Here is a 72,089-nt window from a genome sequence, read left to right as displayed (position 1 = left end):
AAGTCTCTTGCCTTTACCAATATCTTTTTCTATGGTGTGATCATGGTGGAGATGATCCGCCAGTGTATTAACCCTTGCTTGACAAACCCTTGAAACAAGTATAACTCTCCCCCTTCTAAAAATTTCAAGGTCTAGTATAGAAAAAAGGCAAATAGCATATCTTTAACTAAGAAAAACAATATTTTTCCATAATAAGTATAACATCTCTTCAAGACAAAATTAATTTTAAAAATTTTCTCTAAGTATCCCATAAGGGACAATAAATTTGTCAGCATAATCCCCCAAAGAGTGCAACTACTTAATCATGCACAATCACTTCCTTATGGCATCACAAGGCATATATCTTTGAATCTAATTTGGCTTAGGGATTAATAGGTCCCCTGTAAACTCATCTTATATTTTAGGACATGATCTTAACAGCTTTAGAGTCTAAGTTTTTATCTTCTAGTCCATTTTATGCATTTCTAATAGCAATTTTGGACACAATTTAATAACCATTTTTCCAAACAATCCAACATGCTTTCACAAGAGGTACTCTTTTCTCAAGAGTGTAGCACTTTCGTGAGACTTAATACTTAGAGCCTTTAGTGTCTTGCCCTTGAGGGAACACTTACAAGTGATGGTTCTAGAACTATCAATGTGTGCTTTATGCAAGTTAATCTAACAATGATACAAAAGTAAACCCTTTTTTTTATAAGGTTTCATCCTTTTGGTAAGCCTAGACATGGAATTATTAGGTTTAATATTTCTATCTTTCTTTTTTTTAAACCCTAAAATTTTCAAGTTTCCCTCTTCAAGATGGAAAATGATTTATTTGAGCATGCCATTGCAAGTCAACACACACACACACACACACACACACACACACACACACACACACACACACACACACACACACACAATCATCGCTCTCGCGAGCAAACCACCAAGACCCACGGACCTCTTATTGCTTCTAGCATCTCAAGTCGAGAGCTATGGCTGCCTCTCATATAGCCATGCACACTCTTCTATACATGAATGTAGTGAGCTTCTCCATCGTCCCTCACTCTCTCACACTCCCTCTATCCCTCTCTCATGCACAAGAAAGAAGCAAGAGTAAGAAGCAAGAAGAGAGCAAGTTTGGCCACACACAAGAATGAGCTTCTTTATTCATTTCTTAACTTTTATACATGCCCTTATCCCCTCCTTGGGTGGCCATTCCCATTTTGGTCCGGCTTTTGTTCATTCCTCTACTCTCTTTTTTCTCCTTCCTATTAGTGTAGTCTTGATCCATGTCTCTCATTCTTTACAATTTGCATGTGAGAGAGCCTAACACTCTTTTACAAAATGAATTGCAATGCGCCTAGTGCTTCTCTTGCTAGCATATCATGGTGCGCTTATTATTGTGTGCTTCCTTTTATGTTTGAGACTTTTTTCTACACTTCATGTCTTTACATTTTTTTCTAAGTGCGCCTTTCTCCTCCATTTTCCTCTCGGATTAGGAATGCCTTCCATTTTTTTTTTCTGTCTTTTCTGTCTTGATCTTCTGAGGGTGTAACATTTGTTGAGATTTAGGAAATCCCATTTAGTATAGCCTCTTTGAGGAGCGGTCTAGATAAAGGATATGCAGGCTATCTAGAATCCCATATGTACAAAGTAGGGAAATACCACCTATCCTCAAGCTATAAAGCATTGCACTTGCCTCTCATTTTCAATGCAATATGATGGTACTTTTGTCCTTTCAATTAAGTGCTTGAGTCATTGTCCAACCACACAAGACTGTGTTTATGAGTCCAAGTCTCAATCTTGGAACCTACTTCACTTATGTGACATTCTACCTTCAACTCTATGTCTTCATGAGTTTACTCTATACCTTCAAGCCACCATAGCCATACTCTAGATCCATGCATTTCAACAACATTACCCCCCTCCTAGTTGGGTGCTAGTCCCATGGAACCTAATGGTATGGACTGAGTTTGTATAAGGGTTTATGAGGCATGGTTCTTGGGATTGTTGGGGACGTGGGTCACATTGGGTATCCTCCGTGAAGTGAGTTTGGGAGGTTGCCGAGGCGAAGATAGATGATTGCTTGAAGAAGGCCTCCGTAGGTGTTGGTTTGCCGCACCATCGTACAATGTTCTTGAAAAGAAAAAGAGAGCAATTCCTAGGGGGTCATGTCTACCTTACCATATAGTGCGTTATGCAAGTGATAATGGAACTAGGAGATGTGTCGTAAGCCTAAGGTGTTGTTCCACACTTGAGGACCCAGTTCGTGTAAATGGAGGTGTTGTGAGTGACTTAGGGAGATAGGTCTATCAATCATGTCCTGCCTTTGATGTGCTCTAAGTTTTGATGTGGGCAAGGGGCTAGGGTGGTCCCTAGATGCAGTGCTTGTAACACTCATAAAGTACAAAATGGGCTGATTTTGTTGCTGTGTTCCTTTTCTTTCCACTTCTTTTTCTTCTTGTCCTTGTCCTTCTTTTTTTCTTTTCTTTTTCCTTCTTTTGCATTTCCTTTTTCTTCTCTTTTTTTCTTTTTCTCTTTTCTTTTCTTTTTTGATTTTCTCTATTTTTTTAAAATTATAAAGGAAGCACACTAAGAGGCATCCCATTCATGAGCAGGGGCCATGTTGTGTAGCAGCTTAAGGGCTTTGCTTAGGAAGGCCCTGCTCTACACATACCCCTTCAAATTAGCTCTTACATTGAGTGATGTAGATGATAAAAATGGGTGGTTACAGCCAGTGAATCTACTCTCACTCATGTATTCTAATATGTTCATACAAAATGCTAGCAAGAGGGCGACTCTCATCATGAGGCGCACCATTGCACAACTATCTATTTTAGCATTTATATCAAAAAAGAGACGCGACAACCACTCTTCCTTTGCAGTAGTTTTTTTAATTAATAATATTCGCAACAAATAGAGATAGTTATAGCTGGTGATGAATGCAGGATCGGGGCATGAGGAGAAGTCTTTGAGGAGACTTGCTATGGATGGGTGAAGGTCCCTTTCGATGAAGATCAAGCTTTCTTTAGGGATTGAGGCATTTACATTGTAGATCAGATGGAAGTCATACCTACCACGCATCTCTTGGTTGAAGTCAACTCCAACCCTCCTCGGGTAGGGCATGTAAATAGGATCATCCCATTCATGTGGTAGGGTGCTACAGAAAGCCATACATGCCTATAAGTCCTAGATGATTTTGTGCCTCCTAGGCTGAGCCTCATATCCCTCCACTCTTCAAGATACCTCCACCTCCTTGTCTTCCCAGGTAATCTCTAGGTTCCAGTTGCCACCTTGTGGGGTGTCTCATTCATTCCTCTAGCTATCTCCTTCCTTGCCTTGCTGAGAGGTTTATGACATCCTCCACCACCCTTGGAGATAGTACCCTATTCAATGTATGAGCAAAGGTGAAGGAGAACTCGAAAGGGCGGCTGCGGTTCTCCCATTGCTACCACACTACAAGTTCATGGACCCAGTTCATAGGGTCGCACTCCTCGCTTTGAGGGATGGCTACCTATGGAACTTGGAGTATCCTATCTTGGAGCTTCTTGCAGGTGAGTTCCACGTGTTCTCTATGTTTGTGCCTCCTCTCCACCATCAGTTCAAGTGGCATAGATTCCTCCCCTTGCTATTTTGGTTATGCTTGTGGCTGCAAAGGGGGGCTCAGCTCATGCACTTGCGCTTCCTCTTGTTGGTCTTGTTCAAAATCAGGCCCTTCTTTCTTGGATCGGCTCCATTGGCTCTTGTGGAGGTAGTTGCACTTGTTGCTCTAGCTCCCAAAACCCTAGCAAGGCGAGTTCATGTGAGGTTAAGCTAGCTAAGATTAGATGGACTCGTTGCTTCTCTACTCCGAAGCTAGTGCTAGGCTTGGGTGCCTTGGCATGAAGTCCATGTTGCAACGCCCTCCTTGCCAATTCTAGTTTTCTTTTTACTTCCTCCAGTGTTTCTTCTCCTCTTGACTGTGTGACATGTCAAGAATCGCATGGTGGGGGGACTTGCTCAAGATGCTGCGCTGAACACACACAGAATGCACAAGGAGAAGCTCACTCAAGAGCAAGAAGAGAGATGGAGGCCAAAACGTTTTCTTGCTAGTTTTTTCTTCTTCTTCCACACACTATACAATGTACACAAAGTATAGATAAGATACAACATAAAGGAAAGTGGTCTACTAAGTCAAAAAATGCATAACCGACTACACTAGTCGACTGACGCTATAACTATGCCTGCTGTAAATAGGTGTAACAACCTAAATATAATAAGTAATGAGTCAATAGCCATGTGAGAGTCATAATAACCACCGACGTGCTAAGTGTAGATGTGTGGACCCATCTAACCAGGCGGTCCATCATTAATGTCCGCATATGTTAAGCTTGTCATCTCAACACTCCCCCTGAAGCTCAACTGCATCTCTGTAACTCCAAAAAAGCTTCGAAACTTTTGAAGCTTCTTTGTACCCAATGCCTTCATGAAGATGTCAGCTATCTGATCCTGTGTGCTGACATACACCAAAATTAATCTCACATGCTAGTACCTTCTCTCTCACAAAGTGGTAGTGTACCTCAATATGTTTTGTCCTGCCATGGAACACAGGGCTCCTAGTCAACTGTATACTGCTCATGTTGTCATAATAAATGACCACTGGGCCTTCCACCTACACATCTAAATCATCCAATAACTTTTGCAGCCATACTATCTCACATGTTGCAACAGCAGCACCTCTATACTCAGCCTCTGTACTTGATAAAACAATTGTAGATTACTTTTTGCTGCTCCAAGTAACTACTGCACTACCAAGAGAGAACATGTATCCGCTCGTAGATCTTCTATCAGACATACTACCAGCCCAATCTGCATCTGTGTATCCAAACACCTGTACATCTGTACCTGCCTCATAGAAAAGTCCATAATGTAATGTGGACTTCACATATCTCAATATATGTCTGATTGCATCCAAATGTGGCTTTCTAGGTACTTGCATAAACTGACTCACAAGACCAACATCGTAGCTCAAGTCTGGCCTTGTAATGGTCATGTAGATCAAACTCCCCACTATCCTCTTGAACATAGTAGGGTCTTCTATCTCATCCCCAACATCAGCACTCAACTTTACATTTTGCTCCAACGGGACTGAAAGTGGTTTGCATGCTGTCATACCATACTTGGACAACATATCCAAGCCATACTGTCTTTGCGACAGCCATATACCATCATCACATCTGATCATCTTAATGCCAGGAAGTACCTTAGCTCACCTAAATCCTTCATCTCAAACTTCTTCTTCAAAAAGTCCTTGACTTCAGCAATCCCACTATCACTATCACCTGTAATAATCAAGTCATCCACATATATGACTATGATGACCAAACCTACATCTCCCTTTCTCACATAAAGCGAGTGATTAGCATCAGAAACATAAAAGCTAATATTTACAAGATACTCTCTGATCTTGTTAGACCATGCTCTAGGTGCTTGCTTGAGCCCATAGAGCGCCTTCTTCAACATGCACACATACGTGGGATGCTCTAAATCTTCATAACCTGCTGGCTGATCCATATACACTTCTTCTTGCAAATCACCATGCAAGAAAGCATTCTTCACATCCATTTGTTGCAACATCCAACCTTTGGCTGGTGCCAAAGCAATCACACATCTAACAGTTGCCATCCTAGCAACTGGACTGAAGTTTTCTTCATAATCTATGCCATATGTCTGGGCATAGCCTTTTGCAACCAGCCTAGCTTTATACCTATTAATAGAGCCATCTGCATTGTGCTTAATCTTATAAACCCACTTACATCCAATAACTTTATTACCCTTCGGTAATGATACTAGATCCCAAGTCTTATTGGCCTCTAATGCAGCCATCTCCTTATCCATTGTTGCATCCCAATGCGCATGACCAATAGCCTCCTCAAAACATGTGGGCTCAACATCCTCAATCACTTTCACCATATAAGCATAATGGTGAGTTGCATAACCTTCAAAACCAAATCCGTTAATAGGGTATCTCACCCTGCTAGACCTACGTACCACTGGATCACTCAATGGAGTCTTTGCATTGATGCGTGCTCTCTGCACACTTGGAGTCCTCACTAAAGGAATGCCAAGCTCATCATCCAAGCTTTTTAATTCTGAAGAGGTAGACAGTCATTGACAAGTCATGTATGCTCAGTACCTTTTGGTAAGATTTTGTACGTATGACTGAGCCACTGGAGTCTCCATCAAGAACTGCATCAATACCATCTGACACTTTATTCTTTCCTTTGTCTTTACCTGTAGTGCTACTAGATGCACCTGAAAATGTAGAGCTACTCCTTAGTCTCCCAGACCAAGGACTACCAAACGATGTCTCTAGTCCACAGAGTCCGTGATTCTTGCTTTTCAGCCTACACATGAGTGTCATGATCATCATCATCATCCAATGCATCACCACTAGATGCATATCAATTGCTCATTTCATCAAAGATGACATCCCTGCTCACTTTGAACTTACATGTGACAGGGTTATAACAACGATACCCTTTTTGCTCTAAAGAGTATCCAACAAAGACACACTTTTCAGCCTTTGGATCTAGTTTCTTCCGCAACTCATCTGGCACATGAACATATGCAATACAGCCAAACACTTTCAAGTGTGAGACATCAGGCTTCTTATCTGTAAAACATTCTTCGAGGGTCATACCATGAACTACAACTGTGGGAGTTCTGTTCATAATATAAATAACAGTATGAACAACCTCAGACAAAAAATGCTTAGGCATATTCTTTTCAACCATCAAGGCGCGTGCAACTTCTGCAATATGTCTGTTTTTTCTTTCTGCAATCCCATTTTGCTGTGGGGTATACCTGCATACGCATTGTCTCTTTATTCCATGAGACCTCAAAAAATCACTGAACTCATTCAAGAGGTACTCTCCCCCTCCATCTAACCTCAAGCACTTTACTTTCAAGCCTGTTTCTCTTTCAACTGCAGCCTTGAAAGTTCTAAAGTGCTCAAACGCTTCACTCTTTTTCTTCATAAAATATACCCACAGCTTTCTAGAACAATCATCAATGAATGTGACAAAGTATGAACAAACCTGTAACCACCAACCCTTTGGACTACATTAATTTCAACCTTTGTACATTTGCATGTCCAATGCGTTTGTGCCAAATTTCAATATCTACAACAAAACCTTTTCCTTTAGCATACATAGCAGCATTTATAGTAGGAATTCCAGCATCCAGAGTAAACATACGTCTAACTCTACTTTTCTTTGCAACCAACCTGCACTTGTCATTGAAGTCTTCTACAAAGCAACCCTTTGCATTAAATCGGACTTGCAGCCCTTGCTCCACCATCTGACTGATTGACACCAAGTTCTTTGTAATAGATGGCACATGTAATACATCTGAAAGACTCTTTGTCTTACCATCATGCAAGAACAAGGAAACTTTTCCAATGTGTGAAATTGGGTGGCATGAATCATCACCTGTCTGCACATAACCTGTATTTTGCAAATCCTGCATCTCTCCAAACCATTCTGCATGGCTGGTCATATGATTGGATGCACCTGAATCAACATACCAAACATCATCATGTGTTCCCTTTCTTGTAATAGCATTCAACATATGTTGCATAACAAACAGACGTTCATTTTTGTCTTCATTCTGTCGTGAAGACAATGCATAGTTTCCTTGCTGCAACTTACCACTGCGAATATAATCTTTCTTAGCATAACATTGGGCTGCAATATGACCTGTTTTGCCACAGTAGTGACACACAATACCAGAGTTGTTAGTACCGCTATTCTGCCATCCACCTCTTCCTCTAGAGCTCCCCCTGCCTCTAAAGTTTCCTCTGCCTCCAGAAATCTGCATTTCACCAAACTATTGATTGAACCTGTTTTGCTGGTTATCACCAACACGTCCCATACCACGGCCTCTTGAAGAGGATCTTCCACGTCCCCTTCCTGAACTCGAGTAAAATGCTTGGACCTGTTTACCATTTCTTTCATATGAATCACCCTGCATATTGATCTCTTCAGTAATCATGAGAGAGATCAGCTCATCAAAAACTGGAAATGGCTTCCATACATATACTGAAGTAACAAATGATTTCCATGCCTTCTCATTGTTAAGGCCACTCAGAGTGGATGAAACCAAATCATCATCATCTGGCATTGCATCAATCGCTGGTAAAGCATCTGCAATGCTCCTCACCTTCAGTACATACTCATTGACAAACATTTTTCCTTTCTTCAAGGCATTCAACTCTTGCTTAAGTTGAATCTTTCGTGCCTTTGTATTTACTGAAAACATGCTCTCAAAAATTGTCCAAGCTGCATGTGAAGTTTCTACATTCTTGATATGTTCCAGCATAGTATTATCAATTACTGCAGATAGCTAGTACATCACCTTTTTGTCTTTCGCATTCCACTCTTTCCATGCTTTTAACTCATCTGCAGAGTCCAAGGGATACCTAGCTCTGGCTCCTTTTCCTCACCTGAGATAAACTCATAAAGGCCCTTCCCAATGAGGAAGTTCGTCACACGGAACTTCCATGAAGGGTAGTTGTTTTTGTCGAGCTTCTCAATAATGGGATTTCCACTGTTCTCTGCCATTATCACAAACAAGGATATAACACAGCAAGCTAGTCTTCTGCAATCTTCCACAACACGTGCACAGTAATACACCAAGCAACCTTTTTCACTGATTGCTCAACAATACATGTAATCTGCAGCCTGTTTGCAGATAAACCTTATGTTTGCTTCCTGCAAACCCCTAAAAAATTAAAGATTTGCAATCTATAACCTGCGTATCCACTTTCGGTCAATACAGCCGAAATCACAGTGTACCCTGAAACTGTTGTCCGCAACCTTGCAGCTCCAAAATGGGGCCTGAAACGGCCTCTAATGCCCAAAATAATACTGCGAAAAAGCCCTAACGGGCTAATTTGCAGAATATACAGTGATCTACTCGCACACCAAATCTCACAGTAATATGAGATTTTTTCTCGACCTTGCTTCTGGTGCCTCCACAGGCACTATCCAAGAGAGAGAGTGGAAGAATGGGAGAGCTTCTTACTCGTGGCTTGCTTACTCGAACCTTGCTTCTTCTCCTTCACTTTAGCATTTGAAATCAGCCTTTCTCAGTGGCGTGGCTTTGATACCATGTCAAGAATCGCGTGGTGGGGGGACTTGCTGAAGATGCTGCGCCGAACACACACAGAATGCACAAGGAGAAGCTCACTCAAGAGACAAGAAGAGAGATGGAGGCCAAAACGTTTTCTTGCTGGTTTCTTCTTCTTCTTTCACATACTATACAATGTACACAAAGTATAGATAAGATACAGCATAAAGGAAAGTGATCTACTAAGTCAAACAATGCATAACCGACTACATTAGTCGACTGGCGCTATAACTATGCCAGCTGTAAATATGTGTAACAACCTGAATATAATAAGTAATGAGTCAGTGGCCATGTGAGAGTCATAATGACCACCAACGTACTAAGTGTAGATGTGTGGACCCATCTAAACAGGCAGTTCATCATTAATGTCCGCATGTGTTGAGCTTGTCATCTCAACATGACATTCAACACTATGCTAAAAAAGGCTCGCTATTGCTCCATCATTCTTGTCTCAAAAGGCCGCGGCTTTGCTCTGCGCTAGGAGGAGGCATTCACTCTCGGAATTGGCCAACCCTGTAAGCTAAGTCTTTGACTCTATCTTCATTCTTGGCTACCCATTCCTCTACTTTCTCTTTCATCTACTCTAGCCCTTGATTTTGGTACTGGGTTAGGGTGGCGATCACCTGCTCTTGTTCCTATCGCAATGTGTGCATTTGTTGTTGCTCTTGGTTTTTACATTCTACTTGATCCTTTAGTATAGCTTGCTCATAAAGAGCTGCTTGAAGTTGGTTGTGCAACTTGCTAGCTTCTTCGTGGCCTCCTAATCTCTTTTAGTCGTTGTCGCATGCAACTCTTTCCTTGCCTCCTCTCTTTGCCTCTTCAATTTCTCAATTTCTAGCTCTAGGTGCCTATTTTTCCTAGAGTTGGAGGTGCAAATGTTTTCTAGGGCTGAGAGCTGGATTTTAGGACTTGATTTGGACTCATTGTTGAAGCGATGTAGCTCATTTTTGGAGCCGAAAAGTGCCAAATAGGCATTAAAGAGTCAATTTTCATGAAAAATCAAACGGTGGCAATGGCCAAGCTGGAGTTTTCCTAGATGCATTTCAATGTTAGGAATCCAATGCAAGTCTCGGTTTGTCAATCGAAGGTCGTTTGACCCTATTTAATCCCCGCAAGGTTCGGTGTTATAAAGCAGCTACCAGATCGGGAAGCCGTAAAGTGCGTCGGAGATGCCAAGTTAATGGAGTTTGACGCCATGAAGCCGCCTGTCCAGTTGGATTGCAAATCGGTATTCGTTTGGGCCTTCAAAATCGAAAAATCCATTTGGCGGGTAGTATGAACAGGAAAGGTTGAACCGGTTATTTTAATCTTTAAACCTTAATGAAGGATTAACAAGGGAAAAAACACACATTTTTTCATGACGCTCTGATAATTGGTACCTCTCCGTTGCTGGCCAGGTGAGAGAGATGAAGATGGATTACTGATCCACACAGAGTGCTCTCCATTTTGGCTGTAAGCACGTATCATATGATTGAGAAATGAAAAATCTAATTTTTAGTCATTCTCTCTCCTCCCTCTCTCTCCTACAAGGGGTAGTTCCTACGTGTGAAGGGAGATGAAGCCTGGGTGGTGAATGCTTGAATGCTTGTCTGACGTGGTACCGGATCACTTCCAAGTCAACTTGGGGCTAGAGCTGGATGATTGGAGATGGGCTAAGCATTAATGGTAAACTATTTTTCTATCCCCAATCCGGTTTTAGAAACCCGCAACCATAAAAAAACTAGTAACTCTATTTTTATAAAGAAAAACTGCTTCTTTTTTAGGTTTGGTTGGCCAAATGATGTTCATATTGGATGGAAATTGGTAGGAATGTTGTTTGATGTATGTTTGGTGATTCTATATTAGAAAAATCAAAATACATAATGCTATAATGCTAAAAATAATTTTCTTAAAAGTTGAAAACCGCATTTTACAAAGGAAAAATGGGGTTTTACATATTTCGGGTGGAAAAAAATGTGCACATGGGTTGGAAATTTGTTTGAGCCTTGCTTGCATCATGTTTAAGGGTTGCACATGGAGAAATGCAGAACCCGTAATAATTTATGGCAATAACTAATTTTCTAAAATCTGACAAATACGCATTTTACAATTTTTGGTCATTTTGGATTAGATAAAAATGATGCATGAGGGATGAAATGTGGAAAATGAGTGATTCTCAGTTGTCATAATCAAAAACACCAGAAAAACCAGTAAATGCTCTATTTTCTTGATAAATAAATAGGAAAAATAGTAAAAAATAGGAACAATAGGTTTTTGTGCTTTGAAAAATAACAAAAAATATGATTAATGTCAGTGCATGTTTGGCAAAGTTGAGGCATGAGGTATAGCCTCAGCTAACCTTTGTTTTGTATGTTTTAGTGTGCTTTTGTTGCTTTATACATGAAAAATGACCAAAAAAAAAAACCCTGCACCTATGTAACGATGCAATACCTAAGCGGAAGGGAAAAAGAAGGGTCGTGGAAGCATTTAAGTGCTGAAAATGAAGTAAAGTCTAATCTTTTGGTTGTGCATGTCATATAGGGCGATGATCATTTTAGTTTTAAGAGGCTAGTAGCACGAGGTAACTCAATGCTAGTCTCTAGTAACGCAACAACAATGAATAGATTGAAAATCATTGAAAGGCTAAGCATTAATGGTGGATTGTTTTGATGTCCCCAATCCAGTTTTAGAAACCCACAACCTTTAAAAAATCGGTAACTCTATTTTATAAAGGAAAAATGCTTCTTTTTTAGGTTTGGTTGATTGAATGATATTTATATTGGATGAAAATTGGTAGGAATGTTGTTTGCTGTATGTTTGGTGGTTCTATGTCAGAAAAATTAGAATACATAATGCTATAATATTGAAAACAATTTTCTTAAAAGTCGAAAACCACATTTTACAAAGGAAAAATGAGATTTTGTGTGTTTCAGGTGGGAAAAAATGTGCACATGGGTTGGAGATTTGTTTGAGCCTTGCTTGCATCATGTTTGAGGGCTCCACATGGGGAAATGTAAAACTCGTAATAATTTATGGTACTAACTAATTTTTTAAAATATGAAAAAAATACATTTTACAAATAAAATGGAATTTTTATCATTTTGGATTAGATAAAAATGATGCATGAGGGATGAAATGTGGAAAATGAGTGATTCTTAGTTTTCATAATCAAAAACACAAAAAAAAACCAGTAAATGCTCTATTTTCTTGATAAATAAATTGAAAAAAATAATAAAAAATATGAGCAAATAGATTTTTGTGCTTTGAAAAATAACAAAAAATATGATTAATATCCGTGCATGTTTAGCAAAGTTGAGGCATGAGGTATAGCCTTAGCTAATCTTTATTTTGTATGTTTTAGTGCGCTTTTGTTGCTTTATACATGAAAAATGACAAAAAAATAGAACCCTACACCTATGTAATGATGCAATACCTAAGCGGTAAGGAAAAAAAGGGTCGTGAAAGCGTTTAAGTGCTAAAAATGAAGTAAAGTATAATCTTTTGGTTGTGCACGTCATATAAGGCAATAACAATTTTAGTTTTAAGAGGCTAGTAGCACGAGGTAACTCGATGCTAGTCTCTAGCAACGCAGCAACAACGAATATATTGAAAATCATTGAAAGGCTAAGCATTGATGGTGGACTGTATTGATGTTCCCAATCCGGTTTTAGAAACCTGCAACCTTTAAAAAATCGGTAACTCTATTTTATAAAGGAAAAATGCTTCTTTTTTAGGTTTGGTTGGCCAAATGATATTCATATTGAATGAAAATTGGTAGGAATGTTGTTTGTTGTATGTTTGGTGATTCTATGTCAGAAAAATGAGAATACATAATGCTATAATGTTAAAACTACTTTTCTTAAAAGTGGAAAACCGCATTTTACAAAGGAAAAATGGGGTTTTGCGTGTTTCAGGTGAGAAAAAATATGCACGTGGATTGGAGATTTGTTTGAGCCTTGCTTGCATCATGTTTAAGGGCTGCACATGGGGAAATACAGAACCCGTAATAATTTATGGCAATAAATAGTTTTTTAAAATTTGAAAAACATGCATTTTACATTTTTTAGTCATTTTGGGTTAGATAAAAATGATGCATGAGGGATGAAATGTGGAAAATGAGTGATTCTTAGTTGTCATAGTCAAAAACACCAGAAAAACCAGTAAATGCTCTATTTTCTTGATAAATAAATAGGAAAAAATAGTAAAAAATAGAAACAATAAGTTTTTGTGCTTTGAAAAATAATAAAAAATATGATTAATGTCAGTGCATGTTTGACAAAGTTTAGGCATGAGGTATAGCCTCAGCTAACCTTTGTTTTGTATGTTTTAGTGCGCTTTTGTTGCTTTATACATGAAAAATGACAAAAAAAATAAAACCCTATACCTATGTAATGATGCAATATCTAAGCGGTACAGAAAAAGAAGGGTTGTGGAGGCGTTTAAGTGTAGAAAATGAAGTAAAGTCTAATCTTTTGGTTGTGAACGTCATATAGGGCAATAATAATTTTAGGTTTAAGAGGCTAGTAGCATGAGGTAACTCGATGCTAGTCTCTAGCAACGCAACAACAATGAATATATTGAAAATCATTGAAGGGCTAAGCATTTATGGTGGACTGTTTTGATGGCTTCAATCCGGTTTTAGAAACCAACAACCCTTAAAAACCCGGTAACTCTATTTTATAAAGGAAAAGTGCTTCTTTTTTAGGTCTGGTTGGCCAAATGATGTTCATATTGGATAAAAATTTGTAGGAATGTTGTTTGCTATATGTTTGGTGATTCTATATCAAAAAAATCAGGATACATATGCTATAATGCTGAAAATATATTTTGTAAATGTCGAAAATTACATTTTGCAAAGGAAAAATGAGATTTTGCGTGTTTCAAGTGAAAAAAAATATGCACATGGGCTAGAAATTTGTTTGAGCCTTGCTTGAATCATGTTTGAGGGCTGCACATGGGAAAATGTAGAACATGTGATAATTTATTATTATAACTAATTTTCTAAAACCCCAAAAATACACATTTTACAAAGAAAATGGGGGGTTTTTTTGTCATTTTGGGTTAGATAAAAATGATGCATGAGAGATAAAATGTGGAAAATGAGTGATTCTCACTTGTCATAATCAGAAAAACTAAAAAAACCAATAAATACTCTATTCTTTTGATAAATCAATAGGAACAAATATTTTTTTTGCTTCAAAAAATAAAGAAAAATATGATTAATATCCATGCATGTTTTTGTATGATTTAGTGTGTTTTTGTTACTTTATACATTAAAAAATGACAAAAAAATAAACCCTACACCTATGCAACGATGCAATACCTAAGTGGTAGGAAAAAAGAAGGGTTGTGGAGGCGTTTAAGTGCTGAAAATGAAGTAAAGTCTAATCTTTTGGTTGTGCACATCATATAGGGCAATAATAATTTTAGTCCTAAGAGACTAGTAGCACGAGGTAACTCGATGCTAGTCTCTAGCAACGCAACAACAATGAATAGATTGAAAATCATTAAAGGGCTAAGCATTTATGGTGGACTGTTTCAATGGCACCAATCCGGTTTTAGAAACCTGCAACCCTGAAAAAATCGGTAACTCTATTTTATAAAGGCAAAATACTTTTTTTTAAAGGTTTGGTTGGCCAAATGATGTTCATATTGCATAAAAATTGGTAGGAATGTTGTTTGTTGTATGTTTGGTGATTCTTGCGTTTTTGTTGCTTTATACATAAAAAATTACAAAAAAATAAAACCATACACCTATGCAACGATGCAATACCTAAGCAGTAGGGAAAAAGAAGAGTTGTGGAAGCGTTTAAGTGTTGAAAATGAAGTAAAGTCTAATCTTTTGGATGTGCACGTCATACAGGGAGATAATAATTTAGGTTTTAAGAGGCTAGTAGTATGAGGTAACTCAAAGCTAGTCTCTAGCAACACAACAACAATGAATAGATTGAAAATAATTGAAGGGATGAGCATTAATGGTGGATTGTTTTGATGTCCCTTATCAAGTTTTAGAAATCGGCAACCCTAAAAAAAAACCGGTAACTCTATTTTATAAAGAAAAAATGCTTCTTTTTTAGGTTTGGTTAGCCAAATGATATTCATATTGGATGAAAATTGGTAGGAATGTTGTTTATTGTATGTTTGGTGATTCTATGTCAGAAAAATTAGAATACATATTGCTATAATGTTGAAAATAATTTTCTTAAAAGTTGAAAACCGCATTTAATAAAGGAAAAATGGGGTTTTGCATGTTTCGGGTGGGAAAAAATGTGCATATGGATTGGAGATTTGTTTGAGCCTTGCTTGCATCATGTTTGAGGGTTGCACATGGAAAAATGCAGAACCGTAATAATTTATGGTCATAACTAATTTTCTAAAACCCAAAAAATAACACATTTTACAAAGAAAATGGAAAATTTTGTCATTTTGGGTTAGATAAAAGTGATGCATGAGAGATGAAATGTGAAAAATGAGTAATTCTCAATTGTCATAATTAGAAAAACCAATAAATACTCTATTTTCTAGATAAATAAATAGAAAAAATAAGTTTTTATTCTTCGACAAATAAGAAAAATATTATTAATGTCCGTGCATGTTTAGCAAGGTTGAGGCATGAGGTATAGCCTCAACTCAACCTGGTTTTGTATGTTTTAGTGTGTTTTTGTTGCTTTATACATATAAAATGATAAAAAAATAAAACCCTTCATGTATACAATGATGCAATACCTAAGCGGTAGGAAAAAAGAAGAGTTCTGAAAGCGTTTAAGTGCTGAAAATGAAGCAAAGTCTAATCTTTTGGTTGTGCACGTCATATAGGGCGATAATAATTTAAGTTTTAAGAGGCTAGTAGCACGAGATAACTCAATGCTAGTCTCTAGCAACGCAGGAATAACCAATAGATTAAAAATCATTGAAGGACTAAGCATTAATGGTGTACTGTTTTGATGTTCCCAATCCAGTTTTAGAAACCCACAACCGTTAAAAAATCGTCACTCTATTTTTTAAAGAAAAAATGCTTCTTTTTCAAGTTTGGTTGGCTAAATGATGTTCATATTGGATGAAAATTGATAGGAATGTTGTTTGTTGTATGTTTGGTGATTCTATGTCAGAAAAATCAGAATACATAATGCTATAATGCTGATAATAATTTTCTTAAAAGTCGAAAACCGCATTTTACAGAGGAAAAATGGGATTTTGCGTGTTTTGGGTGGGAAAAAATGTGCACATGGGTTGGAAATTTGTTTAAGCCTTGCTTGCATCATGTTTGAGAGCTACACATGGGGAAATGCAGAGCCTGTAATAATTTATGTTCATAACTAATTTTCTAAAACAAGAAAAACATGCATTTTACATAGAAAATGGAGTTTTTTGTTATTTTGGGTTAGATAAAAATGATGTATGAGGGATGAAATGTAAAAAATGAGTGATTCTCAATTGTCATAATAAAAAAAACGAGTAAATGCTCTATTTTCTTGATAAATAAATAGGAAAAACAGGTTTTTGTACTTCCAAAAATAAGAAAAAATATGATTAATGTTTGTGTATATTTGGCAAGGTTAAGGCATGATGTATAGCCTCAGCTTACCATTGTTTTGTAAATTATAGTCTATTTTTGTTGCTTTATACATTAAAAATGACAAAAAAATAAAACGGTACACCTATGCAATAATACAATACCTAAGTGGTAGGGAAAAAAAAGGGTTATAGAAGTGTTTAAGTGTTGAAAATGAAGTAAAGTCTAATATTTTGGTTGTGCGCGTCATATAGGGCAATAATAATTTAAGTTTTAAGAGGCTAGTAGCACGAGGTAAGTCGATGCTAGTGTCTAGCAACACAGTTACAACGAATACATTGAAAATCATTGAAGGGCTAAGTATTAATGGTGGAATGTTTTGATGTCCCCAATCCGGTTTTAGAAACCCGAAACCTTTAAAAAAAACTTAACTCTATTTTATTAAGGAAAAATACTACTTTTTGAGGTTTGGTTGGTCAAATCATGTTCATATTAGATGAAAATCGGTAGGAATGTTGTTTGTTGTATGTTTGGTGATTCTATGTCAGAAAAATTAGAATACATAATGCTATAATGTTGAAAATAATATTCTTAAAAGTCAAAAAGTGTATTTTACAAAGAAAAAATGGGGTTTTGCATGTTTCGAGTGGAAAAAAATGTGCACATGGGTTGGAGATTTGTTTGAGCCTTGCTTGCACCATGTTTGAGAACTGCACATGGAGAAATGTAGAACCCGTAATAAATTATGGTTATAACTAATTTTCTAAAACCTGAAAAACACACATTTTACAAATAAAATGGAAATTTTTATCATTTTGGGTTAGATAAAAATGATGCATGAGAGATGAAATGTGGAAAATGAGTGATTCTCAGTTATCATAATCAGAAAAACGAGTATATGCTCTATTTTCTTGATAAATAAATAGGAAAAAATAGGTTTTTGTGCTTAGAAAAAATAAAAAAATATGATTAATGTCCGCGCATATTCAATACCTAAGCGGTAGGAAAAAATAAGAGTTGTGGAAGCGTTTAAGTGCTGAAAATGAAGTAAAGTCTAATCTTTTGGTTATGCACGTCATATAGGGCGATAATAATTTAAGTTTTAAGAGGCTAGTAACACGAGGTAACTCGAAGCTAGTCTCTAGCAACGCAGCAACAATGAATAGATTGAAAATCATTGAAGGGCTTAGCATTAATGGTGGAATGTTTTGATATCCCCAATTTGGTTTTAGAAACGTGCAACCCTTAAAAAAACCGGTAACTCTATTTTATAAAGGAAAAATGCTTCTTTTTTAGGTTTGGTTGGTCAAATGATATTCATATTGGATGAAAATTGGTAGAAATGTTGTTTGTTGTATGTTTGGTGATTCTATGTCAGAAAAATGAAAATGCATAATGTTGTAATGTTGAAAATAATTTTCTTAAAAGTCGAAAATCGCATTTTACAAAGGAAAAATGGGATTTTGCGTGTTTCGGGTGGAAAAAAATGTGCACGTGGGTTGAAGATTTGTTTGAGCCTTGCTTGCATCGTGTTTGAGGGATGCACATGGGGAAATGCAGAACCGTAATAATTTATGGTGATAACTATTTTTCTAAAACTTGAAAAACACACAGTTTACAAAGAAAATGGAATTTTTTGTCATTTTGGGTTAGATAAAAATGATGCATGAGAGATGAAATGTGGAAAATGAGTGATTCTCTATTGTCATAATAAAAAAACAGTAAATTCTCTATTTTCTTGATAAATAAATAGGAAAAAATAAGTTTTTGTACTTCAAAAAATAAGAAAAAATATGATTAATGTCTGTGCATGTTTGGCAAGGTTGAGGCATGAGGTATACCCTTAACTCAGCCTTGTTTTGTATATTTTAGTGTGTTTTTGTTGCTTTATACATAAAAATGCCCAAAAAAAAAAACAATGCACCTCTGCAATGATGCAATACCTAAGCGGTAGGAAAAAAGAAGGGTTGTGGAAGTGTGTTTGTGTCGAAAATGAAGTAAAGTCTAATGTTTTGGTTGTGCACATCATATAGGGTAATAATAATTTAAGTTTTAAGAGGCTAGTAGCACGAGGTAATTCGATGCTAGTCTCTACTAACGCAGCAATAATAAATAGATTTGAAATCATTGAAGTGCTGAGCATTAATGGTGGATTGTTTTGATGTCCTTAATTCGATTTTAGAAACCCGCAACCCTAAAAAAATCGGTAACTCTATTGTATAAAGGAAAAATGCTTCTTTTTTAGGTTTGGTTGGCCAAATGATATTCATATTGGATGAAAATTAGTAGGAATGTTGTTTGCTGTATGTTTGGTGGTTCTATGTCAGAAAAATTAGAATACATAATGCTATAATGTTGAAAATAATTTTTTTAAAAGTCAAAAACTGCATTATATAAAGAAAAAATGGGATTTTACATGTTTCGAGTGGGAAAAAATGTGCACATGGGTTAGAGATTTGTTTGAGCCTTGCTTGCATCATGTTTGAGGACTGCACATGGGAAAATGTAGAACCATAATAATTTATGGTCATAACTACTTTTCTAAAATCTGAAAAAACACAGTTTACAAAGAAAATGGGATTTTTTGTCATTTTGGGTTAGATAAAAATGATGCATGAGAGATGAAATGTGGAAAATGAGTGATTCTTAGTTGTCATAATCAGAAAAACGAGTAAATGCTCTATTTTCTTGATAAATAAATAAGAAAAAATAGATTTTTGTACTTTAAAAAAAATGATTAATATCCGTGCATGTTTGGCAAGGTTGAGGCATGAGGTATACCCTCAGCTTAGTATTGTTTTGTATGTTTTAGTGTGTTTTTGTTACTTTATACATAAAAAATGACAAAAAAATAAAACCCTATACCTATGCAACAATGCAATACCTAAGCGGTAGGGAAAAAGAAGGGTTGTGGGAGCGTTTAAGTCCTGAAAATGAAGTAAAGTCTAATCTTTTGATTGTGCATGTCATATAGGGCGATAATAATTTAAGTTTTAAGAGACTAGTAGCACAAGGTAACTCAATGCTAGTCTCTAACAACGCAGCAACAACGAATAGATTGAAAATCATTGAAGGGATAAGCATTAATGGTGGATTGTTTTGATGTCCCCAATCCTGTTTTAGAAACCCACAACCCTAAAAAAATCCGTAACTCTATTTTATAAAGGAAAAATGCTTCTTTTTTAGGTTTGGTTGGCCAAATGATGTTCATATTGGATGAAAATTGGTATGAATGTTGTTTGCCGTATATTTGGTGATTCTATATCAGAGAAATCAGAATACATAATGCTATAATGCTGAAAATAATTTTCCTAAAACCCAAAAAGTACATTTTACAAAGGAAAAATTGAGTTTTGCATGTTTTGGGTTGGAAAAAATGTGCATATGGGTTGGAAATTTGTTTGAGCCTTGCTTGCATCATGTTTGAGGGCTCCATATTAGGAAATACAGAACCCGTAATAATTTATGGTCATATTTAATTTTCTAAAGCCCGAAAAACATACATCTTACAAAGAAAATGGGAGTTTTTATCATTTTTTGTTAGATAAAAATGATGCATGAGGGATGAAATGTGAAAAATGAGTAATTCTCAATTGTCATAATAAAAAAACCAAAAAACTAGTAAATGCTTTATTTTCTTGATAAATAAATAGGGAAAATTAGTTTAAAAATTAGGAAAAAAATAGAAAAAAATAGGTTTTTGTGCTTTGAAAAATAAGAAAAAATATGATTAATTTCCATGCATGTTTGGTAAGATTGAGGCATGCGGTATAGCCTTAGCTCACCCTTGTTTTGTATCTTTGTGTATTTTTATTACTTTATATATAAAACATGACAAAAAATAAAACCCTACACCTATGCAACGATGCAATATCTAAGCGGTAGGGAAAAAGAAGAGTTGTGGAAGCGTTTAAATGCTGAAAATGAAGTAAGGTCTGATATTTTGGTTGTGCATGTCATATAGGGAGATAATAATTTAAGTTTTGAGAGGCTAGTAGCATGAGGTGACTCAATGCTACTCTAGCAACGCAGCAACAACGAATAGATTGAAAATCATTGAAGGGCTGATTTTTACACTCCACTTTGCTGATTTTCAATGATTAATGTTTGTGTACAATAAGCATCCACTTTTGTATTTTGCATGCCACATGGTATAAAATCTTGGATGCATAACACTTGTATGTTGAACATTGATCAACACTGAGAGTGTGAGGAGGTCCTTTGCTGTAGGTTAGACAAGCGGTTCCTTGGGATAAGTTTGTTGAGTGAGGAAGCATCAACTCTTAGATTGTTCAATAAATCAAAGAGTGAAGCTTGTATGCTTGTTCTTTATGTTGAAGCAACGCATCTTGGGGCCAATCCCCTTGATGTAGGAGAGCTACAGTGAGGCTACGGTGTTTCAGTCGAGAGGTTGCCTCATATGTATGTGATACGAGGTATTATAGCTATATGTTATGGAATCTCCCTTTGGGGAGGAAGGGAAGGTAAACGTTGGACTGTATCCTATTACAAATGCAGAATTGATATTAGAGTTTAGTGTAGTGTGAGCCTTAGGCTCTCCTGGCCGTGAGGCTGTGTGGGATGTCTTGTGTGTCTTAGAGGTCCGCTAGTACTAGAGAGCCAGTGTCGAGCGAGCCCATTTTAGGTCCTGACAAGTGGTGCATTTGCTGCGAGATGCCAATGAGTGGTGGTTTCCAAATCTTGGTCGTATAAGGGACCTTTTAGCTTTATTCTATAGTCGAGAGCCGCCTTGAAGTTGTGGATGTCAAACTAGACTGATTAAAGTTTTGGCCATGTGGATGTCAAACTAGAGTGATTAAAGTTTCAGCCATGAGCATGACGATGAAACCAAGGAACTCCCGTAACCCTAAAGATACTTTGTCCATTTTAGAAGGTTTAGTGGAATCTTTTGCTAGAAATATAGCCGATTACTTTACCCTTTGCCCTGAACGTAACACCATGCTGGAGTTTGGGTCCCTATGGGTAAATGCCCATGGAGTAATCATGAGAAATAGTCCATGGGAGCTAGAGAAAAGATTAGGGAGCAAAAGTGATGTCAGGATGGCACAGTCATTTGTGCTCCTCAAAAGCGATAAGTTTTTGAAGGAAAAGAATGTGTTGCAACTAGTCAAAGTAATATGATGGATAAAAATTGGTGCACAACTATGGATGAGGAGATAGATGCTTTGCCTGAAAATAGTACTTGGGATCTTGTGCCACTGCTAGAAGGAAAGAAGACCATTGGTTGCAAACGGGTCTACAATATTAAATACAAGTCAGATGGGAGTGTAGAGAGGTACAAAGCCAGGCTAGTAGCAAAGGGATATGCCCATCAGTATGGGTTAGACTATGAGGAAACATTCAGCCCTATTGCCAAGATGGCAACTATAAGAATTGGACAGTTGGTGGACAGCAGGTTCCATGTCAACAGTACGGTAGGACACGTCAGTAGTATGGTAGGATACCATGTGGCATTGGTATAGTCGACCAGATTTACTATAGCCGACCTGCTGCAATTATTTCCTATTTTTCGGCTATTTATAGCCGGTTTTGTGACACACTTCAATATTCATTATTTAGATTCTGATCTTGAGATCTATTGGCTAAGACAGACTATGCTCGAGCTGACGGAGATTGAGGTCATCAAGTCGAAGACATACACAGATATTTCCTCTACCCCCTTGTGTATTTCTGTACTCTTATACAGCATACTACACCCCAGATTTTCTCTGTTTACACTGTCTCCTTTTCTCTCTCTCTCTCTTCTCTATGTGTTCACTCTCTCTCAGTCTTTGTCCTATGGGTGATCACATTGGCTGTTGCTAAAGGCTGGAAATTGCAACAGATGGACGTGAAGAATGCTTTCCTCAATGGTGACTTGGAAGAGGATGTTTATATGGATCAACCCGAAGGGTATGTACACCCTGATTTTTAGCATTATGTATGTAAGCTGAAAAAAGTGTTGTATGGGCTGAAGCAAGCTCCGAGAGCCTGGCATGCAAGGATTAGTAATTACTTGCAAAGTTTGGGATTTACTGTTGGCAGAGCTGATCACAGTCTATTTACAAAAAAGACAGACAAAGGCTTTGGTAGTGTTGGTTATCTATGTTGATGACTTGATAATCACATGTGATGATGACTTGCGGATACAACATGTTATGCAAATGTTGAAATCTGAATTTGACATGAAAGACTTAGGTGAACTAAAGTATTTCTTGGATATTGAGGTGATCAAAGCTGAAAATGGTTTATAGCTGATGCAGAAACACTATGCCATGGAAATGCTAAAAAAATATGGCATGGCTGAATGTAAACCACTAGATAGACCTCTTAATCAGAATGTCAAGTTGGACATTAGCACTAGAGTTGAAATTGATGATGTGACTATGTACAAGTAGATGGTAGGTAGTCTGATCTACTTGACTACCACTAGGCCGGTGGACTTGAGTTATGTAGTTGGCCTCATAAGTCAGCTCATGCAGAAGCCCAAAAAGCCACATTTGGATGATGTTAGGCGGATTATGAGATATGTTAATTCCACTATAGATTATGGGTTGTTCTATGTGAAAGATAAGCCCTTGACACTGGTTGGATACACAGATGCAGTTTGGGTAGGATGCTCATATTATCACAGATTTACGAGTGGTTATGCTTTTGGCTTTGGAAGCGGAATGATCTGCTAGAGCAGCAAGAAGCAACCTATAGTTGCATTGTCTAGTATTGAGGCTAAGTACAGGGGTGGTGCATTGGCAACATGTGAGATTGCATGGCTGCTCAAGCTTATGGCTGATTTGGACATACAGGTGGATGCTCCAATGACCATGTTATGTGACAATCCCAGTAGTGTACCCTGGCAACGAATCCAGTATACCATGCCAGAACTAAACACATTGACGTACACTACCACTTTATTGAAGAGATGGTTCTTGCAACGAGAGTAGATCTCATGCATGTGAAGACCGATGAACAAGTTGCAAATATCTTTACGAAGTCTTTGGGTAAAGATAAGTTCAGTATTTTTAGACAGTTGCTTGGTGTACAGATGCTGTCTTGAGCTTGAGGGGGAGTGTTAAGACTTCAAGCTCAGCTCTACTATCTTTAGGTTGTGTGTACCCGACACTTAGCTTGTCCAGTTGTACTACATGTGGATGTTAAATAAGTTGGTGACTTTAGACTTAGTCTATACTTGGTGTGAATGGTCTTATAGACCTTAGTGTGTTGTATTCACTTCAGTTAGATGAGTTAGAGAGATAATGAACAAAGAGAGAAGAGAGCATGTAGCTCCTCTCAGCTGGTTTGAATCTCCGTCTCTCCTTCAACACTTACATATGCCCACTCTTCTCACACGAGAAGCACAAGTCTAGAAAGGGAAAAAAATCTAACACTAATAACCAAGTCAATACTACTAGAGAGTTGCTTTGGATTGATATGTTGCCTAGATCTACCTATTAAATTTATCATTTTATGTCTTTTTGATACTTTAGATGAAGGGTTCATCAATGCATTTTGTTCTAGGCACTGTGACTTTTTTGGTCGATTGGCTAAGCTATATTTTGGGCTTACCCACTTGTATACGAGTTGTGGTCCCATTTTGCTTATTTATAGATGGCCTACCCCCCCAAAAAAAACCCCTTCTCACCATTCACTCATTCATCCTAATTATTTTGCTAGCCCCCCTCATTCTCCCATTTCCCTACTACTATTAGGTGCCCACACTGACACTCAATGTTGTATATTAGGTTGACCAATGTGGCCTTGTATCTTTCAACCATTACAATCAATTTGTTTCATTTATCACCAATTTTTCTTTCGCTTTCTTTTCCATTCCACACTTCAACTAGCATCAAAGTGGATTTAGGAGTTGCAGTCTTCAAAAAGGAGCACATGTCCATCTTTCTAGCTAGTTAGGCATCATCCAACTGCATTTACCCTTGCCTATCTCTCTAATGAGCAAGTCTGCACATTAGCAATATTGGGCAGTTATTTTCTCTACCTAGTAGGGACAAGCCTGTGTTTTTATGCAAGTAACTCTCTATACCCTACATTTTGTGCACAACCAAATCCCTTTGTCCGGTGTCTCCTTTTGCAAGATGGGTAACAACCTCCTGTGCAAGTGGGCAACCTTTATTAACTTACTGGCATCACCTTGATTCACTGCCTTCTAGTCCATGACAACTTCCTTTGCTAGTTGCTCCATTCTAGCTTGTTGTACAAGGCATTTCTCTGTCTCCAATACCATATCCCACTATATTTTACAATCCATAGTCATCTACAGTAGGGTTTTTTCCACTACCTTTCAGTCCATGACAACTTGCACTGCCGATTGCTCCATTCTAGCTTGTGCAAAACATTTGTCTATCTACAATACCCTGTCCCACTATATTTTTCAATCCAAACTCATCTATAGTACAGTTTTGTGCTTCTTACCTCAAATACTCCTTAGTCTTTACTGCTACCCTCGTCTACTCTGTAGTACAAGAGCCTCCTGAGCCCCAAACAAGCAAAAGATACTCTTTTTCAAGTCACCTTCTCCAATAGTTGCAAGATTCTCTTACATATTTGAGTAGCTTTTCTTGAAGGATATCTATGGCCAACACATGACTCTAGGAATCATGTGGATCAAGACTGTGAGGAGGACCATCAGAGCTTCGACCAACTCTATGAAGGCCAACATTCATAGAGCCATGACTATGAGAATCATCAAACACTCTCAACCACCAGTGTATCATTCTTTCCCTTCACAATTGAGGCTACCTATCCCCAATTGGCAATTATGTCACCCCCTATGCAAGTGCCTGTCCTACCCTCTATCCAAATCCATAAGCTAGATGAGACAAAATACCCTCTATGGTCGTGCAAAGTCAAGGACATGCTCAACACATTTCACCTTTGGGATTGTGTAACAACCCCTATTGCCTGACCTACCATGCATCCTCATGTTGAAGCGACTATGGACTCTGTAACTTTATGGGATCAACTTTATTGCCAAAGTCAATTATGTTCTCTTTTTGAGTTGTGTAGATTCTATGCTCATACATGTGAGCCATATCCACACCACTACAAAGGTCTAGAACAGATTAGCATATCCCTATAAGGTCCAAACATTTGGGCATCGCATATCCCTCAAGTTGAGGCTATGGTAGCTCTCTATCATCACAAATTCCCCTACAATGAAGAATCACATCAACAAGATTAAAGAAATCTTATATATGCTTGTATCCCATGGTAAGATCACTCTTCTAAGGACTTAACTATTACACTTCTCTCACACCTTCCATCACTGAAGTATAATATGTTCCACACCAATCTTGTAACCTCTCGTACAAGGAATACTCCCACTTGGGAGGAGCTAGTGTCAATGGTGCTTGATAGGATGCACGTCATGGGGAGACAAATTTTAGTGAAGTCAACACATATATCCATGATTTTGTAGTATCATCTTCAAGCTAAGGACAAGCCCAACAAAAGAAAGTAAATAAGAGTTCCAAGAAATCAAAGTCTTCGCACTCTAATATACATTTTGAGAAGCGCAAAGGATGTTCCAAGTGTCCTCACTATGAGGAGATGCCACACCCGAAGGAGAAGAGTCAGAAAAAATATCCTCACCTTCCTCAAAGAGCAAAGGATGAAATTACATCATCAAAGTCTCCCTCTATCTCTTAGTTTACATCAACTATTACACATGAGTCCATGCCCCTTCACATCCATAAGGTGGATGAGCCTTCTTCGACTATCATGTCTTTTGAGAGGCCTTGGCTTGTTGACAACAATGTATGAAGTCACAAAACTCAAAGGAGATTAGCTCTAGGATCTTTGTTCATCTTACTACATGATCCAATCCATGTTGGTGACATTTCATTGGTGCTATTTGTAGTACTAGCACCTTACCACTATTGCATGATTGTCCATTGAGTTTCGTTTTGAAAGTCCTACATGTTCCATAGTTGGGCTTTCTATCCCCTCTTGATTCATGGCTTACCAAACTTTGTGCCTCAATTGTCTTGACCAAGCAAGCCATAATTGCGAGGACTCGTCGTGAAGAGCCATTCTTACAAGTTGTCAAGAGAGGGGACTATACATACTTCATTTCCCTTCTGTGGGGAAGGGCCCTTCATGGCAAATTTCCATTGTCGCACTCATTCTTGATTGTCTTTCCCGTCCCTTTCAAAGGGGTGCAATATTGGTGATACGATTGTGGGTTCCTTGACCCTTCCTATTTTAGAGGGAAATTCCCAAGATCTTGAGGAGCTTTTTCAAGGATTACAATCATCCTCAATTCATACGACCACCTCTCCTTTATCATCAAGCCACTATCTCCTACCACCTAGCTCTTGCTCGTTGTTGCTTCTACATGTTTCAATGCCTTTAATAGCTTCGAACTATCATTTCATAGTTGGATTAGACGCTTGGCTCACCCACCGCCAATTGGAGTTTTTTGGAGTGAATTGTAAGAGACCTCTCCATTTCCATTTGCCTATGGTAACCTATTGGATCGGGCTTTCATCTGGAGAGGGGTGTGGCTCCTTGGTTGGCATCAATAGACTTCATCAACATTGGCACTCTTCTTGGTACCTTCAAGTTCATTCCATCTCACCTGGCCTTCCACCACATCCAAGATCTTGAGGGGACTTTAACAAACACATGACCCTTATACAATCATCTCCTATCTATGAACCTCACCTTCAAGTTCATTCCATCTCACCTGGCCTTCCACCACATCCAAGATCTTGAGGGGACTTTAACAAACATATAACCCTTGTACAATCATCTCCTACCTATGAACCTCACTTTGAGTCAAACAAGGGCATTGCGAGCTTTAAGATTGTGATTGTTCGTCATTATATGCATTTTAGATTCTCTAAATGAAGAATACATCAATGCGTCCCATTTTGGAGACCAACTTTTTTAATCAATTGGAAAGACTACTTGGTTGCCCACTTTTTGGGCATTCCTATCCCCACACTAGTTGTGGCCTCATTTTGCCTATTTATAAACATATCCCCTTCATTAACTAATCCATTGAGATCATTCACCCATTCCTCATTTTCCAACCCTCCTCACTCTTTCATCTCCTTGCTACCATCTGGCACCCACACTAACGCTTAGTGTTAGATGTTGGGATTGATCATTTGCAACCTCTTATCTTTCTTTCAACCATTGCAATCAATTTTCTCCCTCTCACTTGTGTTGTTTTCAATCTCCTCTATGTAATCACCTTGCTTTCCGCTATTTGTGCACTCGCAAGGTTGTACTCCTAGCTTATGCTGAAAATTGTCTAGTACTGTTTAAAAGGATGAAGACGATACCTAATCTATTTATCTAATCTAAAAAACTAAAAAGATTATTGTGACTTAAGCAGACCTGTAAGTAAACTTTCAGATGGTTCTTTCTCAAAGAACATTTTGGCTACAAAGCAAGCTTGAAAGATACCAACTCGGGCTCCTAAAGAGTCTAAGATGTATTAAGGACACTGATTAAATTTTGAGAAACAAGCTCATAAAATGTACCTCCTTTACTGTTCTTGTACTGCCAGAGCTGCTCACATATCGTAGCACAATTATGCAATGCAGCAACCAGGAAAGATTATATCCATACGTGTTTTGCCAGGGAGAAAAGCTCTACTGAGAATTCTAGGAGGCGGCAATGTTGCCTATTGGCGAGGGAGGATACATCCTTTCTTACTGCCCATGGGTAACAAGAACAAAAGATACTTCCAAATACCGTTAATTCTTCTGTGGGACGTAAATAATGCTTTTCACGTTTCTTCCTTTCTTGTCTTTATCGCCTATTGTACCAAGCTACCACAACCTTCAAATCTTGCATGTATTTTTTAGCGTTACACCTGGATAGGCCTCGACTTATCACAGCATACAGGAGGTAGCCAGAACCCACTCGAGAAATTTACAGTATCCTCTCAAGTTTGTCTTGTTAATACATCTGCTCAATTTATATACACAAGAATTGCTAGAATGAGGCAAAACAATCTGTAGATCCCATCCTCTTGTAGTGAGAGAGGCCAACACTCCAGTTATTGTAAGAACAGGTCTTACAGCAAACCATCAGGCAACTGCAACGAGGCCTTCACGTAAAATTGCGTACAGACTCACGCTCAGTTCGGAGGCAATCAGAATGATTATCAGCCATTCCATGAAGTCAGACTTTCTGTTTTGCAGAACTTCAAGAAAGAACTCTACACTTTTCTGTAAAAAGCAGGACACCAGATGAATCTAAAATTTCTGGGGGTTAGCCCAACATTTGGAAGCTCAGCATCTTAATCAGCTGACCCAAGCATACCTGGATGGTCTTCAGCTTGAAGTTCATATTCTCAAACCGATCAAACATTTCAAACTCCTCTTGTAAATACTCCCAGATACATCCATAGCGCGAATCTTTCCAAGCAGATTCTGATCTATTACCATAATTTAAAAAAACGCAAATTGTCAACTTCAGCAAATGCATAATTGTCTCAATTTATATCAGAGTATCTCAACAACAGTAGTTTACCAACTTCAGCAAACACATAGGTTGTGATCATCACTAGTTGACAACAGACTACATATGTAGACTTGTACAAAAGCAAAACTAAAGTAGCATTCAGTTCATAAGTTTTGAATCCATTTTGGGGTAACAGAAGATACATCAAATACACATGCAAAAACAGCATGTTCACCATCAAAAAACAAAGAAAAAGTGATGTTGGCAGCTCAGCTTGTGCATACACATGAATGCACAGTAAACTTGAAGTGGTTCTGAAATGGCACCAAACTCACCTGTCTAGCAGACGAACACGCAGGACAAGATCAGCCAGGGTGGTGTTGGCAGAGGCCACAAGCTGAAAGAGTTCTTTCCGAGACATAGTAAAGTTGCCTGTTTCTTCCATCCCGCTGTTGAGCCTGCTGAATATGTTGACCATTCCATCTGCCTGTGTCCTTTTTTTGCTCATTAGAACTGTTTATTCTGATCATGAACAGCACAGCACATCAACCACAGAATGCGTTACTAGCACATTAGTGGGTCCCTACCTTCTTAAGATGATGTTCCAAAGCCACACTCTGTGCAAGAATGCTGCTCACGACTCTGATGTTGTCCATGTCCAGCTTTTGCAGGAAAATGGTATCAAAACCTGCTTGACTCCAAGTCTCTAGACTTGGTCTTATAACTATCTTGTAATCTGCACCCACAGCAGATACATGATTATATCTAATTCTTGTCACAAGCAAACACTAATACATCTAAAGGCTTACCAAACTGAGTGCTTTTTTGTTTTTTTGTTTAATTTTATGAGTCCGGTATGCAAAACCAGGTTGTGCAAACATTATCACAGGGCCAAACGAGAGCTGCTATTAGTAAGTTAGTTTTGCAAAACACTCATCACAAATGCAGCGGATCAGTTACAAACTCTGCAAAAGATGCACACCAAGCTGTCAAAAGACCATGTACCAGCAAGATAGTAGGGTTTGCGGGGAGGAACACGGAGTGAACTCCGTAAACACTGAGAAGAGAAGAGAAGAGAGAATACCAGCAAGATAGTAGGGTTTGCGGGGAGGAACACGGAGTGAACTCCGTAAACACTGAGAAGAGAAGAGAAGAGAGAAGAAACTCTGATGAGTGGAATGAATGTAATACAAGGGAACAAGGGTGCCGTAGCACAAGGAAGATGAAGATAGCCACGAACCACGAACCGCAATGTCCTCCTGAAGGGGTGTGACGGTAGTGAAGAAGCTAGAGAGAAGAAGTGACAACTGAATGAATCAGCCGAAGGAATGAATGAGAGAGTGGCCTATAAATAGGCACAGTCAGTCTAGGATGGTGCCCCTTTTTGGGGCTGCAAACCCTGGCCCATTGGAGAAGGCATGATCATACAAAGGTAGCTTAGTGAAGCTTGGCCCACATGGTTACATTGTGGGGACTCCTAGGGGGAGAGGGAGAGATGATGATGATTGCTCAATAATGGTTGGGTCATTGGCAGGATGAAGAAGATTGTTTGTAACAAAGAGGTTTGAAAACAAAAGGGAGATCAAAAGTGAATGCGCTTGTATAAATAGCCAAAGAAACCCAAGGGAATCTAATGAGAGGGAGGTATTTTAAGTAGATAAAAAAAGGCTAGCACAGAGGAATATTAAAAAATATCAAGGTACTTAATGCAAACCAACAAGCACCTATTTAGTGTGGGTCAAAGAAGGGAGAGGACACTTAGACTATAAGTCATGATCAGCTTAATAATGAGTGACTATTAAAGATCAAGGCCTATGGATTCAAATGAAAAACATAGCCAAGGAGGAAGGGAGGAGGGAAAAAAAAATTCAAATCATAGGGATAAATCATATTAAGCCATGTGCTAAACCGTAGCAAAAATAGGTGTGCATTAGGAAAAACTCAAACACCAAAATGCGATGACAATATAGCATTATATTGTGTGTTTATGTGTAATAATAGGGCCAATTATCATAATTACCAAACACAAGTGCAAAAATACAATTTAGGATACTGTATATTAATGTAGTACTTCATTTAGAATGTGTCTATTGGCAATTTAAATAACTTGGCCAACCCCAAGGTTTTCATTTGTTGCCTGAATAGAGGTAATAATACATAGCTATTAATGTACTGTTGGTGAAGGGTAAAGGGTTTCTCAACACCCCCTCTCAAGCCTAAAAAGGGGAACAAGAGAAGAGTGAGATGGAGATGCAATGCTACATGCTGAAGAATGCTCATGCAATAGGTGCCACTTCGACAGTGTCCCTCGTGGGGAAATTGTTCACTTGCCCAAGGGCCCTAGTACAAAGATGATGAAAACATACAATGCATAGGAGGAATGTCAGACTTTGTGTGGTGCCGAGAACCATAAGAATATGCCCGTACTCGATCTTGGGAGTTGGCTCCATGTTGACTAAGGGACGAAGAAGATCCACCCTGTAATCTAAGAATACCACCTGAAAGGAGACCTTTGAAGAGAATGAGGAGACAGAATGAGTTGTAGAACCCGAAACTCAACCTCGGGAGAACGCCACTAGCTCCGTGACTCCATGCTGGAAGGAATACGAAGGCCTAGTCACCAAGTCACTGCTGCTGAAGATCCAAGGGTCCCAATCTAGGTAGATCCTCTAGATCCTGGGTATGAGTAGAGGAAATGATTGCTCAAAGGAGAGCCACTCCTCGAAAGTGAAAGGTGATGGTGTGTGAAGAACTTCATGGCACATAGGGTCCCTCTCTAAATCGCAAGGAGTAGAAATAGGAGTCCCCTCCGAAATGGAAGAAGAACTGGAAGCCCGCAAGCCCCCTCTGAGGGCGAAGTAAGAAAATCCCCCTTTGAATCCCAGTCTAAGAGAGAAAGGGAATCCAACCACTCATGGCTTATGGACTGCGAAGCATCAGATGACGAAGGAAGTGCCGCCAGTCGTGCCAAAGAAGGTATCTAGGGCTCAAAAGAAGAAGTCGGAAAGCACCCAGAAGTGGCCTCCGGAACCTGAGTGGAAGAGGGTGGGAAAGAAGGAGGCTTAGGATGAGCCAAGGGTGGGAAATAGTTACAGACTCTTAGTGGAGTAGACTGCGAAGGAAATGTGGGCCGTGGAAGCCACTATGCCCAGAAGTAGGTGGGAGAAACCTCCATGCAGTGGAGCAGTCTCCAAGAGGGCTTATTGCCTCGTAAGGTCTTAGAGCCGTCATGTGCTCGAAAGGACTTAGTACACGTCGGATGCGGCTTATTGCCTTGAGCATAATACTCTGATAGCCGATGCAGAACGATCTCTGTGGCCAAGAAAGGAGAGGTGGCACAAGGAGTGCCTGGTGGAAGGCACATATACTCCGAAGGGGTGGGGAGTAAAGGTTGAAGTCGGCGAGCTTCGTTGGGATGATCGCTCGTGCCGCAGTAGTAGCACCCAGTAGGAAGGGCAATCTGTCGGTGAAGACGCTATGGTACCAGTGTGGCAAACTGGAGAAGGGAGGGTTGGAGAGAGGGAGACAAAGAATACCTCCCAATGCGCAACAGAAATGATAGATAAATCAAATGTTGATGTTGAATCTGTCACCGGTCTTTGTCTTCTCTGATGAGGAGAATCTTCGTGGGCAAACATTGCCAAGGACGGCTAGATCTAATGCAGATGACAGTGCAGGGAAGAGAGAAATACTTAAAACACAAGTGAGGAGAGAGAAAGACTAAAAACGCAGGTGAGGAGCAGCCGCCAATTAGGATGTTGATGCAGCGGAAGAAGAAGAGAAGTGGACAATGAACCCACCACCAGGCGGTCTTTGCCTTCACTGGAGTGGAGGATATTTGCCAATGTTTGAGTAGATCCGGCTCTGATACCATGTCAAAAGACGATGTACTAGTGAGACAATAGGGTTTGCGAGGAGAAACACGGAGTAAACTCGAGAAGAGAACAGAAGAGAGAAGAAACTCTGATGAATGGAATGAATGTGATACAAGGGAACAAGGGTGCCGTAGCACAAGGAAGATGATGAAGACAGCCACGAACCACGAACCGCAATGTCCTCCTGAAGGGGTGTGAGGGTAGTGGAGAGGCTGGAGAGAAGAGGTGACGGACTGAATAAATCAGCCGTAAGGAATGAATGAGAGAGTGGCCTATAAATAGGCACAGTCAATCTAGGATGGCGCCTTTTTTTGGGGCTGCAAACCCTAAACGCAAAACGCAAAAACGCAAAAATGCAAATTGCTGGTGAAGGGTGAAGGGTTTCTCAACACAAGCTACCCTCAAGGAGTTCTAGTTGGGGCACTAGAGACTGGTGGAGACTTAAGTAAAATCTGGACTGCTAGGTAGGCCTGATGTGCCTCCCAAGTCCTTCACCCATGTGTATGCTACAGTCACCTGCAGTCTTGTGCAGGAATGGTAGATACCTAATGCGTGAATATAGAGCAGGGTAGCACCTTGCATCCAAGTCCGGTAAAGTGTGTATGCATGGCACATGAACGTGGTCACATTCCACAGCATAAGCTGTTTACGAACTCTGTTTGGTGGTCAACATCTACATATTTTTTCTGATTGACTTATAGCATTGTTGTCTCATTGATCTAAATTATACGTGAGTTCCAAGTTCGCAGTTAGGTTATTATGTTACCATCTTTTCTTGCTTCTTCTGTGTGATCTAATGACTCCAGGCAATGCCTTTTGACAAGGTTCAGATACAAGTCCTCCTCATCTTGTAACCTAAAGTTCACAAGAACTGCTGAACCATAATGAAAGACGACCAGAAAAGGACCGGACGTCCAAGATGTTCCAACCTGCCATAAGCACCAAATCAGTTAGCTGTAAATTATGGGAAGATATGTTTCTTGAAGATCAAACTGCAAAAACTTTACTCTTTGTGGAAAATAGGGAGGTCCGATAGTGCAGTATTTGCATCTTGCAACAAGGGTTGTCCGAGAGTAACTCATAGTTTCGATAAGTGCCTCATCCTTCAAGGCTTTCAAATCTACACTGAAATCTCCACTGTCAGTCCATTATCTATCAGGCGGCATGAGACAACTAAAACAATACTGAGCATCTCCACTATCATGAACATGGCATGCAATGAATACAACTTGCAATTATTCTAAAAGTATGCTCGACATTTATATGTTATTGTGTCGACAAACATAGCTGATGTTGCTCATAAATATGCAACTTTTCACAAAACAAGCACTGGTAGATACTTTAACAGACATTAGATATTGCTGACTGGACAAGTATATAGAACTATATAGATCTGTCTTTTGGCACCTCCTGCAATGTAGCTTCGCCTGCAAGACCTGCTGCTTCACCTGTGGCTCCGCTCCTGTAAAGAAATGGTAGCATTTGCAAGAAGGAACATACTGTGTACGGCAAACACTATAACAAAGAACTCAGAAACACGGAAGAAGAATGAAGATGAATAGTGAGGATTGAATCGCGTTGATACAATGGAGTGAGAGTGAGTGAGCCTCAGGTTGGCCATGTCTCTGTGTCTGTCTTAATGTCTCTCAGTAGCATACATAACCATCCTGTCAAAAATACCTCTAAAACAGACGTGACCATGGATTTTCAGCCGTTGGCACGACCACCAAAGTGTCCCTCATGTGAGCTCATGACTAGGAACCAATCCCACTCTCTATCAAAGAAACAACCCATCATGAACCTAGATGTCAATCCTAGCTCTAGGATTTGAACCTATCAGACTTCAATCAATGCGTCAGAGAAGTCCCTCTCTGGATCCTGTGCATCTGTATAGATGTATAGATGAGGCGCAGTTGCCCCATCTCACCACTCTCTCACGCTCCCTCATTAGCACTAGAGAGTTACGAGGGATGCCGTAATCACCACCACTAGAAAGCAGTTGAGGAAGGAGCCATCAATCCCTTCCTGCGATCTAAAGAAACTGATCCTTTCCGTGCCTTGGACTTCGCCTTGGTCAAAGGATTGAAGTCCGAGTCTGAGGCAAATGATGACTCGTCGGAGGAGTCCACATCCCACGTAGTCTTCTTTTCCTTCTTCCTCCTGCAAGCCGCTAACTCTTTGTAATCCTTTCGTAAATGACCTTTCTTCCCACATTGGTAACACTAGGTCTTCGACGACTTCTTCGAACCCCTCTCTAAAGCTACAAGAGCCTCACTAGAACTTGACAAAAGTCTTCCCTGTAACCGCAATGATGCCTCATGCTCAAGCAGCATTGAGGTCATATATGTAAAACTGACACGAATTGATGATGTCTGCACCCTCAAAGCATTTGCCACTCCATCAAACACTAAAGGGAGTTTGACAAGTACGAGTCCAATAAGATGAGCCTCTGGAAGGGCAGACTGCATTTGCCAAAGCTGGTCTTGGATCTGGGTCACACGAAGTAGAAAAGACTGAATAGTATCTTTGGCCTCGAACAGAATTTGTTGGAGCTATCCATAAAGAGTAATTGCCCTCATGGTGGAAGGTGCCACATACATCAGTTGCAACTTCGTCCAAACTTCACAAGATGTCCTGCAGGAGGCAACCACTGGTAGGACTTCTTTGGAAATACACCGAAGTAAGACCGAGTAAGCACGGGCATCGTCCGAACCCCTAGAAGTAACTGGAACATTAGGGGAAATATGAACTTATTAAGGGCCTCATAAGAAATGGATTAAGGGAGGATTACTTTTTTAATCTTGACATCAATGTGGGCCAAGATGTCATAAGGAATATATAGATGGTATTGAGGCAAAACCAAGGGTGGTTTTATTTAAAAGAGAAAAAAAGAAACCATGAAAATGCACTTATCAAATTTATTTTTGATATGTCAACATGTGAGTGGCCCTTGGCCTAGTGGTAGGACCATGGGGCTAGAAGTGCAAGCCCAAGGGTTCAATTCCTTACATGAGCGACTGTTTTTTTTTTCCCTTGGAGTGGACCCGCCACCACATGTCACATGTTGTTTCATTGAAGCAATTTGCCCAAAACAAATTTTTAAATTGAAGGAGTCATCATTTTTAATTTGAAAATTGAATTTCCCTCCCATCACCTTTATACGTGGCAACACACAAATTCATCTTGAGAAATCAAGACAAATAAAAATTTGAAAATGAAGTTTCTTTTTTTACAACACTAAACTTTTAAGGAAAACCATCAATAGTGGACCCATGGGAGGAAAGTAAGTGGATAAAATACACACATCACTTCCTCTCCCATTGGTCCACCTCAAATCTCCCTTGGTTAAAAAAGAGATTAACTCCTAAATTTCTAAAAGGCCCTTTTTTAGTCCATATTTCCCCTAATGGAAGCAATCATCATATATTTTCAAAAATGACGTGCGATTCTTCTCTAACTTAGACATATTCCCAAGTTCCAACATTTCCACTATCATCTTTATCCTTAGTAAAAACCAAGTACGCTGAAAGATTATTTTTCAGTACTTTAGAAATGGCAACTACAAATACAATAGGAACAGATTCCCCTTTCAACTTTACATCAAGTGTGAGAGTCTTTCCCTTATGATGAATAGTGATCTCTTTTGCATATAAATCAATCATTGCATGTATAACATGACACCATGGCATACCAAGCAACACATCACAACCGTCAAGTGGAGTAATAAAGAACTATTCACTATCCATATATCCCTATATATGCAACCGAGAGGGGCTCTGCATGGCCTTTACAAGCCATTCCAACTTCCCCCATGAGTCTCATCTCATCCTCTCTGATGCTTAGATGGGTTACCATATCTACAGGGATGAAGTTCACTTGTGCATCATTATAAAAGAATATCAATACATGTTGATCCTTGATTTTGCCCCATGCTCTGTATAACTCGGTAGCATCGTCATTGGGCTGATCATTAACAATATCGAGCACCAATCCCACTAATATTTTGGGCTTCTTTCCCTTGGGATCTCCCTAATTTTCTAATTTCCCAGCTTGCTACCTATTGGGACTGTGAGAGTGCGCTGCGAAAGAGGGAATACGAACACGGAGGGAGAGAGAGAGAGAAAGCAGAAAATAAGAAAGAGAAATCTGCACTGACTGAAATGAATGCTGAATACAAACGGGAAGGTGGAAGGAGACTGATCAGTCCCTGCACGCAGCCCACAGCGTCAGTGAGGGCACCAGATTAGGCTGATGATGATGGCAGCACCACCACGGGGGAGGAGTGTCAGAATCTGCAAGAAGACAAGTGATCAAGTGGGGAGGGGGACTGCCTATAAATAGGCAAAAGGACAAACCCTAACCCTAACCCTAAAAATGCCCTAAAATGGGCGCCCCACAACAGTGACCAAAAAGTGGCCGGGCAGCCAGTGGCTGCCCACTAAAAGAGGCCAAAAAGAAATACACATCCTAAGACAGCCAGTCGAGAGTGACTAGCCTCCCCCATCATAACACATGACAGACATGTCAAAGCTCCTAATGTCCTCGTCTGACTCAGACTGAGGCTCACAGGCAGGAGATGACAAGGCATGACAAACATGACTGCTAACACCCCCTCTCAGATCTTGGATGTGGCTGAAGGCCAAGGGAGAAACGGATCTTGGGGTGGCAAGAGGAATGCCAATGTCGATGAAGTCCGTCGATGTAGACTGCCACTGAAGGAGCTCCTCACGATCCTGGGAATCCCCCTCTAAAACACTAAGGGCCAGGGAATCCACAGCCGCATCACCGAGATCGTCCCCCGCTAAAAGGGATGGGGGGTACGAGGGAACCACCGGAGGGGAAGGTGGGGGATGGGAAGGAACCTGTGGAATAGAAGGTGCACAAGCGGGAACGGCTGTAGCAATAGACTGCCGCGGAGGACCCTGCATCAAAGAAGGGGAATGGAGCCTGTAAAGCCCGCTCTCCTACCAACCTGTAGATAAGACAGCTCCTGTAAAAGAATCCTCAATAACAACAGCATGCTCGGTGAAGATCACTCGTGTGCCAAGCCTTGTAAGGCCATAAACTGAGAGGAGGGGAAGGCCCAAATCTGGAACATGTAGGGCCTGTGAAAAGGAGGTCAAAGGTCGGTCGGTAAACAAAGGCAATGTGCCAACACCACTAATAGGCACTGATAAAATGTCACCAACAGTGAATGAACCCTCTGATGGACGGAGATCCTGTAACAAATCACCTTGGGGAGTCATATGACTCGAAGCACCACTATCCACTAACCAAGGCTGCGCAGAAGACACTGCAGCCACGGAAGAAGGATCCTCCTCCAAAGCATGGATATGAAGGAACACTGACTCATAGGTAACAGCTGGTGTAGAGGTAGAAGAAGGCTCCGATGTAGATCCACCCTTCACTCCCGGACGAAGGTGAGGGTACTGCTTCCAGCATTTCTCCTCGGGATGTGTCCCTTTCCCACAGTGTGGGCAATTCGGTCTCTCTGAATCTGAGTCAGAGCCTGAAGAACTATCCTTCTTCTTAGCCTTTGACTTCTTCTTCTTCTTCTGTCCTCCTGAACTTGCAACAAAGGCTCTAGTGGAGTCGGATCCACTAACACTGACCTCTCTGAGTCACTCGTCATGCTCCAAGACAAGCGGGGATAGCTCCTCCCATAGAAGCTGGCCAAGGGTCCTCGAAGTAAGAAGGCTGGTGTAGAAGACATCAAACCGAGGCGATGGCAGCTGAGTCAAGAGAATCATAGCCATGTCTTCAAAAGATATCGTCCGACCAAGGGATGCAAGCTCATCCCTCATATCTTGTAATCTGTTGATGTGGTCCTTCATGGAAGGACTATCATCAATAGCGAGCATCCGCAACTTCTTTTCGAGAGATATCCGGTGGGCAAACGTCTTCTGTTGATAGAGAGACGCGAGCTTTCTCCACACGTTTGCTGCAGTCTTCATCTTGTGAACATGAACAAGGACAGAATCTTGCAAACTCAGAAAGAGGAAAGATCTGGCTCTAAAATTGAGCCGATCCCATAAGGCTGCACGATCCATAGATGTCCCATCTGCGGGATCCACCTTAGGCCAGGGAATAGGAACAGAAACAAGCTCCCAAAGATCGAAGGAGTCCAAGATACACTCCACCTTGCAGGACCATAGAGAAAAGTTGGAGCCATCCAACCGGTCCTCTTTGGGCAGCTGAGGAAGTACGAATACCTGTACAGGGGGTACCAAAGGCTGCATCTTCGGCCCACTGGAAGGGGCTCGCCGAGATACATGAATAGAAGGGGGACCGGAAAGAGGAATAGACTCCGGACAACGGGCCTCGTGATAGAAATCACGCCTCCGTTCAAATGAGTGTCGAGACAAAAGCTCGTCATCTGAGTCATCAAAGCCCGTAAACTGATGAGAAGACATCTTCCAATCCGCAAAACACCAAACACCAAAGAAAACTTTGCCGATGCCGAAGAATGACCAGCAGTATAGTCACCAATCACCAAAACGCAGGCGGGGGAGGCCTACAGACACCTGGAGCTGCAAAACGCAAGGTTGTTTGATGAATAACACCAAGACAGAAGCCGCCAGCACCAAAATGCAGCCTGGGAGTAGGTCGCCAGCAGGAGAAGAGCCGCCTGGAGATGGAACGACAGCTAGATCAACAAAACGCAGACTGGAGGAATGTCACCCAGCTGTAGGAGTAGCCGCCCTGACTGAAAACACAAGCAGAAAGAGGTTGATGATGACGTGGCAGCCTCTGGAGGGGGCGCCTGCAGCAAACGTAAGGTTGGTGACCTCCTAGAAGGGCCGCCTTGGCTGTTGGGGAAGAGACCAGCAACAAACGCAAAGATTGTGGGTGTTCTCCCGCGTAAATCTCAGCTCCGTGTACTCTCCTTCGGCTCTGATACCATGTGAGAGTGCGCTGCGGAAGAGAGAATACGAACACGGAGGGAGAGAGAGAGAGAGAGAGAAAGCATAAAATAAGGAAGAGAAATCTGCACTGACTGAAATGAATGCTGAATACAAACGGGAAGGTGGAAGGAGACTGATCAGTCTCTGCACACAGCCCACAGCGTCAATGAGGGCACCAGATCAGGCTGATGATGATGGCAGCACCACCACGAGGGAGAAGGAGTGTCAGAATCTGCAAGAAGACAAGTGATCAAATGGGGAGAGGGGTTGCCTATAAATAGGCAAAAGGACAAACCCTAACCCTAACCCTAAAAATGCCCTAAAATGGGCGCCTCACAACAGTGACCAAAAAGTGGCCGGGCAGCCAATGGCTGCCCACTAAAAGAGGCCAAAAAGAAATACACATCCTAAGACAGCCAGTCGAGAGTGACTAGCCTCCCCCATCATAACACATGATAGACATGTCAGAGCTCCTAATGTCCTCGTCTGACTCAGACTCAGGCTCACAGGCAGGAGATGACAAGGCATGACAAACATGACTGCTAACAGGGACAGTCCTTTGCAATATGACCCTCCTGTTTACAAATGAAGTATTTATTTGCAACCATTAATTACCTACACTATGCCGATGATTTCCAACCCTCTCTTTGTTGTTTTGACCTCTTTTTAAGCTGGTTTTCAGATCTACCACTTTCTCAACCTTAAATAACTTTTTATTCGGCCTCTCCCCACTCTCTTGGAAGCCCAAATCCTTCTCATGCAACAATGCATCAACTGTAGCAATAATCTTTATGACCTGAGACATCCTAGACATGGTGGATTTTGTGCAAAAATCCATAGTTTCTTTGAGCGGTCCACATACATATTTTTTCCACTTACTCATGAAAGGATACAAAGCGATAAAAAGTGATAAGCAACAATGCATTCCAAAACTTCTTATTATATTGCTCCAAATTCTTGCATTGCTTAGCATCAAGCTTATTCCAAGCTATTGTTTTATCCACCTCAAATGTACTTGTCAACCAACTTGATGCAAGCATTTGCTTCAATTGTACCCAAGTTGATTGTGCTCTACATTGCATCAAGAGCATGGTTCCCTTCAAAAAAGTGATTGTCTTTCGAATCTTTGAAGATTCAGTGAAGTTTCTTTCTGAATAGGCTACATCAAATTGCTGAACGAATGTCAAAGCTTTCAAACTATCTTGTGCACCACTGAAGGACTCAAATTTCATTGCCTTTCCACCCTCATCATAGTCTTTTGCTACCCCTTTGGATGTGAAGTATTCATATACTAGCCACTACAAAAAGGATGCATCTATTGCATTATAGATGCATTTACATAATGACCAAACCAAACAAAGCATTTGCATGACTAGCACTTGCTCCTTGAGCCCATAAGCATTGGGGAGTGCAGTTGCATTATCAAACATACCACTTTGTACCCACACATCAAGCCAATGCTGCAATACATAGGGTTTTACACATTTCCAGCCATACCTAAATACATTGGGCCTTGCACACCATGTTGCATACCATAGGGAGTTGTGCCATGCATTCCTGTATGTGATCCTTGTTCAACCATTGCATGAAAAATCGTGCTACCACAAAAGTATCTTAGTTGCCCCATCATTGCATGCATATCTGACTGTCCAAAATCCATTTGATTGGCACTTCCATGATGGCCTTGCATTTGCAGAGCTTGCCCCATAGGAACCAACTGTTTTGTTGCACTTTCATAATGGACTTGCATTTGCAGACCTTGCCCCCTAGGAACCAATTTGTTTGCTGCAATGGCTTCTTTGGATACTTCAAGTGAAGCCTTTGGCACCACCTTCAGTGCACCTTGCTATCCCAAAGGTGTAGAAGATGATTTCTTCTTTTTGCCCTTGTCGTCCTTCTTTCGAGCATTCAAAAATCGAATAGATTGAGGATCCTTTGCCAATTTAGCAAAGAGATTTTCTGTTGTCCTCATTTGATCCTTGAACTAGTCATCAAAATCCTCTTCCTCTTGCAAGTCATTAGCCTCATTTTGCCTTGAAGGCCTTGTATCCTGCCCAACAGCAACATTTTCAGCTTGCTGTCCATAATGTGAGCCTTGTCCAAGATCAAGCATTGCATTTTCTTCTTTTCCATGTGAATGTCCATACTAAGAGGTATAATTAGGTGCCTCAGGCCCACTGAATCAAGGGATTGAGTAGTATCCCGGCAATGGAACTATGAAACCAACCTTATTTATCAAATAGGGTGGTAAATCCTAATCGAGCACTTAATTATAATAATCAACAATAAGCATAAACTAAAATGCACACTTTACCTTAATGATCTTGGATAGTAGACACCCTCTTGGCCCCAAAACTAATGCCCATTTCAGTATTTCTTTAACTTATATTCCCAATGGATTGCTTGCAAGCTAAGATTTCATAATCTCCTTTGTTGATCCAAGAGTGCCTTGCTATAGATACAATCAGCAAAAAATTTGGGCAAATTGCCCCTTCATTTTCACCCAGGACTTGCTCTAATCAAACCCCAACTAGCCAAATGTTGCCCCAAATTCATAATGGATGGGCTGGCATCTGAAATCCCTAACAATACCACAAATTGCACTTGTTGATTTCAATGTATGATGCCTTCTACAGATGGCAAGGGTCCCAAGGTGGCTACTAAACCCTAATTATTGCTGTAAATTAGGGTTTACAGCAGAAATCCTCCTACTATCCACAAAATCTTGCTAGGGTCTACTCCAAATGGCTGGGAAATGTTAAGATCTTCTGAAAATTGACTGGAGAAGGTAAGAGAATGCCACAAGAAAGAGAAATTCCTGATTTCCACGTGGGAAATGGCTGAATTCTGCCTGCTGTTTGAAGGGCCATAAATGCGGTCACCAACCTGTTGATGTTGTCGCTAGCTCCAAATGGTGTTTCTCCTACTATCGCCTACTTGCTAAGGGCCCCATGTGGCTGTCGCCTAAAGCAATTTGCTGTCCTCTCCTCAGAAAATAGACCAGCAGCTCCTCACTCTCCCTCAAGCTGAAAACCAACTAAATGGCTAAAATCAAGTCCAAAAAACGTTTTCTCAGTTTGTATGTTTATTTGTGCCAAGTGGTAACCTAAACCCAATTTTCAGTATTATCCAGCTATTAAATTAATTTTCAAAATTAATTAATTCTGAAAAGTAATTTCAACCCTTCTAACCCTAACTAAAATTAAATGTGCCTATTTGATAATTGGCTAGGCCATTTGCAACCTAGAGTGGTCCCCAACTTGTGTTGACTTGTAGATTGGCCTTAATTAATTAATCAATGCCTAGTCCCTAAACCTAGGGAACAGGGACGTGGAAACAAGAACGGCATTCAAAAAATTAAAATTCATGAAAAAAAATCAATATTTCACTCATAATCCATGTGGACTCTGGAGTGTTATTAAAACCAAGGTATATAATCCACAAGGACAAATCATTTTGAGTTTTAACTTTAAGATATGATGCATCATTCTAAAACTACTCATTAGAAATTGAATTGTAACTTACAAGGCTCAAGAGGTAAGCTATTCAATTATAAAATGCATAATACATATGCCATAAATGATGAAACAATGAACAACGAACTAAACTTTGAAGTCTAAGATGAAAGAACATGCCCATGATCCCACTACCAAAAAACTTAAAATATTACAAATATGAAGTCTAATCTTTGAAAGAACATGCTCATGGCCCCAAAAAAGACTACAAATATACAGGCTAAACTCTAGATTGAAGCAAAATGCAGCATGCCAAAATAGCCCAAAGGGCAACTGCAAGACTGCAAGTACAAATATAATGTCGGCATGGCACAACAGCCCAAGTGTCACACGGTCATCAATGATCGTAGTATCATATACAATGTACATGTGTCATGTATCATGAGACTCATGATAAGTAAACTAAATCAAAGATCATCATCATGATTTGAGGCTGCTCTAGCTACTCCTGAAGTGCTAGCCTCATCATCATGTGTACCATGAATTGCTACATCTCCCTCAACATCAGCATGTGTCTCCTCTTTTTGCTGCATCTCCCACTTTGTGAATGGATCAGGCTTTGTTGTCATACTCTTACATAGCATCCCCAAATTAGCACTAACGAATACTAGATCGTTTGCCCTCTTCACACCAAGACGGTTCCTCTTCTTTGAAGCAATGTGAGCGTATGTACTCCACAATTGCTCCAAACAAGAGGAGCTAACTAACTCACTCAAAATACGGATGGCTAGTTGCTACAACTCAAGACCATCCAAACCATAGTTCTCAGCTGCCCCAATCTTACAGTGATTCTCTTGTGCATCCCCACAACCAAAAGAACCCCAAAAGGTCCTATAACATGAAAGTTGATCTCTGATCTTTTGTCTAGTACCATGATCAACAAGCACTAGACAAGACAATATAAGTCTCCATGCATCCGTAACCTCGGTGTCATTCTCCTGAACCTTGCCCTAGAACTCAGGATCCACAACAAATGCAGCTGCATGCATGGGTGAGCTATAGGAGTTCCACCTCGTCACAATTAAATGGCATATCTCCTCATACGCCTCATCATTTGGTGCCAACTCCAGCAGCTTTTCATTCAACCTATCCATAGCCTTATATACCTTGCCAATGCAAGGTTGCATAGCATCCATAACCCTCGATAAATGCACAATAGGTGATACCATAGCATCTATCCGCTTTACATCATCCCAAAAAGTGGAGTTATTTGCTTTCTCCAAGCATAAGATACCTATAGGAGTATCTGCCAATGTTGATGAGGTGAACTCATCACTAAGAAATAATTGCCTCAAGGCACCACTGCATTCTCTTAATCTGCCTAGCATCAAGAAGTTAAAGGCAAATCTGGTATCAAAGTATTTTAAAAGTGTCTTCTTCGACCGTAAAGAGAAGTGATGGCGAAGAAACTAGTGATTCAAAACAAAGCTAACCATTTGAGCTCCTTGCTCTATGACAGGTGCAATTGATGACAGGTTACCAATATCCTTTAGTAGGGTGTTCAAGCAATGAGCCATACAATATGAAACTGTGATATGTGGATAATATCCTTGGATAATAGCACCTGCTGTCCTATTTGCGGGCTCTCCATCTGCAACAAATCCCATAATATGCTCTAGGCCAATAAGCTCAATACTGTTAGCAGTCATGTTTGTCATGTCTTGTCATCTCCTGCCTGTGAGCCTCAGTCTGAGTCAGACGAGGACTTTAGGAGCTTTGACTTGTCTATCACTTGTTTTGACGGAGGAGGTAATTCATTCTAGAGCACTCAATTTATTGCATTTCAGTGCATTTTCTCCTCCAGTTGGGATTTTATGTGCATTTCCCGGGGCAGTTTCTGCATTCTTCAGCCTGCCTCACCTGCCGGACATTGTCCACCCTTTTCGGGATTTTTCTGAGCATTCCTGGCATTTTTACCAGCATTAAATGCTGGTCGGACATATTTATGGCCTCAAATTTCAAGTCGGCCAGTTTTTGGGTTTTTTGGCTATTTATAGCCATTTCCCACTTGGCAGTCAGTTGTATTATCATCTTCCCTCCTTCTTTGGCAGGTGCACACTCCGACTCCATCATCTTCCTCCGTCTTCGGTGCTGCCGTCATCATCAGCCTGATCTGGTGCCCTCATTGACGCTTCAGGCTGCGTGCAGGGACTGATCAGTCCATTTCAGTGTATTCACCATTCATTTCGGTCAGTGCAGATTTTCTTCCTTCATTCTCTGCTTTCTCTCTCTCTCCCTCTGTGTTCGTGTTTCTTCTTCCGTTGCGCACTCTCACATGGTATCAGAGCCTAACTGAGAGCACTGAGGAGAGCTTCCATTGCAGAGGAGGACACCATCAAGTGCAGCCTTTCTTCCCTCCTTTCCAGCCCTTGGCGGTGCTGTCCAGGCTGAAACACAGCCTTCCATACCTGTGTTTTGTTGTTTTGCAGCATCAAGAGGAGTAGGCGACAGTTTTCTAGGTGTTTGCAGCCTGCGTTTGCATCAAACGCAGCCAACAAGAGGTGGTCAACATCAGCAAAGGAGAAAGTGTCATCATCTGGAGGATAGGCGACAGTTTTTTTTCTCCAAGCGGCAGCATTTTCTCTCTCCTCTTGCAGGCGACAGCATCTTCCGGGCCTTTTCTGACATAGGTGGCTCCATCTTAACTGTCTGTTAATTGCAGATTGTTTGGTGATTGCAGATATATACGAAGATGTCTTATCACCAGTTCTTTGTTGATTCAGAGGATGAGGTCTCTATTCCTTCCTCTGAGAGACGGAGAGACTTTCGTGCTAGTTCACGCGACGACCGGAGATCACCTAGCCCATTTGACCGAGATCCCTCTATTTCCCGTTCTCTCCATGTTTCACAGAAGGCTCGTTCTACTAGCCTTCATATGCCTTCCATGGCACCCTCTATACAAGTGCCCGTACTCCCTTCTTTGCCCAAAGAAGACCGACTTGATGGTTCCAACTACTCGCTTTGGTCGTGTAAGGTGGAGTGTATCCTTGATACATTCGATCTTTGGGAGTTTGTTATCCACCCTATTTCCCGTCTAGTGGAGGATCCCACCGTTGGATCATCGATGGATCGTGCGGCCTTATGGGATCGGCTCAACTCACGAGCTCGACCTTTCCTCTTTATGAGCTTACAGGATTCTGTCCTAGTGCATGTGCGCAGGTTGCGGAAAGCAGCGGAAGTGTGGACAAAGCTTGCTTCTTTGTACCATCAGAAGACTTTTGCCCATCGGATTACTCTCGAGAAGAAATTACGGATGCTCGTTGTTGATGATTCTTCTTCCATGAAGGATCATATCAACAGGTTGGAGGACATGAGGGATGAGCTTGCGTCCCTTGACAGGATGATCTCTTCCGAGGATATGGCCATGATTCTTTTGACTCAGCTGCCATCTCCCCGTTTTGATGTCTTCTACACCAGCCTTCTTACATCGAGGACCCGTGAGAAGCTTCTATGGAAGGAGCTTGCCCCGCTTGTTTTGGAGCATGACGAGCGCGCCAAAGAGATGGCCAGCAGATCCACCTCCATCAAAGCTTTTGTTGCAGGTTCGAGAGGGGGGGACACAAAAGAAAGGGAAGTCACAGGCTAAAAGACAGGAGAGTTCTTCAGGTTCTGACTCCGACTCGGAGAAGCCTAAATACCCGGGTTGTCTTCACCGAGCAGGCCGTTTGTATTGAGGATTCTTCTACAAGGGCTGATATTACGACCGGTTGGCAAGAGAGCGGGCTTTATAGGCTCCATTCCCCTTCTCTTATGCAAGGATCTCCGAGGCAGTTGTCTATTGCTACACCCGTTCCCACTTGTGCACCCTCTTTTCCACAGGTTCCTTCCCATCCCCCACCCTCTCCTCCAGTGGTTCCCTCGTACCCCCCATCCCTTTCAGAGGGGGACGATCTCGATGATGCGGCTGTGGATTTCCTGGCCCCTACTGTGTTAGAGGGGGCTTCCCAGGATCACGAGGAGTTTCTTCATCGGCAATCTTCATCAACGGACTTCATCGACCTTGGCATTCCTCTTGCCACCCCAGGATCCGTTTCTCCCTTGGCCTTCCACCACATCCAGGATCTGAGAGGGGGTGTTAGCAGTCATGTTTGTTATGTCTTGTCATCTCCTGCCTGTGAGCCTCAGTCTGAGTCAGACGAGGACTTTAGGAGCTCTGACTTGTCTATCACTTGTTTTAACAGAGGAGGTAGCTCATTCTAGAGCACTCAGTTTATTGCATTCCAGTGCATTTTCTCCTCCAGTCGAGATTTTATGTGCATTTCCCGGGACAGTTTCTGCATTCTTCATCCTGCCTCACCTGTCGGACATTGTCCACCCTTTTCAGGATTTTTCTGAGCATTCCTGGTATTTTTACCAGTATTAAATGCTGGTCGGACATATTTATGGCCTCAAATTTCAGGTCGGCCAGTTTTTGGGTTTTTTGGCTATTTATAGCCATTTCCCACTTGGCAGTCAGTTGTATTATCAGCTTCCCTCCTTTGGCAGGTGCACACTCCGACTCCGTCATCTTCCTCCGTCTTCGGTGCTGCCATCATCATCAGCCTGATCTGGTGCCCTCACTGACGCTTCAGGCTGCGTGCAGGGACTGATCAGTCCATTTCAGTGTATTCAGCATTCATTTCAGTCAGTGTAGATTTTCTTCCTTCATTCTCTGCTTTCTCTCTCTCTCCCTCTGTGTTCCTGTTTCTTCTTCCGTTGCGCACTCTCACAAATACATGTAACCCACTCTCCTGCAAGTACATTTGCTGACTTTCCTGTCCCCAATGCATCATGTGAAGATATGAAATACATTTCCCCACGAGAATAAGCAACCATACCATGAATGGATCACTTGAGTGTATCACTCCAACCATCGGCAATCAAGGAAACTCCATTTTTAGCCCACTAGCTCTTTCTAGTCACTGTTGCTTGCTCAACAAGGCGCTTTTCCTTGTCGAGCAAAGTGGTGTGTAAGGTCTCTAATGATGAGGTACATACGAAGGGCCATACTCACCAATCTTCAAGCAACATCAATTTAAAATACTCTAACCTGGCTACACGAAATTGAATGTGGTTATGATAAAAAAAGCGTGCCACTGATGTATCCACTGCTTCCTTTTTCTTGGATCCCAACTAGTATCAAGTGTGCTCTGTCTATGTGCAACATGTGGCGTTGATGCCATGGCCGATGCAATGTCTGCAATAGGTGTGGAGGTGGCACTTCCTGATACTAACCTTGCTCTAGACACATCTCATGGGAATGGTGTCACAAAAGTTGTAGGGTTAATTGCAACATGTCATGGTCTAGATGCAAGATAAGCTTGTTGACCTACTACACGGTCACGAAGCTTCCTTTGCTTCTCCAAGGTCACATTCGGACAAAACTATACCTCTGAATATGGCTCATGTAGGAGATGAGCTCGGACATGATTATGTATAAAATGGAACAAGTGGCAATTGGTATTCCATATTCTAATATTTAAGTGGCTTTGAAAAATTAAAATCAATAAAAATTTGAAATACAAATGCTCGGCTCAATGGATTACCTTGTTTGCTCGACTAGTTCGCTTGTATGGGCAAAGCTTACAAGCCCATGGTCGAGATCCTCCAACACTCAATGGGTGGTCAACATTTACTTCTTCCCACCATGACCAATCATTGGACCTTCTTCCTCGACCACCAGCCCGACAAGCGGGGCGGGAAGATGAAGCCATTTTAGGCTGAAATTTGAAATAGAAATGGCTTGAGAGAAGGGAGAAGGCTCAAGAGTCAAGAGTCAATAGAGAAGGGAAAAGGAGAAAAGGGAGAAGAAAGAAGAGAAGAGGAGAAGTATGGAGAACTTGGAACTTGGAGAAGAAGGAAGACTCAAGAGAAGAGGAGAAGAAGAAAGAGAAGGGAGAAGAAAGAAGGAAGAAGAGAAGAGAGAAGTGAAGAGAAGGAAGAGAAGGAAGACGAAAGAAGAGAGGTTGAAGGCAGGAGGAGACAGGGGGACTAGCGGCTGGCCATTGACAGACAGGGGGACTGGCCCTGCCGATGGAATGGGCGGACTGGTCACTGGCTGCTGCAGCAGACGGGACAAGAAGCACAGCGGGACGTGCGTCATGCAGACAAGAGAGAGGCGGGCAGGAACGCGTAGGTCCAAGATGGACAAGCAAGCGGGAGCAACAAGCGGTCCGAAGGTAAGTGGGATGCCACGTGGCGTTCCCTGTCCGAAACGAGACAGTGAACGTTCCACAGATTTGCAACATGTCCCACGCAGTAGGGAATGCATTCCTTGCTGCGTTCCCTGTCTGAAACGAGACAGGGAACATTCCACAGATTTGCAACGTGTCCCACGTCGTAGGGAACGCATTCCCTGCTACGTTCCCTGAGAACATTCCATAGATTTGCAACATGTCCCATGACGGCTTCGTGCCGAGGAAGACGATTCCGCGTGCCGAGGGGCTGTTCCGACCGTTTCCTATTTCTATGCTCCATGGTCTGCAACCTAAAATCTGTGAAAACAACTGATCGAGACTACTAAAATCAGAGCCTATAAAAAGGCTATAAAAAATGCCACAAATAATGCACGTCGACTGCAATTAATGCAGCCGACTGGACAACAGTTGTCCAACTACTGCTCAACTTACCAACTACCACGTGGCACTCGGCCAGTACCTGACGCTTGCTACACCAGCTGCTCCTACCTATCCACCAGCTCTAACACAACTAAGTGGAACCCATCTACAAAAAGCCAATCTCTGCCGACATCCAATAGAGCCAAATAGCCTCCATAGCTATGGAACAAAGGGGGTGATACTAAGCCTCTATAGAAGAAAGTGCCACATAGCTCCTGATCCAAGGGAGACGAGAGGGAGATGAAGAAACCAAGAGCACACACACAAAAGCAGTGGAGACTTGAGCACACAGAGAGATAGGGCTGAATTCTTCTGCTTCTTTCTTCTTCTTCTTCTTCCACACAAAAGAACTAAGTCTACAACATGACAAAAGACTAATATGAAAAGTACCATAACATATATACACACAATCACTAAGTGTGAACTCGCTAAGGAAAGAAAAGGTGGCATAATGAATGTGCCATAACCAAGGGTGGATTACGTGGGTGTGGTCCAACTATAGAATCACTCGCATATCCGCATGTTGGTCACCTAACATGCCAATGAGTAATATCTTGCCACATCACTAAGACATGTAGAACCTATAGTAGATAGTCTTGAATCCACATCACCTGCCGAATCCAAGTCACCCCATCCAAAAAGAGTATCCCCCTCTCCATACATAATCCCATAGGATTGAGTCCCTTGTATAGCACAAAACGCACAAAGCGGCTTGCCAATAAGCCTAAGTAGGAGTCTTCATAAAAGAAGACCGGAAATATCTAGCCAGGTATGAATAAGCCAGATCAACAAACCAATAAGGCACCTATAATGGGTAGCATCTGAAAGGGGATCGTCGGTAGCCAAAAATTTGGACTTTGGGTCCATGGGGCAAGAAATAGGCTGACACTCGGCCATGCCAAATTCCGAAAGTAACTCAAAAATGTACTTGTGCCCTAAGCCATCTAATATATCTCCAAGCCAAGAAAGAAATGTAGGATCCCAAGATCCGATACACCGCTCTAGGGTACATTAAGATTAGATCTAATATGAAAGGATTTCCATCCTTTGCCTACCATGTCCCTATCCGTCCCCCTTGGGCTACACATGCGGCCACCATACTCGTGCCCAATCAGCCCATGCCCACTTTTGGATCCAGTGTGCACACATCCCGCATACATGGTGGGCACTCTAGGGTTCATTCCCAAGTATACTCCACTCCCCAACCCTGCCCCTACTATTCCTTCCTCAACACTACCACTCCCATTGCTACATTGAAGAATGCTTTCACAGATAAGAATCATTTTAACAGTTCAAATTACACTACTTAGTCTAACCTTATGCAACAAGTGCTTGAATCTCTTTGGGGCCTAATAGTTGGTTTAGAGTCCACATTGACCCTCAACTAGCCCACCCTAACCATATTTGTCAATGGAGAGCTTGCAATGCTACACCAAATGTCAAGTTAATGCAAGGGTGAAGAGGAACATGAACATGGAGAGAAAAGGAGAAGAGAAAAGACAGTATGAAGAGAAGAAAAATCTACATTGAATTTGAAATGAATGTTGAATACAATAAGGACTTATCAATCCATTCACATAGCGCAAAGCATCGTTGAGGGGCGATGGATCAGAGCAGAAAATGATGACAGCACAAGAGATAGTGATGATAGAGAGATGGTGACGGAGACGGAGTGTGCAGCCAGCATCCCTCACAAATGCTGAAGAAGAATAGCCAAGTCAAGAGTCTGCACCTACAAGAGGAAGAAGAGAATGATCTACCCCAAGTGGAGGGCTGGCTATTATAGCCAAAAGGCCCTAAAACTCGCTGACTGGGGCCTCAAAAATGAAATCACATTAAAAATTGGCCCAGCAGCCCAAATAATGCACAAAATGTTGCTAAACCAAGGTAAATAGGCCGCCCTGCTCCAAACACACTTCTCCCTCTCCTCCATTTGTCTGTGTTTTGCATTTTGCATTTTGCATTTTGCGTTTTGCATTTAGGGTTTGAGTTTTGAACATCACTGTCTATGGTTTTGTGTTTCAATCATGGTCGTACATTCTGTGTTTCCTCAGTGCAAACCCTAGCAATTTCTTCACATCATCCTCTAACATTCTCAACGTATTCCCACCATTGGTGAATAGTAATTGATACTACTGAAACCCCAACTTGTAGCAGTCATTAGGGTTTCCACAGCCACCTTCGGATCTATGCTCAATTATTGAAGACCCACATACTCGATGTAGCAACTGAAGGCATTAATTTGCAGCTGATATGAGGGGTAGCCCATTCTCAAATTATTGTGGGCCACATGTAAAACCCAAACTGAGCCCAAATTGTTCTACAATCAAGGGGCAAATTGTGCCCAATAGGTGTTGGTCCTTTATGGCAGCCATTGCCATTGTATTGGAGATTGAAGGAGATCAATCCATATCGCAATGTACTTTAACCTTATAGCAATACAAGATAAAGAAATACCACAAGGGGCGCCAGTTGCTAGGGGAAATCTAGTGTTGACTATCCAAGATCAAGTGGTAAAGTATGTATTTCCAAATTTGTGTATTTAATGCTTGCTGTAATTTCAGTTAAATCATGTTATCACCACCCTTGTCAAGAAGGCAGGTTGGATTTGGTATAAGTATTTTCTAATGATTAGATAGTTCCTTTTTGTTTATCTAAGAGGTTCATAAAAATCTTGAGGTAATATAGATATCGTAAAAGAATTCCTTCGTTTAATCCCATAGCTAAAGGTAAAATCAAGATGGACACTTTTTCTTTTTCTCTTGATACAAACCCATGTCCTATCCCTTCTATCTATCCCTAGTTTGAATCTCTCCTCCCCCCACCCCATTCCCCACAACATTCCGCTTCTAGAACGTTCCCCAACCAAGAAATGTTGTCAGGAACACAACATTCTTGGCTAACAAGATAAGACAATTTTGGCCTTGAAAGAAGGGGACATAGCAACATGGAACGGGCGGAACGGGGCCTTGGAACGCCGTTCCCTAGCAGTCAAAAACAGGGAACGCGTTCCCATGTCAGCCATTCCACAATGTTCAAACTCTCTCGTTGCGTGTTGGGAATGCGTTCCTTTTTTTGGGGAGGTTGGGGTGGTATGGGGTGTTGTGGGTGGAGTAGATGTTGATAGTTTATTGAGTACTCTTTGGTAACTACTCAATACATTAGTGTGGTCTCCATATTCAAATTTCAGTGTGAGTTAATTTTTGTATGTACTATTGGCCATGCCACTTGGGAATTCGCTCTTTCATGACGCTTTGATATGTTAGTCAATCTTCAAAAATTTATAAATTATGGCTCTTGAGTCTATAAAGTTAATCATTAGAGTTAATATTTTTTGGTTGTGTGCAATGTACTCAAGTCTTATTTGCAACATCAATTGGTCTTAATATATCTCGCACCATTCATGCAATATGATGTTTAAAGTGTGCTTTAGAGTGTCTTTGAACACTTATGAAGTTGTTTAATGCATAATTACTTTTTAAATGCTAAATTTTATATATTTTTTAATTCCATGTTTCCCCGGTTCCCGAAATGGGACCTCCTCGTTCCAATTGCATTTCCCATTCCCGTTACCATTGCCCATTTCCCATTCCATGTGGCTATGGAAGGGGGCTATCTTGGTGGCCATGCATTTGTTCGTGAATGTTTTTTTGTCTTCATCTTCACTTCAACATTTCATCTCCCATTCCTACTATCACAACTCATCTCAGCAATCCCCCCCTCATTCATGGCTACTCACAACCCACTCGTATCAATCCCCCCCCCTCTCTCTCTCTCATGACTTGATCACCAAGGTCCAAATTATCATTGGCTACCACTACTCTGGAGCCAAGCTAGGTGAAACCCACCTAGAGATTAGTGATGGTGAGATGAAATGAACACCAAGCGCCCCACTCATGGTGGAGAAACACATTGAAGGACGTGCAAGCTGTCACCAAGGGAGCTAATAAGATGTGCACTCTTTTTTTGGAAGAGGAAGGAAAAGAGCTATCCTTTTGCAAACAATTGAAAATTGACACTAAGAAGAGGCAAGAGCTCCAAGTATGTGTAGTAAATCGAGATACGACGACATGCAGCCATTCAACCTACTACATTTTTTTCATGGCCAACAACAAATGCACCATACCAACAATCTAAGACGAGGCTTGTTGCCAAGGATTTTGCACAAGGAGCAAGATTGAACAACTCTGAGACCTTTGCTCCAACCACCTGTATGTCTACCATTCAGGTTGTTTTGGCTCTTGCAAGCCACCACCACTAGCCCGTGTATCAGACGGACGTGAAGTATGCATTCCTAAAAGACATCCTTCAAGAAGATATCTATATTTATCAACCTCTACATCTCAGTGTGTCAAAAAGGAGAACCATGTGTATCACTTGCAAAAGGCTCTCTATGGCCCAAAGCAAGCTCCCAGCTAGTCATCTATGTTGTCACCCTAATCTGCTCGCCTCAACCACAGCTGCATTTTCAGTCCCATACTAATTTGTTGTTGTAAATGGAACCTGCCGCATTTTCATCATCTACTTCCGCCTAGACTGCTACCACATCATCCACATTTGCGATTGCAATTTTTCTACTCCTCTACCCATCTAACATTGTTACAATCCAATATTGTTGCATTTGCTGCAAGACACCTTCATAGGCTACCATGTTATGTTTTGGGATCCATCAAAGTACAACACACTCTCCAACACATTATCTTTGTCTCAATCCTTGAGACAAGAGAGTTCAAGATTTAGTATCCATCACCACATGGTCTATTTGCAACATTGACCATTGTATTTAATTAAGATTCATCCATTTCGTGATTCATTGTCTCTGAGTTATCCTAATCCTAGTTGTGTCCTATTATTAGTTTGTGCTTTGTCGTATAATTGTATTTGAGTTTCTGTGTCAAGGCGTTTCTTTACATCCACTTCTTTCTCAAATTGAAGATCTATCAACTTTCAAAAAGTATTTTGATCTCTTGGCACAAGTATATCTCCAAGCTTCTCTCAAAGTTTAATATAGCTTCCTACAAACCAATTTCATCCCCCATGTACCCAAAGTCCAAGCTTTCTATTATTATAGGTGATAGGTGATCCCCTTCAGATGCCACCCACTATGGTTGCCTTGTCAACTCTCTCATATGGCTCATTCATACAAGGCTCAACATTTTTGATATGGTGGCTCACTGGAGAGAGCTGCACTCTACATTTTGCAATGTTTACAAGGGACTCCATCCGATGAGATCATATGTGGAAAGGGAGACAATCTTGCAAAATGGAGCGACTTTGATTAGACTGGAGACGTCTATACTCAACGTTCAACTATGAGTTTTGTTTTCTCCCTTGGATCTAGAGTTGTCTCTTGGAACAATAAGAAGCAATCTACCATGGCTCTTTTATCAATGGAGACTGACACAAAAACTAGTATGGCTCCACCACATATTGGCATGCTCTATAGTATTACAAGTTGACAATAACAACACTCTTACTTTGCAAAGAACCCATGTTCCATGCTCGCACGAAACACACTAAGGTGCAGTACCATTATATTCCAGAGAAAATTGTGGAGTCAGAGTTAGCAACGGTTACTCCCACAAAGGACAATGCAAGGGTTCTCTTCACGAAGCCTCTATCTCCTGCTTCTATGCTCCATTGCACAAATTTGTTAAGATTTGAGAGCGGTGTTAGCATTTCATGTTGTCCATCTCTTGGTTGTGATGTTTGTCAAAGTCTAACAGAGGAGTTGGTGCTCTGAAAGTCATTGCATTCCATTTTCCAGTTAGTTTTGGTTTGGTGTGTTCGCACTGTATATAACAATCTGGTTCGAGTGCATTTTGGTTTGCACCTGTTTTAGGTTGCATTCACACTGGGCAGCAGATGCTTTTGCTGGATGACAGCATTTTGATGCAAATGCAGCCGACTGCTGCCGGTCAGCCTGTTTCGTACTGGGGCAGCTGTCCCTCACTCCTGCACACTCAATCATCATCTCAGCCAGCACTCTCTCTCCTCAGCCTGCTTCATCCCACCCAGCTCCCTAATCCGGTGCCCTCACTGATGTGTATCAGCTGCATGAAGGGACTGATCAGTCCAGCCCTGTATTCACCACTCTATTTCAGATCAGTTCGGTCCATTCTTTCATTCTTCTGCTTTCTTTTCTGTCCCTTTCTTCCCTTCTCATTTCTTCCCTTGCCCACTCTCGCATACACACACTTGCAAGATTAAATGAATTCAACAACAAAGAGTTCGATTGTTTTTGTGTATTTCCACTGTTTTCATAATGGTCAGATGCCGCTAAGATGGAAGCGAGGTGCACACCTCCTTGATATGTAGAAAGCCTTCATTGGAATGCACTGATCGCCACGCTGCAAGCTAGCAGGTTTCAGGAGGAGGCTGTTGTGGCGCAATGAGTTGTCGTCAATTTTCTTGACCACTTTGGCAGGGCGCGAGGGCAAGTTCTGCGGGAGGAGGTGCACTTTCTCCTTGCTCTTGGCCAGTAGACTCTCTGCCGCCTTGTCGAAGATGATTCTGCTGCTGGAAGGGCCTGCCGGTCCCTCAAGGTCCTGAACGGAGGCGAACTCGGACGATGGCTGCTGCGGCATGCTGGTGGACGCGTGACGCGTGCACAGGAGAAGCTCGCTGGCGCAGGAGCAGGAGCTCCGAGCCGCCTCGCATGGCGCGTCGATCAGGAAGATGGCCCGGCTCTGTGTGGAGAGCTTCTGCACGAGGTGGTAGCCACTCCGTAGTGTTGCCATGGCAAAATGGCTAGAGCTCAGGGGAACCCTGTCTACAGTAGGAGTAGAGTATGGCGTTTTCCGCACGCATTCTTGTTATGTCGTTTAAAACTTTGAGACACGTTTACAAAAACTGATGCATGAAAAAAACAGAACTTTTGAGACACCTTAGGGACTACACCTCCTGAGAGGAGAGAGAATAATACATAATAATTGGAGTCTAGATAATAATACCAGAAGCAAGGGGACTGCTTAAGCTGAGGGCCTGCTTGAGCCTAAAAGCATAGGGGCAGTTTCCATTAAAACAATCGTTAATACTAAGGTTATTAAGCCTTAGATCTAAATGGCCCTTAAATTGCAACGCAATGCTAAGGTAAGGGTGCCAAATTAGTAACATCTACCAATCGCCTCTTCAATCTTCATTTGTGGTTGCAATTTTCAGGAAGGGTATGTTGTTCTCACTCTTATCTAGCAAGCTCCCAAACAAATTTCTAACACGCCATTGGATGTGTACCATGTTGTGCCCCCTTTTAGAGTATGCTCTTGTGTTGCAAATTTGACTCAACATTCTTTGGCAAGAGAGAGGGAAGATTGTAACAAGAAAGCCCCTTCAAAATAGTGGAATACCACCAATTGGAGGTGTGTTATGATTTATGACAATAAGCTTATTCACTATCACGCATCCTCTTCTCTTTTCCTTTCTTTTGCCAAAGGGGGAGGGGGGGTGATTAATGAAGTGCTCACACCAAGTGTGAAAGCTCTAAGTCAGGCAAAGGGGATGTATGTGTATACATGATCAAGGCATGATCTACATGATCCATGAATCATTGTTGATGTAGCTATCTTTTGGCAAGCCGTATATCCCATAAAAAGGCGTGCTTGAGTGAAATTATTGTATCTAGAACTTGGTTGGAGTGTGTCAATATCAATTCATATCACCTAAAGCAATAAAGCCCACGCTTTCATTTTTTATTTGAGAGATGGTATGACAAAATACATTTATTGCCACGTGGAGGTTGCCTTGTGAGTGCCTTTATACATGAAAGAGATGAAAGTTTAGGCCACTAGATTTTATGTTGCATGCGAACATTTCTAGGGCTAATATGATTATTTCTTTTGATTGAAATATTTCCTATTTGTTCTTAGGGTGTAGGAGAAAATTTTGGTGAGGAAGAGAAAAGAAGACACAATTGTAACTAGCAGTACAATAATAATAGTACTAATAATACTTTAAATAAATACTCTCAATAGTGCAGTAGTATTATGTAGAGGAAACAATAGTATTAAACTCTTTATTTAACATAGAAAGGCAGCAATGGTTGCTAAGTATGAGTAATGGACTAATCACCAAACCCAAAACTAATGCTAAGGAGCTCAAGTAGCTATGATATGTCAATACATATAATGTTGAGAGTGTGGGATACACTTAGCACCACTCTATACTCTCAATAGTACACCTTAGTGGTGTCCCATTGTCTACTGTTACACCCATAGTACACTTTATAGGTTGAGTGAATCTCAATGAGCCCTTTGGTAAGTGGATGCTTCATCATGTAAGGAACAAACTTCTTCATGTTTCATCTTGAGATAATGTTTAAATCTCTAAATATTCAACTCCCTAGGTAAGTAGGTAGATGTAGTCTAGATTCCTATGGGTAGGTAATCAGCCAACTTCATGGTTGTATATAATTATCTACAAATTAGGTTTGGGAGATCCCAACAATCAAGTTGTAGCACACAAAAAATAAATATTGCATCCTTTTTAACTCCTCCAAAAGTTAATTGTTGTATTGAAAGATATTAGCTCTGTGAAATTACCTACAACAAAGATGGTGACTAGAAATCTACTCCCTGATTGAAGGAGACATTTCCACAATCCAAACCCACATGGCAGAAATGTCTCCTTTCTGCCATCTAACCCCACATGGGAGAAATGTATCCTTGATTGAAGGGGACATTTCCATCATCTAACCCCACATGTTGTGTACTATCAAAGGTACACTCATAAATCAAATGTATGACCTTAGGCACATATTTCCACATCATATTACCATCACTACTTTATCCTTAACCTTTGCTAAACCAAAAGCATTGTTCACACCTTAGTGAGAAGAGATAGTTTGAGCTTGCATACTTGAACATTGTTAGTCCGTGGCCCTTAACTGATGATTGACAAGTAAAGTTTGGGATGTTTGCTACCATTATGTTAACTGAAAGCAAATGCAATACCACACAAGTTCCATATGGAAGCAATTTTTGCGAGACTTAAAATTTGAATACGATTATGTGATGCAAAACACTATATAAGTGATGTTAGTAAATACATGGAATGTTTGTGTGTCTAGAAGAAGGACCAAATTAATACAAAACTTATCAGCAACAAATTAAAGAGAAAGGTATGAGTGTAGATATGGAGAAGTTGCTCCTATTAGCATTGTGGGTTATTTGCATGTAAATAATAATGGCTTGTATCAAATGAGTGCACGATTTCATGTCTTTTACATGTGGGAGAAAGTTGTTAAAGGGAGCTACAAGCTCAACCCACGAGACCTATGGACCGCTTATTGGTCAAGCGTTTACCTCTCACATAGCCGACACGCCTTCCCTATCTATGGGGTGTAGTGAGCTTATCTTGATGCCCGATCGAGTATCCTCCTCTCCTATGCATGCCGGTAGCTCCATGATCCTTGAGGCAACCTCAATCCCTCTCCAACAAGCTCCATCCTCCATAGCCGCGCAAGACAAGAGAAGAGTAGAGAAGAGAAGAAGATGGAGAGAGGAGATGGGGAGCTTCCTCTCCTCGGTCCCTCACTCTCACACACTCACTCCCTCACTCCCTCACACTCACTCACTCCCTCTCTCAAGCACAAGCAAGAAGGCAAGAAGAAGAGAAGAAGAAGAAGATGTTTTTGCCACACACAAGAATGAGCTTCTCATTCACTTTTCAAGTTTATATACATGCCCTACTTCCTACGGGCGGTTATCCTCAATTTTTACATGGCCGGCCATGGCCTAGGCTCTTTTTCTCCATTCTTTCACTTCCTAGCTAGTCCTACCGCCCTTCTAAGTTTACAATTTGCACAAGAGGGAGCCTAGCGCTCTTCTACAAGGATTTGAGAGCGCCTTTGCATTTAAAGGTATGCTTTCTTGCTTTTAACTCCTCCAGATTTTGGCAGCTGCACCTTGGACTTTTGGCGGTTGTTCCATGCTTTTGGATTTTTTTCGGACTTATTATTCTTCTGGGCGCCTTCTCCATGCCTGCCCTATGCATTTTGCTGCTTCTCATATTTTTCTATTTTCCCGCTTTTTTCCTGTTGTTGGTGTTGCAGTAAACATTACCCCCCTCGTAGCCGAGTGCCAGTCCCATGGCACTAATGGGTGGTAGCTTGGAAGGTGGTAGTGTTGGTGTTGGCTGGGTGGCCTTTTGAGTTTGTATGCATGCCCTTATCGATGATGGTGTTGGAGGGATTCATCATTGAAATTGAAAATGGTGTTGAATTTGGTCCCTCCGGAAAGGTGTCTTGATAAAGATCGGCTTTGTCTTGACAAAGATCTAACCCTTGAAATTGAAAATGGTATTGGGACGGATCCATTGGTTGATGTGCTTTCTCCTTGATATGGCCCAATCTTAATCTTCAAGGCAAAGTTGTGCACTTCCTAAGGGGTGTGTTTGCCTCTCCGTGGTGTATGTAGTGCACGTGGCGATGGAACTGGGAGTTGGGTCGAACCTTGGGCACGAACCTTGGGCAAACCTTGGGCAAGCCCACGGTGTTGTCCCACACTTGAGGACCCAGTTCGTGCATTGTCATGGGTGTGATGCAGAGCTTAGGGTGATAGGTCTGATAGTCCTGCCCTAGATGTGCCCTAAGTATGAGGTGGGAAAGGGGCTATGTGGAAACCCTAGGTGCAGTGAATGTGGCACTCAAGATGTTTCATGGAGGGGCTATGTGGAAACCCTAGGTGCAGTGAATGTGGCACTCAAGATGTTTCATGGGGAGCTCAAACCTTTGCTTTTCTCTTTTTTGCACCTTTTTGTCCTCTAGTGCCCTATTTCTTTTCATTCCTAGTAGTGGACTCTTTTCTTTTTCTTTTTTCTCTTTCTTTCTCTCTCTCTCTTTTTCGTTTTCTCTTTTTTTATTTTTTTGATGACTTATTGATCATGGCTGCAATTGGGATACAAAAAGAGTTCTTATGCTGTATTTCTATCATCCTCGGATGGTCCACGAGGTAGCCTTAGGCACTTAGTCAAAAATGTGCGGCTTTGCAGATATTCTTTGATGCTAGCTCTTACCTTCAGAGGTGTCAATGACAAAAAGGGATGGTTACACCTTGTGAAGCATGCATCACTCATGTCCTCTAGGATTTTTGTGCAGAAGGAGGGGAGTAAGTCACCCTCATCATGAGCCTAGCCATGGCGCAACTATTGATGCCTAAGTTGATATAAAAAAAGAGTGGGGGAAGGTGGGCTTCCTCAGCTGCAGGCTTTTGGTTAAGCAAGAACTTAATGAGCCTAAGGTAATTATAGGTTACTATAAATGTCGGGTCTGGACATGAGGAGAAATCCTTAAGGAAGTAGTTGATGGATGGAAGGATATCCTCCAATCTAAAAACCAAGCATCCCTCGGGAGTCCGTGCATTGACATTGTAGATTGTTAGAAAGTGAAGGGACCCATGCAGGTTCCTGTCATGGTCGACTCCATGTCTGCGAGGGTAAGGCATGTAGATGGGGTCGTTTTGCTCTTCAGGCAATGAGCTACAGAAAGCAGTCCATGCATCAAAGTTGGTATCCCAAATCCTCCTCCTTCACTTTGGTTGCACCTTGTAGCCTTGGACGGTCTTGGGAACTCAATTCACCTTGTCCTGCCAATAATCTACTGGTTCTTGCCTCCATTTGGTAGCTACAATGTTTCTCTCCTCTATCCATCTGTTGGCGAGGTCATTAGCCATTCTGTTGATATTTGCCATCGTCTCCAGGGTAGAACACAATCCAAAGTTCGTGGATAAGAAAAGGACAGCTCAAATGGTCATGTCTGGAACTCTCATTGTCGCCATATAGTCAACTCCTGAGACTAGTTGACAGGATGGGGATCCTCGTGTATCGGCATGGGCTCTTTAGGGAGTTGTTGTGGCCGTACTCTCGCTCTCCTTTGGGCTTGCTCCACAAGCTCTTGCCTTCTTCTTCGGGCTGCTACCATGTGTTTAGGAATTCATGCCCCTTTTGGCTCTTCCGGTGGCAATTCAAGCAGGGGCGGACTGGGCTCTTTGTGCTGTTCTTCCTTGAATTCTTGCTCAAAGTTTGGTCCCTCTTCCGTGGCTTGCTTTATCGCCGACTAGTCTTCAGGTGGTGGCTATCGCACTTTTCCTTCAAACCCTAGTTCCCTGAGCTCATTAACGGAAAGGCCAGCTTGCCGTAGGTAAATGTATTGTTGTGCCACAGTAATACCTGTGCCGGTTGGAAGAGTGTGTTCTTGAAGGCCGTATCTCAAGGCATGAGATGTCAAGTCTAACTTCCTCTTCATCCTTTCCATTGAGTCCTCGCCTTCAACTTGGGTGACATTCAGCACCCTGCTCAAGAAGGCTTGTCTCTGAGTGTCTAAGCACACTTCGGCAGCCTCTGCTCTTGATTCCGCAAACACTCTTTCGCATTCACTCATCGCCAGGTGTTTTATTAGTCCACACACTCTTTCGACGTGTTGCCACTCCCATTGTTGTGCCTTCTCTTCCATCTTTTTCCTTCCCTCCTCCATTTCTCGAGATAGCATCACTACCACCTGTTGCTGCTCATTCACGAAGTCTAATATCTGCGTCTTCTCCTATTGCAGTAGTTCAACTGCTCTTCTATTGTTTTCCTTCCTTGTTCCGCAATGGTAAACTGCAGTTGTGCCTCTGCGAATCTCTCTGACAGTTCTTCCCAGATCTGCTCACGACTTTCTAACTCTGCAAAATGCAGTCTTCTTTCTGTTATTGCCATAGCCATGAGAGCTTCCACATCTCTTTTTGTGTTTTCCAAGTCATCTTTTAGCTCCTGTGTGCTTCTTCTTGTGGCATCCTGCCTTTCTTGCTCTAGGACTTGGATCTCTCTTTCTAGTCTTCCTTGCTCCTCTATTTCATACCATAGCTGGAATGCCAAGGCGTCCACTTGCTCTTAACATTGCTCTTCCGACTCTTGGCTTTCTTTCTGCCATTGCTTCTCCAAGCGAGCGGTCCTTTCCATTAGCTCATCGTACTGCTGAATTAACATTTTTTGACTCTTTAGATGAGCTAGTAGATATTGTTCTTCCTCCTCCAATCTTCACCTCAAATGATCCTCATTCTCTTGAGCTTCCTTGGTCTTGGCATCCAACTGCTCTTTTAGGGCCTTAAGCTCTTTTTGATGATCTACGACTTACTTGGACACGTTGAGCCTTAAAGCTGCCGAGGTTTCCTTTTCAATGTCCAGCTCTGCCAAGGCCGCTTTCTTTTCCTCTCTGGCCTTACTCAACAGAGTGAGGAGTTCAGCCACATATGCGTTGTAGTTTGTTGCTGGTGACAGTGTGAGAGGGGCCGTAGTGGTTGATGCTTCTAGCTTCTGCCACTTAGGGTCTTGTCGTGATTCTGCATCCTGCTTTGGGGGCAATCTCTGCCACTTTGTTAGCTAGGAGCTGTATCATTGCCATTAAATGAGCCGTGTCCACAGTTAGCACCAACTCGTGTGTCATGGTGGGTGTGGTTTCAGTTGGGAGTGGCACAAGGGAAGAGGGGAGGGGGTGCAGTGGGGCCTTGCCCTTTTCTACAACCATCGGGGTTGTTTCTACACTGGCACTAACTCCAACCTCATGATGCAGGCTCAATGGGCTCATCTCTCCCTCTCAATGGGTCTCTTCCACGGACCTGTGAGTTGCCTCTGCAAATCTGTAGCTTCCTTCCTCCTCATTTCTTCAGCTTCATCTTCAGCTCTTCTCTTCCTCTCCTTCTCGGCTCTTCTTGACTCTTCTCTGATCCTTTTAAATTCTTTCTCTTCTTTTCTCCTTCGTTCCTCCTCCATTCTCTTGGACCCTTCTTATGCTCTTTTCAACTCAGCTTTCTCTTCCTTGCTTAACTTTTCCTTCTTCTGTTTTTGGATCTTGGCAATCTTCACCTTTCCTTGTGCCCTAGCTTCGGCTTGAGTGGATGGTGCTTCAGGCTCTTCTCTGTTCACTAATGGTGCATTCACTGGATATTTCTTCCTCACGGTGCAGTGGATGGGAGGGTGCTACTATCTCTTCAATTCCCCCTACTTCCTTTGTGGCCTCGTGAATAATGGTCATCAATACACCATCGTATTTGATGGTAGAAGCCTTGGCAGAGGACTTCTTGCAGGCTGATCTCGCTGTAGAGGCTGGGGACTTTCCTCCAACTGCTGCTACACGCGTAACAAGGGCCTTTGTTGCTGTCTCAATGGTCTTTATGATGAATCCGTTCCAATCCACTTCCTCACGGGACCCTATTGCTATGCTTTCCAACACCGGGACATTGATCCTGTTTATCAAAGCATTGTATCTCTGTCGTGAGAAGAGAGCGTGGACCATCTTTGCTTGCATCTTTACTTCCGGGTTTGGGATGCCTGCCAAACTTACTCCATCCACTGTGTGCACCTCACTCCTGTTCATCCCCAGCATGGCATATATGTCTCTTCTATGATGCTTCATAGCCTTGGGGGCCAAGCCAAGGGCCTTCTCCACCATTTTAGCGTTAAGCGGTACCTCCACCTGGTGGGCAACATGCCCTCTTCTTATTGTCACTGTGCCACAGTTCCTACGAGCATCAAAACTCCTCAGGAACTCTGCACAAGCATTGTAATCCACCGCTTGTCCCACTTTCTCCACATACTTCCGAAGAGTACACTTGTCCACTAGTAGCTGCTTTATTGATGGCTCCTCTAGGATGGCTTCATCCAAGTTTAGAGCGTGCTTGAAGGTGAACTGATTAAATCCTTGTATCTCCACAACTATCTCGTACTTGGCTTGTTCTTCTTCCGTGAACGGAAGCTTATCGCCTTTTTCCTGTTCCGCCATGCAACAGTACCCATAATTAGTATTGATGGGGTAGGCAAGACTGAATTATGGCGTTATGAAAGTTATGAAAGGAATGAACAATTAGAAAAGCTGCATGAGAACGTGAAATTTGAGAAATTAAAAACTGAAAGAAAAGACATGAATTTTCCAAGTGCGCTTTGCTCTTAAGTTTTTATGCGTAGTTCAACTCTTCATTATGTTTTTCCTTTGTGTTATGTTTTCCCGATCACCTTATCCCCTCCTCCTCGTGGAAAGATGAAAATCCTTTGTAGGATTGAATAGGATGAGGCAAGGGCGTTAAAGCACAGTGTGGTGTGTTTAAATTGACAATAGCCACTAGTAAAAATTTGGGTTGTATTCCAATTGGGCATGACGGTCAAGTTCATATGGTCTAATGGATGCTTGCGTGATATACGTTAGGACATCATGTAGCACATCGCCAGATTTGAGGCGGCTAGCAACGTGTAGCTCTTCTTCAGTAAGGACCTGGTCGATGTAAGGATGGGCCAATAAATGGTCGTCAAGCAGTTTGTTACGCAGGATGGCCATAATCCTAAAAGAAGTAGACGCTACGTACATGGGGTCATATTCCGCAGCCTTGATTGCGCGTCTCTGCTCGGCATTCATCATAATTTGGAAACCTTTCCACTCCCATTGGAGGCGTAAGGCATACCATTGCTGTAAGAATGAAGAGGTAGAGTTTGCAAGACTCACGAGCTCTTCAAGCTCTCGGATTGGTGCAAAGGTGTCATGCTTTCGGTATGAGGTCAGCATCCTGCCAATGATTGCTTGCTCCTTTGAGACTTCACCCTAGCGATAAGCTCAACTGCAACCTTGGGAAATTTGATGGTCATGAGCTCGTACTCTTCCCAGGTGCATGGTAAAGCACGGACTTCAGAAGCAAGTGGCTCACCAAGGAGGCCAAGGTCTAGCTGCTCATAACTTCGGGCGAAGGTCATGAATGTGATGTCCTACATTTTAATGGAAGTAACCAAGTCAACACTTGAATTAGTAGCAAGGTCCTTGGCCATAGCAAGAAATGAGCGTCGCTCATATGAAGGCCTAAGACTTGTTGGTGGCTGCGGTGGAACAGAACCAGATGGATGCATTAGCGATCATGTTCTGCTAGATTGCTTCTTGGGATGAGCATCCAGGTTTGTTGGTGGCTGCGGTGGAACAGAACCAGATGGATGCATTAGTGATGATGTTCCGCTAGATTGCTTCTTGGGATGAGCATCCACTTGGAAGGTTAGTTGTGTGTCCTGTGGCTTGGAAGACATGCAACCTTCATCGTGAGCTACTTTGAGCATGCAAGAGTCAGTCGCATTAGATGATTGCAGGACATCTAACTGCTGCATAAGTTGATAGGTTTGTGAGATCTCAAGAGACATAGTAGGTTTAGGCTAAATGGGACTGATTGGTCGAGTCTCTAGAGACTTTGCTCTAGCATCAATAGTGGCTGGTTTAGAGCCAATGGGTTATGGCTTTGGCCGATAGATGGGCTTAGGTTTTGGGGCTTTGGTCTTTGTGGTTGTCATAGATTTGACAGCTTGGGTCTTATGTATGGCTGGTTGTTTAGTGAACACACTGCTTGAAGCAAGTGTGGCTGCAAGCTGTGTAAGGGATTTGTTCTTAAGGACTGATGTATTGGGCACCCAGATCCAGATGTTTCCCTCATAGTATCCTTAAGCATGTAATAGGGTTATGGGGACCCATTGCGGCTTAAGGGTGTGTTTACGGCTTTGGTGTCTAGGCTGCTTTCTAAGCTTTGCATGAGAGTTCCTAAGTCTGCGAGGTCGCGTTTGTTTATTGTGGGAAGGCTTGCTTTGATGTTTAGGTACCCATTGAAATGTAGGTTGCTTAACCTTAAGAGTGGGTTTGGTGGGGTGGTGTTTTGTGGGCTAAGTGGGGTGTGACACATCACGACCCCCCTCCTTAGCCTTAGGTATGGTCTTCTCTATTGGTGGAGTGGCGGTCTTGGAGGGACCTGCACTGCCCTTGTTGAAAGTTGTCATGACATGCACATTTTCTATGGCGAGGTGGATATGCTGCAGGTCGTAATCGAGTAGAGACAACGACTTTGCAATTCCCAAGAAGTACATAGGATTCGCCCCCAAATGGGTTAAGTTTAGCATTAGTTGGGTGCAACTGGGGTTGACCAATGAAGGTCCAATGAGCATGGGTTAAGATATTGAAGTCAGCTCCCTCATCGATCAAAGCATCAAAAGAATGTGTCTTTTGGGCGTCTGAGGCCGTGATTCATAAATAAGCTCGAGCAACAGCTTCCTCATCATCCTCTATCTCGGTGATGGTTGCGAGACAAACATTGACAGGGGCCTCTATCATAGGGGGCTAATGTAAAGGATGTGTGGGAGGGTAGTACTTCTTCATGCGATTGCCATTGAAAAAGCCTATGCCCTCACCTTCCAGTGTTTCAAGTTCGACATTGCCTGTCCTACTGATGACATGCACTCTAAAAGGTCCTAACCCTTGGAACTTCATTTTCTGCCTATGGCCCTACACAAGGTCGCCCTGGTCAAAATCACGTTGTTTGACATGCTTGTCAAACCACATTTTTCTTCGCACCTTTTCACAAATTAGAGCGTGGGTGGCGATGAGTCTAGTTTCAGTGAGGCGTTCCAACTCGATAAGGCAATTAGTCCAAGCCTCTTTCCCTTCCCAACGTTCCTGCGCCACTATCTTCAAGCTAGGGATAAATTCTAAAGGCAGGATAGCCTGGATTCCGTATGTCAGTCTGAAGGGCATTTGTTCCACAACCGTTTTATAGGCTGTTTTGATAGGCCCATAAAGCTGCCGTGAGCTTGTTATCCCAGTCGCTCCAAGAAGTGGAAACCACCTTTATGAGTATGTTGACCAGGATCTTATTCGTTGATTCTACTTAGCCATTGGCTTGGGGATAGTATGACGAAGACTTCCTATGGATGATCAAGAAGGTTAAGAGCAGGTGGGCAATCACCTCATTGATGAAGTGGGTGCCCTGGTCGCTCATTATCTCAATAGGGCAACCAAATCTCGAGATGACCTGCTCCCATAAGAACTTTACTGTGGTCCTTGCATCGTTCTTCCTTGTGGCTCTTGCTTCAGCCCATTTCGTCAAATAGTCAGTTGCTACGATGATATATCGAGCCTGTGAATACTGGGCCACATGACTAATGGGTTCGATGAAGTCAATGCCCCATTTCTCGAAAAGTTGTCATGCTATTACAGGGGTCAATTCCATTTTGTCCTTCCGTGCGAGGACCTTGGTCCTTTGGCACTCATCATAGTGCTTGACAAATCTAGCTGCATCACAGAATAGCTGTGGGAGCTTTCACTCAACCGCCAAGATCCACGGACCACTTATTGCTTCAAGCGTTCCAAGCGAGCTCTAATGGCTACCTCTCACATAGTCAACACACCGTTGATCCTACAAGTGTAGTGAGCTTACCTTGATGCCGATACGAGTTGCCTTCTCTCTCACACACACCCGTAGCTCCACGATCCTAGATGCTAGCTCGAGCATCCTCAAGCCTCCTCCATCTCCAAGCTCCATCCAGCATAGCCGCGCGCGCAAGAGAAGAGAAGAGAAGAGAAGAGAAGAGAAGAGAAGAGAAGAGAAGAAGAGAAGAGGAGATGGTGAAGAGCTTCACCCTCTTGATCCCTCACTCTCACACACTCACTCCCTCACACTCTCACACTCTCTCTCTCAAGAGCACACACAAGCAAGAAGAGGAGAAGAAGAGAAGAAGAGAAGAGCTCTTGCTAGCCACACACTAAAGGATGAGCTTCCATTCACTTTTTGAACTTTATATATACAAACCCTAAAACCCCATGGGCGCCCATCCCTTTTTACATGATCGGCCATTGTGGCTTCTTGCTTCATGCCCTAAGCCTATACCCGACTATTCTTTTACAAGTGGCAAAGGAGGGAGCCTGGCGCTCTTTTACAAGAGTTTTCGGAGTTTTTGAGGTGTCTTTTATTTAAAACTACGCTTTTGGCCCCGGCTTAGCTTTAGAGGCCGCCTACGTGTCTTTGCTCCTTTTCCATCTTCTTTCCGCTTTTTCATTCATTCTTCCACCTTCTCGGCTTGGGCATTCTTTCGCCTTCTTGGCTTGGGGTTAACATTACCCCCTCCGAGATGGGTGCTAGTCCCATGGCACTCTTGTCGACTGATGGTGTTTAAGAGGCAGTTGGCGAAGTAGTCGTGTAAGGGCAGGGCTACATGTAAATAGGGTGCTCATGTGGCTATCGTTCATATCCTCTAGGAGAGCTAGGCAAAAAGAGGGGAGAAGGCTAGCTCTCATAATTAAACGCGCCATGGCACAGCTGCCAATGGCATTAGGGTCAAAAAAGAGGGGAGGCAAGCCACGCTCTTGTGGGGTCGGGTTTTGCTTGAGCAGTAACTTAAGTAGCCTAAGATAATTACAAGTAGTTATAAAGGCTGGATCGGGGCATGAAGAGAAGTCCGTGAGAAAACGCGTCATGGAATCATTTAGGCTTCCCAAGTAAAAAAGGAGGGCATGTTTGAAGGAGGCGGCGTTGGAGTTGTAGATGATGGGGAAATCATGACGCGCATGGAGGGTGGCAACAAAATCCACACCTACCCTACGAGGATACCCCATGAATGTGGGGTCGTTCCTCTCATAGGGCAGGGTGTTACAAAAAGCCATCCAGGCGAGCATGCTAATATCGCATACTCGCCTCCTCCATAGGGGTTGGCAATTGTAGCCCTATATAGTATGTGGTATTTCGAACACCTTGTCTTGCCAAAACTCTGCTTCTTCCCTTCCCCATAGAGTGGGGGTCGTCTCCCTTTCTTCCAACCATTTCTGTCCCAGTCAGCCTCCAGTCGTGATCACCTCTTCCATCATCTTGATTGGTAGGACCCTCCGCAGGCTGTTAGGCATGAGGAAGCTGAAGGTGAATGGGTCTTTTTCTTTTTCTTGGCATTCCCAAATCACCAGCTCCACATGGAATCCAGCAGGGAGGTCATCGGGGCACGGTGGGAGGGGTGCGGACGGCTGCACAACCAGTTTGGCTCTTAACTGCTTCCTGGTTTCCTCAACTAATTTTCTTCGTCTCTCCCTTAGTGCGGCTTGTCTCTCCGTGGATGGATCAGTATGTTGCTGTTCTTGGACATGCGGCGAGGGGGGTCGTGGGATTACCTCTTCTTTGATTCTCCCCATAACGAATTCAAGGTCAGGCTCCTCCCCCTGCTGGTCTTCTAGTTGCGCTCCTTCCTCAAAGCCCAGTGCATCCGATTCCTGGGGGGTTAGACTGGCCAGTAGTAGGTACTTCTGTTGCTCTTCTAAGCTCAGCCTAAGCTCCATAGGTTGGGGTGGCATCTGCAGCCCCCCATGCAGGGCTATGCGTGCGATGCTCAGTTTTTTCTGCACCACCTCCAATGACTCCTTTCCCTCTGGGCGGGTCGTGTCCAGTAATGTGTTGAGGAAGGCTTGTTGCTAGGCACTGAAGGATATCTGGGTGGCGTCTGCTTTACTTTCTGCAATGATTTTTACTTTCTCCACCAAAGCAAGGCGCCATGCCAGTGTCTTCACCCGTTTCTCATTCTGCGCTGCCCATTCCATTGCTCTTTTGTTCATTCCTTCCATGCTCTCCCCTTACTTCTGTGCCAGGGTTATGAGCTTCTGCTTTTAGGCTTTGAGTTCTTGCTCATATTCTCGTGCTCTTTCCTTCCCAAGTGTAGTTGATCGGTCATAGACTCGATGTCCTTTTGATGATGCTCACTCTCTTGCTTTCTCTTCTCCTCTTTGGCGTTAAATTCCTCCATCATTTGCTCAATATTGGTGGTTTTTGCCTCCAATTCCCCATGTTGCATCAGGGGGAGCTTATATTACCGCTGCATCTGCACCAGTTCTTGATTCTCATCCTCGAGCCGCTGCTTGTAGCTTTCTTCCATGTCTTCCTTGGCTTTTAATTCCTACTTGAGGTCAAAGATCTGTCGTTGTTGCATGGCTATTGTGTGGGTTTTTTCAAGCTGGAAAGCAGCTACTAACTCCTTTTCTGCCACCAACTCAGCCACGGCCACCCTCTTTTCCTCCTTCGCCCTCTCCAATTGGGAGAGCAACTCAGCGATGTACTCATCGTAACTGGATGGTGGCATCATTGTTGTGTGGGTTGGGGTTGTCGAGGCTTCCACTCTCGGACGCTTTTGGTCCTGTCTCGACTCAGCATCTGCGGGTGGCTGGTCTCTTTTGACCTGTGGTCATGGTTTCCGTGCTCTTTCCTTGGGCCATCTATTTATTGATAAAATATTGCATCCATCCATGAAGTTGGAAACCTCCATGCTGGTGGGGATGCTAGGGGTGAGGGTGGTTGGTTCGATGGAGGGCACCATGAGGGTGGGGATAGGATGGAGAAGGGCCTTGCCTTTGCCTTCTAGGACAGCGGGCGGCGTGAGTTCTAGTACCTGCATGCTAGAGCTAGGCCCTTCTTCCCTCAACGGGCTCCAGAGGCTCCTGGATCATCAGCCCTGCAATGCTGCTCAATGGACTATCGTGTGGCTTCGGCCAAGTCCTCCTCCTCCTTCCTTCTTAGTTCCTCTTCTTCCTCCGTAGCTCTTCGTCTTTCTTCTTCAGCTTTCCTGTACTCTTCCTCCAGTTTCTCTTTTTCTTCCTACTCTTCTCTTTTTCTCTTCTCGGCCTCCTTTTTTGACACCTTTTTAGCCCTCTTGACTTCTTCTTTTGTTTTTTCTTCTTCTTGTTTCTTCTTCTTCTCCCTCTCCTCGGCCTCCTTGAGGGATTGTCTTTTCGCCTTTTCCAAATCCTCTTTCTCCTTCTTGCAGCCTTCATCCGGCTTCTTTTTCTTTTGTGTTGTCTTCTTCTTGGGTTCCTTGGCCTGCTTTTTGCCCAATTGTTCTTCTTGTCCCTGCCCTTCCTTATCAATCTCGGTCCTGTCTCGTTGGACCTCTCTTGGGTCCTGGTGAGGGGGTGACCTGTCGGGCGTTTCTCCTTCCCCTTCTTCTACATCCTGTGTCTCTTTCACTGCCTCCTGGATGAGCACAGTCAAAATGCTTCCATAGGCAATAAACGAGGCCTTCTTTCTTTCCATGGCCTTGGAAGCTGGGGACTCTCCTCCTGCAGGTGTGCTTCTTAGAGCTAGTGCTTTAGCTGCCTGGTCCATAGTTTTGCACACATAACCATTCCAGTCAACTTCATGCAAGGTGTGAGCCACTATGTTCTCCAGCACAGGCACGCTGATTCGATGCATTAAGGTGTTGTAGTGTTGGCTGGAGAAGAGTGCGTGTACTAGTTTTGCTTGCAATCTGGCTTCCGCATCAGGGATGTCTTGGATGCTGATGATGCCATTTGTTAGCATGTCCTTCTTTCTCATTTTCAGCATGGC

General features: G+C 42.1%; 1 protein-coding gene across 4 annotated transcripts; it reads right to left on the bottom strand.

Annotated features, from left to right (window-relative positions):
• Window positions 1-28,351: 28,351 nt before the first annotated feature.
• LOC148028596 (protein RETARDED ROOT GROWTH-LIKE-like) lies at window positions 28,352-56,834 on the bottom strand. 4 transcript variants are annotated; one of them, XM_087688859.1, is made up of 7 exons: window positions 56,275-56,834; window positions 33,963-34,080; window positions 33,722-33,884; window positions 29,668-29,816; window positions 29,416-29,567; window positions 28,940-29,054; window positions 28,352-28,845 (listed from the first exon to the last, which is right to left on the bottom strand). In XM_087688859.1, exons 1-7 carry the CDS (start codon window positions 56,709-56,711, stop codon window positions 28,705-28,707), a joined length of 1,275 nt encoding a protein of 424 aa, XP_087544985.1. In that variant the 5' UTR covers window positions 56,712-56,834; the 3' UTR covers window positions 28,352-28,704. The 4 variants fall into 4 exon arrangements, with proteins under 4 accessions (XP_087544985.1, XP_087544987.1, XP_087544986.1 ...); XM_087688861.1 differs by having other exon boundaries at window positions 33,963-34,075; window positions 56,275-56,412; XM_087688860.1 differs by lacking the exon at window positions 56,275-56,834 and adding an exon at window positions 34,363-34,576.
• Between the last annotated feature and the right edge of the window lie 15,255 nt (window positions 56,835-72,089).

Source organism: Lygodium microphyllum, chromosome 11 (assembly GCF_053477565.2).
Source record: "Lygodium microphyllum isolate KBCC chromosome 11, Lygodium_microphyllum_v1.1.10, whole genome shotgun sequence".
NCBI classification, from domain to species: Eukaryota; Viridiplantae; Streptophyta; class Polypodiopsida; order Schizaeales; family Lygodiaceae; genus Lygodium; species Lygodium microphyllum.
This window is presented reverse-complemented; position numbering and strand designations above follow the sequence as displayed.

What these genes read in the sequence shown, in the direction of transcription:
- LOC148028596 (XM_087688859.1), bottom strand. Translation starts at nt 56,711, where the DNA reads ATGGCAACACTACGGAGTGGCTACCACCTCGTGCAGAAGCTCTCCACA. An exon ending in CTCCCTATTTTCCACAAAGA is followed by an intron (nt 33,885 to 33,962) that starts GTAAAGTTTTTG and finishes TGCTTATGGCAG; the next exon opens with GTTGGAACATCTTGGACGTC. An exon ending in TCAAGCTGAAGACCATCCAG is followed by an intron (nt 28,846 to 28,939) that starts GTATGCTTGGGT and finishes TGCTTTTTACAG; the next exon opens with AAAAGTGTAGAGTTCTTTCT.